Source organism: Haliotis cracherodii, unplaced genomic scaffold (assembly GCF_022045235.1).
Source record: "Haliotis cracherodii isolate W230 unplaced genomic scaffold, xgHalCrac1.p SCAF_2, whole genome shotgun sequence".
Classification (NCBI taxonomy): Eukaryota; Metazoa; Mollusca; class Gastropoda; order Lepetellida; family Haliotidae; genus Haliotis; species Haliotis cracherodii.
In genome coordinates this window covers 36,833,980-36,890,960 of record NW_027266275.1, presented here as the reverse complement: position 1 = coordinate 36,890,960, position 56,981 = coordinate 36,833,980, and the positions used below count along the sequence as shown (strand labels likewise).

At 38.9% G+C, this 56,981-nt stretch overlaps 2 protein-coding genes across 3 annotated transcripts; one reads left to right on the top strand and one right to left on the bottom strand.

Annotated features, from left to right (window-relative positions):
* Positions 1 to 18,843: 18,843 nt before the first annotated feature.
* LOC139469073 (mitochondrial uncoupling protein 4-like) lies at positions 18,844 to 34,531 on the bottom strand. Its single transcript, XM_071251200.1, has 10 exons — positions 34,418 to 34,531; positions 26,324 to 26,443; positions 25,844 to 25,906; positions 25,236 to 25,320; positions 24,015 to 24,137; positions 22,943 to 23,055; positions 21,789 to 21,873; positions 21,234 to 21,323; positions 20,677 to 20,779; positions 18,844 to 19,005 (listed from the first exon to the last, which is right to left on the bottom strand). The coding sequence occupies exons 1-10, from the start codon at positions 34,512 to 34,514 to the stop codon at positions 18,934 to 18,936; spliced, it is 951 nt and encodes a 316-aa protein (XP_071107301.1). The 5' UTR covers positions 34,515 to 34,531; the 3' UTR covers positions 18,844 to 18,933.
* Positions 34,532 to 34,683: 152 nt separating this feature from the next.
* LOC139468054 (sex muscle abnormal protein 5-like) lies at positions 34,684 to 52,395 on the top strand. Of its 2 annotated transcripts, XM_071249754.1 has the most exons (6): positions 34,695 to 34,766; positions 34,871 to 34,977; positions 49,247 to 49,341; positions 49,435 to 49,563; positions 50,147 to 50,336; positions 51,775 to 52,395. In XM_071249754.1, the coding sequence occupies exons 2-6, from the start codon at positions 34,900 to 34,902 to the stop codon at positions 51,940 to 51,942; spliced, it is 660 nt and encodes a 219-aa protein (XP_071105855.1). In that variant the 5' UTR covers positions 34,695 to 34,766; positions 34,871 to 34,899; the 3' UTR covers positions 51,943 to 52,395. The 2 variants fall into 2 exon arrangements, with proteins under 2 accessions (XP_071105854.1, XP_071105855.1); XM_071249753.1 differs by having other exon boundaries at positions 34,684 to 34,977.
* The last annotated feature ends 4,586 nt before the right edge of the window (positions 52,396 to 56,981 follow it).

Genomic DNA, 56,981 nt, shown 5'->3' with positions numbered 1-56,981 from the left:
CAATTGCTTACACCTAAAAAACCCACAAATTTTAAAAGTAAACGTCAATTTACCATCTATGCAGTAAATTATTAATTCAGACTCTACACGGTCAAACTTGGTATTTATTGTCTAACTTGAAAATCGGATTCTTTTCGCACAAGAATGAAGATGTAAAAACACAAAAGTAATATCGATTCGTTTTTTATTTTTAAATTTCATTTGTCGTCAGAAATGTTTCTTGAATGAAAATCGAAAAATGTGTTGGGGGAATCTTCGTATATATATTGATAAATAAAACATTATAATAATTAAATTACCAATATCAATTAAAATCTAACGGAAACTGTCCCCAAATGCACGAAATAACGTTTAAGAGCATCTAAAGAAAATTATTTCTGGTGAAACCTAATGAGTGAGTGAGTATGGTTTTACGCCGTTTTGAGTAATATTCCAGAAATATCACGACAAAGGACACAAGAATTAGGCTTCACACATTGTACCCATGTGGGAAATGGAACCCGGGTATTCGGCGTGACGAGCGAATGCATTAACCACTAGGCTACCCCGCCGCCCCTAAACCTAATGAGCGAACTCAGTCATTAATTAAGAGTTTACTATGACTTGTGTATCGAAAACGAAATAATAATGATAATAATAACTGACTCAGAGGTCCATCCATGTTACAAACTAGAATATGTTGATGACGTTGTGGAAAATGATAATTAGAAAATTCTTTGGAATAGGCCCTTTTCAGCCTCAGACCTATCCACGCTAACAAACCTGACCTTGTGCTTTTCGATAAGTCCAATGAAATCATTAATATCATTGAATTCTCTGTCCCTTTGGAAACAAATGTCATTGACAAGATTCAGGAAAAACACAGCCAATATGCGGACCTCACTTACGAAATGTGTCTAGCATCCGCAGGGCCAAGTTGTCCGACTCCCCATTGATCTCGGTGCCTCAGGTTTGGCACCTCCCAATCTGTTGACTGACATTGGGAGGGTACCAGGTTTGCTGCCAGGAATACAGCCCTTCTGACAATCTGGGTAATGCAGAAGGCTGCAATGTTGGGGAGTTTTCACATTCTCCGAAAGGTTCTGGGTGGGTTTGACTAGGCAGCGCTTCCTTGGAGAAGTCCCATTCGCTGTCTTGGCTGCGTGTGGAGGGGGCAAGGGCTACTAATAAAATGTTACTCGATGATTATGTATTTGATACGGGTATTCCAGTTCGTAACGATCAGTAACGTTTTGATAACGTTTGTAATTTTAGGTCAGATCCAATTTTCAAGGGTATACTTTCCTTTGGCCGGCAGTTTAGTGACCTTAAATCTCCCAATAGTAGAAAAAATGCGTGAGTTCTGATAATCCGCCAATGCTGATTTAGAAATAGGCGATTATATGTGGGAGATTGTAACATGAGATTAGCTGTTCTGTGTGAATGTGTGATATAAGTTCTTTGGTGAGGGATATATTCCCAATAAATAATCCCTAATCCCCAGCATCAGGTAGGTTATTCAACATAATACCCATTGTTATTTAGGCAAGAATGATAACACATCTATAAAACGTTAACCCTACAAAGAAACTTCATTGAATTTGAACCTATTGTTCTGGTGATGTAAGCGCCGCGACGTCAAATAACCGAATCCCGGCACTGCTAAAGGGGGGAAACTCTGCAAATGGCGGCTTGGGACTACTGGGCCCAGTGTTCCCCAGACACGCAGTGATTGGTGGGATAATAAACATAGAGTAATGACAAAACTAATTTTCAAATCTATGATTTACACCACATGACTTTATTGTTAATGAAATCTCCATGTGACCTTTATCTCTTTGTTTTGTAAATTCACCCATTTGTGTTTTGTAAATTCACCCATTTGTGTTTTGTAAATTCACCCATTTGTGTTTTGTAAAATCACCCATCTGATATCACCTTTCACAGAACCATGAATGTGCCGGTGGAATATATTTCCCGGCCACGCTTGCATAATATCCGACTGAAATAAGATCATGGAAACTTTAACAGACGACTGAAAGAAGGACACACTGGTCGCACGGGTGAACACTGTGTTCACGGTGTCAAAGTTTAAAATATATATCAATAAATACAGAGCAGAAGCAATGCTACATTACATTTTGTGCTCAACGTGTCACGTGATTGTAATGTTTTGTTTTCCTCTTTGTACAAAAATGAAACAAAACAAAAATAATTATTCGATGGTGATGTTTGGATACGTTTCCAAGTTGCGTTTTGAACCTTGAGTTTGCTGTATTTAGTACAAGTGTCTCGAGGAAATCTTTAGAACTGAACGTTCAATTTGTGAGCATTTGGCAATTGACAAAAATATCATCATGTCTAAGTGATTATTACTAAGGTATTCAGACTGTATTAGAAACACTGATGTGATTCGAGTTTGATATGCTTCTTTATCAGGGTCATGTTTGCCCAGGCATGTACATATTGACATACTACACCCTGTTGGTTGTCATGGACAAGAAAAACATATAGTTAACAAATAACACCATCTTTCAAAGGTAAATAACTATAAGGGAGTGAGTGAGTTGTGTTTAACGCCGCTTTTAACATTATTCCAGCTTAATGTGGGAGGGAAGCCCCAAGTGATGCAGGTCTCAGATGTTTACCACTTCGGTGAAAAACACGAGCATAGAAATGCTGTTGCCAAACCTAGAAACATAATCGGGGCGAACCGGGATTCGAACCTACATAGGTTTCTGGCGTGTCCAAGGGACGTAACTCTGCACAGCGAATTGCGGCGCCTTACACGACTGGGCTACCAGTGCCCCCTAAATAACTATTAAACATGTTGCGCTCTTCTATAGCTGTTCGGATAGAATTTGTGGTTTACACCTCTAATTTCTGTAAAAGGAAATTTAAACTATACTCTTCATCTCGTAATAAGCTTCTAAGTTTCTCAGAAACTGGCCGATTTTACTCAGACTTTAGGTCCTTTATTTCAAAGTTAACAATGTCAAGGCCAGTGACATTGCATGTGTCCGATGTTCAAGTGCAACACGACATACTTCCCTTAATGGGGGACACGGGTGGCCCAGTCGTCTAAGGCGCCGCGATTCGTTGTGCAGAGTTGCGTCCCTTGGGTACGCCAGAAACCTTAATTGTGGGTTCGAGTCCCGGTTCGCCCCGATAATGTTTCTAGGTTTGTCAGCACCATACCCGTGCTCGTCGGTTTCACCGAAGTGGTAAACGTGGTAGACCTGCATCACTTCGGACTTTCCTCCCACATTAAGCTGACACGCCGTGATATAACTGGAATATTGTTAAAAGCGGGGTTAAAAGCCATTCACTACTTCCTTCAATGACTCGACAGGTTAGGCACTCACAGTTTACAGTGCTGGTAATTACCAGTCGACAGGGTGTCTGATTTTGACTGTTTTACAAAGAAAGAATCAATTGTTTAAAAAACATCAATTTTTAGATTCATACTCATCATTAATATGTTTACGAGTTCAGCAAATTGTATTTTATTTTTGTACTGATTTCAAAGTGCAAGCACTTGCTTTTTGTGCCTCTTAGTAGCAACGACACTGGTATTGATATAGGTGTACCAACATACACTCACTCACTCAAAGATCCACCCATGAATACCCGGGCTAGAATAGGTCTTCAGCAACCCATGCTTGCCGTAAAAGGTGACTAACGGGATCGGGTGGTCAGGCACGCTGACCTGGTTGATGCATGTCATCGTACCCTGATTGCGTAGATTGATGTCCGTGATGTCAATCACTGGGTTGTCTGGTCCAGACTTGATTATTTACAGACCGTCGTCATATAGCTGGAACATGTCTGAGTGCTGCTTTAAACAACAAACAAACAAAAATGAAGCTGACATGCCGTGATATAACTGAAATGGTATACTTTCTCCTGTTTTTGCCCGTACTACAGCCGAGAGCAGCGTTTGGGTCCAACAGTCAAAACACGACCTTATACAGGTTCTCGCTTGAAATGAACCTGTGTTTGTTAACAAAACAGTGTCATTTTGAAATCAACACTTGTTCTGTATTCCAAGTGACGTTCAAGTTTGTTTAACGCCACCTATATTCCTAACCGGAATCCCTAGGCTTCATAGTAAGTAAACTGATACTATAAAAGATGGGGTTTATATATTAACCACTCAATGGCTGAATTTGCATGTAGTGATTTTTTTTCTATATAGAAATATAACGAGATCAAGTTGTTGATATTGTTTTCCTTTATTCATTGTTGACTTTTGGGACTGAAGGTGTCCTCATAGATCAAGGCGCTGTACAGAGTTGCGTCCCTCGACCATTTCAGGATCCGAAATGAGTTGTGATCTCTATGCTCGTGAGGTGAAATTGGGTTTAACGTCGCGTCCAAGATTATTGCACTTATATAGTGACGTGCATGCACGTGTATGTGTGGCTGCTTGTACTAGTCCTGACTGATGCCGATTTATAGTGCTAGCCCACAGAGATACCATGCCGCAGTTTAACATGAATACCACACTCAGACACAGTAAACTGACTCCGAGCCGACCAGTCCTTTTTTTAGCCCTTTAATGCCGAGCGCCAGACAGGGTAACAACAAGTACCATCTTTTAACGTCTTCTGGTATGACGCGGCCGGGGATCGAACCCCTGACCTTCCGCTCTCCGGGCGGACGCTCTACCTCTAGACCACGGAGGCGGTCCTCTATGCTCGTGAGTTTCAGGGAAATGGTCAACGTTGATCTTCGCTTTCCTCCCACATCAAGCTGACACATCGTGATGCAGCTGAAATACTTTTCAAAGCGGCGTTAAACAAAGCTATGTACGAGTACCAGGGGAAACAATACAGATATCATTGTCCACTGCATTTAGTTCCACTATCAATCTTTTCCACATAATGTGGCTTTTGGTTAATGTTGTTTGTTTGTTGTTTAACGCCGCACACAGCAATAGTCAAGATATATGACGACGTTCTGTAAATAATCGAGTCTGGACGACACAATCCAGTGATTGATATCATGAGTGTCGATCTACGTCGATGACGCGCGTCAACCATGTCAGCGAGCCTGATCACCCGACCAGTCGCCTTTTTATACGACCAATTCTTAACTGGACCTTCACGGGGTTTGAATAATGCGTCAAAGAACGGGAAAGCAAAACTGCAGGCATATTTGTTATGCCGTCATGCATACTTTCCAAGGTAAATCCAACTAAATTACTTGATTTGCAGATCCGATAAAACAAACCATAAAAACGACATCTGTAACGGTAGATAATTGTGTCTATCATCTTCTTCTCAAAATGTACAGTTACACTGACACTAGTGGCTGTGTATACTCACCCACTCTCCCCAGGAAAAACTAAATCCCGGGGGGTAAGGATGGTGTTAACCAGATCATTGTGTTCTGCACGTCATTCTTTAATGTGGCAAACATTGCATGTGTTATATCACGAGGACGATATTCCCGCATGACCTCGCAGGTTTATTCATTCTCATTCCGTTCTCCGAAAATGATCCTCGTCTGAACCGCGTAACGTCCTCACATCAAATACAAAACACGGAAATAATTTAAAATTAGTTATCAATAGAAGTGGACAAATGCATTGGCTTTACACTCGGATATTACTAATACCGTATACCGGCGTAAATACACGGAAGCATAGAGATAATCACATCAATGCTCTCACACTGACTTTTCAAAGCGAATGTCACACACTCATACGCTGATTTTGTGAAGCCAGAACCATATTCCCGAGGCAAGAGAGCTAACTGACTTTTAAAGTCCAGTTTCCACAGCCAGAACATTAACACGCAATGAATATACTGAAGTTTATTTGTTGTTTAACGCGGCACGGAGCAATATTCCAGCTATACGACGGCGGTCTGTAAATAATCGAGTCTGGATCAGACAATCTAGTGATTGACATAATGAACATCAATCTATGGGTTGCTGAAGACCTATTCTCTACCTTGATCTTCACGGGTCTGACCGTCATACTGAAGGGCATTCACCAGCTGCATCCACAAAATCAACAATCAGTTGTGACACAGCGGTCAATGTGGTGCCACAATTTGTTCTACATTGTTTTTGTTTGCTTTGAGAAATATTCCAGCTACATGACGGCTGGTACATAGTCTGGACCCACATATCCAGTTGTCGATATTGCAAGCAACGATCCACCCGTTGGGGTACCAGGTCACGCTACCAACCAAGTCACTGTGTGTGACCATGTGAAATATTTGTTCCCTGCTTACAGCCAATATAGGTTGCAAGGGACCCATTTTAACACTGCTGCTTGTAATAAATAGCAGCTTCCCTTAGTTCTGCCACTATACATGGGATCCAAACCCACTTATGCCCTGAATACAAAATCTTGCGTTATCAGCACCATATCCCTGCTAGAGGGGTTCACCTTAATAATAAACATCTATGATGATCATCAAATTAGGTTGAATGCTGCCTTTGAAACTTTGAGAGTTGACAATGTTAAATGTCAGGAGCAATATTCCAGTGGTCTGTAAATAATCAAGTCTGGACCAGACAATCCAGTGATTGACATCATGAGCATCGATCCACACAATGGGGATCTCTGACATGCATCTCACTAAAATACAAATGGTCAATGACCTCGTCACTTTGGGTTTTCCTTGCACATATGGTAAGGTAAGATAAGTTGAGGCAAGGTGAAGTGGGGTCTAACATTGTGTTCAAGATTATTGCCCTTACAGCTATGTGTGTCTGTGAAGCTGCTTGTACTAGTCCTGACAAAGGCTGATAATATAGTGCTAGCCCACTGAGTCTCTATGCAGTTGGACATGAATAACCCATTCATATATAGTTTACTGACTCAGTCCTTGTTTTCCCAGTAGAGCCGAGGGCCGGGCAGGACAAGAACAAGTACCATCTTTTGGTATGAGGCGGCCTGGGATCGAACTCCTGACCTTCCACTCTCCGGGCGGACGCCCTACCACCAGACCACAGAGGCGGTCGATAACATCATGACAATACAGGTGATCAGAAGGGGAATTCACTTTGCTATAATTGGGCTTCCCCCACATTCTATAGTGATTCAAGTAGTCCATTTCGGAGGGTGTGGCTTCATTTTTTCTTTCATTGGAAAATGAATGCAAAAACATGTGATTAATTCAGTTTTCTGAATGCAGGAATTAAAATGAACACACAAAAAAAATTAATTATGATGTAATGAAATTTGGTATGTGTATAGTTAGCATGGTTTTTGGGGATTAACTCATTGTGTTCCGTTTTTTTATATATAAAATTTTGATCTTACTTGAATGTTGCATGTTGACTGTACTGAAAGCTGAAACTTGTTATGGCCATATGTGAAATGGCTGCAGTACTGCACATGCTCTACCACTAGACCACACCATATATAGTGTATGTGGTGTCAGTGTGCATGTCTGTCTCTCTTTGTGTGTGTGTCTGTGTGAGTGTCTGTGCATGTCTTTCTTCCTGTGTGCGCAAGTCTACCTTTGTGTGTGGGTGTGTGTGTTTCAGAGGTGCAGTGATCTAAAGCAGCTCAGCACGGCTACAATAGGAATTACTTGTACAGTCAAACTGACGAGAATAGTTAGCTGAAGATGATTGTAGAGTAATTTGATTTCTATTGATGTTTTTGTTTACACTTTTATCAAACACTTGTGTCATGATAATGCCAGGGTTTTTGGACAAGCAAATCAATGCAGCAAAGTTATTCTAACGCTTTCCCATGAACTGATCTCTTCCAGAGATGCAACCCTTCAAATGTTGTAAATGATTACAAACAAGACCGCATTCACCTGAATGTTTTATTTCCCCTGAATATCGTGTCTCTCAGACAAAATGCCCTCTAAAAAAACAACCACACATATACACATGTGTAACAAGAATGGTGTACAGCGTACTGTAAGATCATATTATTGTTAATGAGATTATAACAATATACAAAACATTTACTCCAGTGAGTCAGAACTGATGCGACAAGTGCAACCACTATGACATTATTATATATAAATATTCTGTAACACTATAACAAGGCAAAGTTGATTAAAAATAAAAAAAATAAAAAAATTCTGATTGTATACTCTTCAGATGAACCATGATGTGATGGATTTCAGACCAAATTACAGAATACATACATGACCTGTCAAATAACAAAACATCTCCATGTTCTGCATGAATGCCATAAGGAACTGTCTGTTGGAATTGTTAACATATAAAGTAATGTTCATCATTATGTTTTCTCAATCTGACAATAAGTAATTGATGAATACTACAACATACATTGAGCACAAAACATGAACACTGCATTTTCAGAAAACACGTGCACATGCACGTACGCACGCACGCACGCACGCACACACACACACACAGTTATACACATGAACCTTCTGTTATCACCGAAGAGACATCAATCTTTATTTCTCTGAAGACAAATTCTAACGATTATCAATAGAATACTGTCATTGAAGGCAGAAGAAACCCTTCCACTTTATGTTAAAAAAACCTTTTCAATATATTTTACTTAACTGACAATACTTTTAGTAAGAGATGACATGAATGTTTACGTTCAGCAGAGACCATAAACTAGTTTTATAGTCTGTTTTCAGTTACCATTAGTATGTTGACAAGGCAATTATCCAACAAGAGACATCATGCATTAACTGTCATCAAGCATGACATACATTGTTATGAAATGACAAGTGACAAAGGAGGAGTAAAAGTGCAGTTTAACTACAACATAAATATCACATGCCCCCTACATTAATACAATACATCATCCCATGAAGAGTTCCAGTTTCCAGGACCAGCCACATCACCTTCCTATATAGAGTGTGTGAATGTTGTTTCATGCCACAATCCACCTCTATCCAGGCATCCTTGAATAGTTGAGTCTGGGCCATACAGACAAGTGATTGAGCAATGATCCATACTATGATGACACATAAGTTAGCCAGGTCACACACCGAGCCATCTGATCCACACAGATTATCCTTGATTATCTACACCATCCCGAATCCTTGATTATCTACACTATCCTGCATCCTTGATTATCTACACTATCCTGCATCCTTGATTATCTACACTATCCTGCATCCTCAAATATCCACACAATCCTGCATCCTTGAATATCCGAACTATCCAGCAGCCTTGATTATCCACACTATCCTGCATCCTTGATTATCTACACTATCCTGCTTCTTGATTATCTACACTATCCTGCATCCTTGAATATCCACACTATCCTGCATCTTTGATTATCTACACTATCCTGCTTCTTGATTATCTACACTATCCTGCATCCTTGAATATCCACACTATCCTGCATCCTTGAATATCTACACTATCCTGCATCCTTGATTATCTACACTATCCTGCATCCTTGAATATCCACACTATCCTGCATCCTTGAATATCCACACTATCCTGCATCCTTGATTATCTACACTATCCTGCATCCTCAAATATTCACACTATCCTGCATCCTCAAATATTCACACTATCTTGCATCCTTGAATATCCACACTATCCTGCAGCCTTGATTATCCACACTATCCTGCAGCCTCAATTATCTACACTATCCTGCAGCCTCAATTATCTACACTACCATGAATCCAGTGTATCATTATCCAGTCTATGATGAAACAGATGCCAATCAAATGACAGTGTTCTTTCATGATTGAAACAACTGATTCATCTTGTAGCATAATAAACTCCTCCCCTGTCTCATACAACAGAAAATATATCTTCCAGCTGAAACGTCATTCCTAACAATGTTCTAGTAAATAAATTGAGCGCTTACTTAAATATGATCATCATTTTGAAAGTAGATCTAAGCGTTTACAAGAGCATTTTGATTAGTTGTTGACTTCAAGGTACCGAGTGAGCAAACTTCTGTGGTAAGCAGGTAATGATGAAGGTGGAGCTGGTGATGCTTCTGTGGGTTTGGTGGCAAATAGGTTCAGGATTTTTATCAGAATAGAATGATGCTATAATAAACTGGATAATTTAGTAATACCATGACGTGACTATTCTGAATATAACCGACACAAATGCAATATATCATAACAGTAAACCATTCAAGTTTAGGGCCAACAGAACCTCCTATGTTGTCCATAGCAATCTGACAACAATAGGCAACCATCTTCCTTGGAGGTAGAACTGGACAAAATACAGATTATTGTACATAACTATTTAAAAATATTCATTGAAAATAGTATTTCCACTCTACATAAATTCTTTTAAGGCTAACATATCAGTGTGTAAAACAAATATGTAAATGGTCAAAAGATCCAGAAGCTCTTCAAAATCCCTTCCCTGCAACAACAAATTGGATATGTCAAAGTTTGTCACTCTTTGCCTATAGAATCATTACTCTAATTGGATTGATAATACAGTGTTGTAAATACCTTGAATCAGTTAAATGTTCAAATATTGTTCGCAGCTGCAAATATTCTAAATATAGACTTTGCCTCGGACTATATGACCAATACCGCTGTTTGTAATTTCAGCGGTCACAGGTTTCCCTCTCGCTTGAACCGCTGCGGCCTGATTCCCAGGTTAAAACTCGCAACTAAACTGTAAAGCAGACATATACACAGGTGATGGTGGAGGATAGTATAAATAAACCCATGAATTATGGGCAATGAATCCTCATGCAACAGCTCTTACAACAACCATCGAAAGCCTGAAAGCATACTTCATATATTTCTTATTATTAACAAAATTAACCCATAGCAACTATCAAACAACAGGATTGACACAGAACCTCCATTTGTCCGAGTGTAGTTTCTGCCATTTGTCCAAACTCTTGACCTGTTGTACTTTCATGAAAGTGAAAGACATTATTCAAAATATTGTTTTAATATACATTCTCTTAAGTGCAATTTCCAAAATAGTTTGATCCAAATATTCGCTGTGAGTAGAAAACATGAAAGATGGAATAAAATTTTCAGAAATTTGTTTTAAATGGATCTAAAAGAATTTCAACACACAATGAGCGAAATAAGTCTGACATGGTCACTCAAAGTGAGGATCACATCAATATCTCTGGAAATGTAACGTGGCATGTCACAAATGTTAAAAGACCAGTTGATGACTAATTCTCACCTGAATGTTGGGGGCATGGCAAACTCACTCTGGTAACAAGAGACATAAAAAAGCTTACTTTCTGCATATCATTTAATCAACATATTTTTTTTTATTCTTCCAATAAAACCATGCAAAAGATGAGGGTTAATTACAAAAACATATAAACATATCATCATGTATACCGGTACATTAAAGTCTTAAAGGTTCAGGATAAAAGACACACAACACCCAACCTGGTTTCTGTTTGAACATAATAACATTTACAACATACAGCTCAGTTTTTATCAAGAGTAAGTGAGTGAATATGGTTGTACGCCGCTTTTAGCAATATTCCAGCAGTATCACGTCGAGAACCAGAAATGGGCTTCACACATTGTACCCATGTCGGGAATTGAACCCAGGTCTTCGGCGTGACGAGCGAACACTTTAACCACTAGGCTACCCAACCGCCCCTTTTTTATCAAGAAACCAGATTGATAACCTGTTTACAAATGGCACAGTGTGCTGAACAGTAATCATGGTTATGAGTAGTTGTACAATGAACACTCTTCTACCGTCATCAGATACAACATCAAAGCATAGGACTTACAACACTGATGACAGACATAATCAACAGATAGTATCTGAATCCTTGAGGCATGAGTACAAGTTTTTGTCTAATTGTCACATGAAATTTCCAGTATGAACATGTAAAATGTAGGATAAAGGACATTTGAAACAATGGTTACTATGTAACAGCATTAATCTACTTAATCTACACAATTCTTACAAAATGGGGCTACAGATCGACCCATTAAAAATATCTGCCAATGTGAGCTGTAGGATTTGCAGAGTATGTAGAACTACTTATCCGATTGGTTAAAAATCAGGATTTTTTAAAAACCTATAAATAACAATCTCTTCTATAATCAATACTATGTTTTATTTCATTGAAAGTGAAATTTGAAAGAATTGCAGTTTTGTATGGTTACCACCTTGTTGTCCAAAACCTCTGAACTCCTCATCCAAAGATTACTTCCAAAAATTTAAAGTATATGTATTCGGAGGACAGAGATTAAGGAACACTGGGACATAGTCTCTAAAGTTTAGTAACTTCCAAACAGGTGAATAGTTAGTGTTGTTGACTGAGTCATCATAAGACCTGATTTGTTTACCATCTCTATAGGCAGTTTGACATTACATCTACAGTCGTGCCTCGTTTATACGGACACTTGCGTCATTTCACAATTCGTCCGTATAAATGAATTTCCGTATAACTGAAACCAGCTTCTTACTGGAAGAGTTACTTCCCTTCAATTATGCAACTCATGACAGATGACAGAGCAAACAGATACATCCACTCTTTATTCAACACATACACATTTAAAAAAATCTGTCATGGAAGTTTGAACTTTACCACATTTTGAGGTTTTAATTTTAAACAATAATTCCAAACTGTCCAGATCGCCTGTGTTCTTGTTATATGTAATCAAGGTCTCTATACAAGCACAAGCTTCCTTGTGAGTGACTGTAGTGGGTTGGAGGGGCTGCTCGTCTTGGTCATCGTCTGGGATTACATGTACAATAAACAAGCTCGTCTCAAACGTAACTCAGTGTCACTTGGTTAATTGACTTCTCACGAATCAAAGGATTACCACCAGCGGAAGTGTATTGTCCGGGTAAATGAGACAATTTTGTGTGCATTTCATTGTTTTGTATATGAAAATGACCATCCGGTTCCGGAAACTGAATTTCCGTATATATATATATACGGGTAAATTTAAATAGTAATTATTTCCTTTTGAATGAAAATCGTCCGGGAACCGAGGTTTCCGGATATCTGAAGTCTGTATAAGTGGGGCATGACTGTATGTCAAACTCCATTCATTTACCTGTCGTGTACATTTCAGGCTCATAATGTACCTGCAGAGACAAAGCAAGATGCACATGATTCTCAGCCTGCTCACAGCTTAATTCAAATACAAACATCAATCTTAAAGTGGGAATATAAACATCATGGTTCTCAAGCAAATTACATGGGATCTGGAACCATTTTAATCATAGGTCCATAGTGCCTTTCAGTTTCTGCAGGACTGTCTGTACTGACATAACTATTGAGAGTGACAGCAAGAGCTGTTTTACACTGCAAGCAGTCAGCATTTCTCTACTTGAGAAGCTGGAGGTTGGAGGGTGACAGCATGAGCACTGATCAATGGTACGATGACACAATTAGACAGGTTACACACTGTTTCCAACCAAAATTTTTCACACTTTAGCCAAATGCATGAGGAAACACCCTATTGCCCAAGAACGAACAGTATTTTCATCATAACTGACATACTGCATAATACGAAAAAAAAGAATACATCACCAATATATTTCTTACATCTGTAGATCAGCCTGTAGAACACCATTGCAATTGAAAAAGCACTGCATAATATACCATCAGTCCATGCTGAGAACCATGTTAGGCTAGAACAACAACCATGGTTTATAGCTTATTCGGTATGTGTTAATATATGTTAAGATATATATAGAATACTCAACGAACTCCTGTGTAATACCAATTTTATAAAACGAGTGAATAGTTCTGGAGCGAAAGCGAGTCAGATACCAGAACTATTCACGAGTTTAATAGTTCGTTTAGTATTTATAAACTTCTCTCAGTGATCTATCATCTCTACACACAACATTGTTGAATAGGCCCAGGGATGTTGAGAATTTTCATTTTTTGTTCGTGAAACTTGTTCCCCCAGTACATAGAGTTAAAGCATCTTCCTGAGGCAAGAGTGTCCAGAAGGCTATATTAAAGCCTAGACTTTGATATAGGCTAGTGGACACTCTCACCTCTGGAAGATGGGGTTATGGTAAATGTACTGTTACTAAAAATCAAAGCTGTGGTACCTACCGGTAATCAACAAACAAATTATTTGTCAAAAGCACAAACATTCAACAACCATGGCATCAAATGGCTTGCTTACTCCCTTTGCCTGTTTCCATAATGTAAATATCTGAAATAATATAGATGAATTGTGCTTGCTTGATACAATTTTTATTCCGAATATATTGTTACGATATGAACACACACAGCTTATAATCTCCGTATATTTTTATATAATATGGTGATTGTAGCAAGTTGATAAAACGGCAAAATAAATATGCAATTATGACTGTGTCTTCATTCTTGACAACCTTGTGAAGTGCTATAATAATTAAAGGAAAAACACTGTTCACCCAAACTTATGAAACACCATAATTTCATGTGATTCAAAGATACTCTCTAGCAGCTACTGAAATCATGAGTGGATGACGTGATCAATCGAAGACTGCAGCATTAATAATGAATGTAGGCACAAGTGGAAGCAACTTTGGTTGGAGCTGAATTTATGAGTGTGTGTGTGTGTGTCAAACACTCTGAGCTGATGTAGTGCAGTAAGGGTTTGTACACATTCATAACCCCGGGCAGCAAAGTGTATGTCCTCAATAATATCAGTCACACTCACAGATACATGAAGGTCAACGGTGCAAAAATATACACGTTTGTTGTTTAATATACCACTTTGCAATGTCACAAACCTATATGAGTGACGCCTGTTAAAAACTGAATGTAATCACACAACCAGTGATTGAAATAATGAGCATCGATCCATGCTATCAGAGTACGATCAATTTATTTCAACCAAGTTACTGAGGTTGAACACTCGATTTCCTAAGTCACCCCTTACAGCAAGTACCGGTAGAGGTTTCTGGGGACCAGACCACGACACATATAGGTTATCGTGGACCGGACCACGCTAAACATTATATCACCCCTTACAGGAAGTACCGGTAGAGGTTTCTGGGGACCAGACCACGACACATATAGGTTATCATGGACCGGACCACGCTAAACATTATATCACCCCTTACAGCAAGTACCGGTAGAGGTTTCTGGGGACCGGACCACAACACATATAGGTTATCATGGACCGGACCACGCTATTCATTATATCACCCCTTACAGCAAGTACCGGTAGAGGTTTCTGGTGACCGGACCACGACACATATAGGTTATCATGGACCGGACCACTCTATACATTATATCACCCCTTACAGCAAGCACCGGTTGAGGTTTCTGGGGACCGGACTGGACCACGACACATATATGTTATCATGGACCGGACCACGCTATACATTATATCATCCATCACGACAAGTACAGGTTTCTGGGGTCCGGACCACGACATATATAGGTTATCGTGGACCAGACCACGCTATACATTATATCATCCCTCACGGCAAGTACAGGTTTCTGGGGTCCGGACCACGACACATATAGGTTATCGTGGACCAGACCACGCTATACATTATATCATCCCTTACGGCAAGTACAGGATTCTGGGGACCAGACCACGACACATATAGGTTATCGTGGACCAGACCACGCTATACATTATATCATCCCTTACGGCAAGTACAGGATTCTGGGGACCAGACCACGACACATATAGGTTATCATGGACCGGACCACGCTATACATTATATCATCCATCACGACAAGTACAGGTTTCTGGGGTCCGGACCACGACACATATAGGTTATCGTGGACCAGACCACGCTATACATTATATCATCCCTTACGGCAAGTACAGGATTCTGGGGACCAGACCACGACACATATAGGTTATCGTGGACCGGACCACGCTATACATTATATCATCCCTCACGGCAAGTACAGGTTTCTGGGGTCCGGACCACGACACATATAGGTTATCGTGGACCGGACCACGCTATACATTATATCACCCCTTACGGCAGGTACAGGATTCTGGGGACTATTTTAAAACAGGTTCCAAAGGGGTTTACATGCATTGCAGAATGCCAAAATGTACACTGACTAACCTAAAGGGGATGAATACATTATGGCCACTTTAGTTATATAATTTCCTATTAATCACATACTTCCTCTAACTATTTCCTCCACTGAATCCTGACACAATCTAATTAATTTCATATAAGAAGACGCCCACATGAGTCGTGATCTTTCAAAATGCTATGTTGAGAGGAAGTGTTAGTTACAAAAACAACATTTTTATATTGTTTTCTGACACATAAAAACCATGTCGGTATTGGTAAAGTGTGTTGTAAATTTCTGCTTTATTAACTTTCAATGCGACAAAATTGCTCTACATGTGGACAATTTCTTAACATGTAGACAATTGCTTACATATGGACAATTGTTTAACATGTGGACAACTGCTTACACATGTGGGCAATTGTTTTACATGTGGACAACTGCTTACATATGGGCAATTGCCTTACATAATGACAATTGCTTCACATGTGGACAATTGTTTAACATGTTGACAAGTGCTCTACATATGGACAATTGCTTACATATAGACAATTGCTATACTTGTGGACAAATGCTTTACATGTAGACAACTGCTTTACATGTGGACAATTGCTTTACATGTGGACAATTGCTATGCATGTGGACAATTATTATTCATGTGGACAATTGCTCTACATATGGACAATTGTTTAACATGTTGACAAATGCTCTACATATGGACAATTGCTTACATATGGACAATTGCTATACATGTGGACAATTGCTATACATATGGACAATTGCTTTACATATGGACAATTGTTTTACATGTGGACAATTGCTTTACATGTGGACAATTGCTTTACATGTGGACAATGGCTATACATGTGGACAATGGCTATACATGTGGACAATTGCTTTACATGTGGACAATTGCTATACATGTAGAGAATTGCTTTACATATGGACAATTGCTTTACATATGGACAATTGTTTTACATGTGGACAAATGCTATACATGTAGAGAATTGCTTTACATATGGACAATTGCTATACATGTGGAGAATTGCTATGCATGTGGACATTTGCTATATGTGTGTAGAATTGTTATGCACAATGGACAAATGCTACACATATGAACATCTGAAACACCCATGGAATGAGTATGTTTTTAAGCCACTTTTGGCAACATTAACCACTAGGCAACCCCACTGCCCTGAAGCACAAAATTTATATACCTTTGGACAATTGATACACACATGAACAGCAGCCATGCAATATCTACAGACAATTGATACACATATATATTTGGCATACTTCATTGCACATATGGACAATTGCTGCATACATAATCAGCTGGTTTTAATTACTGCAGACACAGCAGTTTCCTGTAACAATATCACATGGCTTATCGTGTAGCTCGAACACTTCCTGTCACCACTCTCCAGGTTACAAGACAGTGCCTGTAGATGTGTTACTCTGGCATGAGCTCTTATAGCTACACATTGGAAGGAACTACAAATATTCTATTCACATGAAAATGAAGAAATAACTTCTTACCGGGTACAAGTTTTGAGCAGAAGGGACTGACCAATTGATATTTGGTTAGATGGGGCTAGGATCTAAAAAATATATAATAATTTGAAAGAAAGTACTTGAGAAAAATCATTTGGCCTCAGGTTTATTGGATGCCCTGAAATAAAATATAATCTCTTTTGTATGTCTTGATGCAGTAAAAAATATTTTATCTCTAACAAAAAACATCTCTTACCCCATACCACAAATTAACTAGTCAGTCTCCAACTGATGAAGCGATAGTATGACTGAACAACTTCCTTTGTACAATGGTAGAGATGGATCTCTACTGGAACACATTTGTTAGTTAGTAGATGATCCCCCATACTATCTTGTCATCAGCTACATATCCAACGGTTCAATGCCCTCAGAAATCCCAAATAGTAGAACATCACAAATATTCAGACAGGTCAGAAACTAGAAACTAGCTCTTCTAAAAATAACATCGATGGATTTTCAAACATGCATCTCACTTTGTCATGATCGATGATAATTCATTTTAGCTACCTCCTCATAAAACTGTACATGGATAATTGAGGCAGTAACACATAGAATAAACAATAATTCTGACTGAGAAATCCTTCTCCACAGCATAAAATCATGTTAATAAATTCATATTTCATTTGAAAATGACATCTATATTTCTGGGGTAATTGAGTGTGAAATAATTTTCACTCAAGATGCATTATTTCATAAATTCCTTGGTTTTCAAAGAATCTATAACTAATTATGACTCAATCATAACCTTCTCATCAAATTCACAATTCAAGTAACTCCAATATATTTTGAAGCATAATACACTCTGTTATATTACTGCATTCCAAAACAGGACAAAATCAATATTAAGTTATTGATCTTTACAAACAGGTCATGTTAGTGTGAACTGGACCACAGGGTAGGATATATTTTACATACTTTCACTCAAAATATTCGAATCATTTTTAATGAGTCATACTTCAAGTTAATGATTTAATATCAGTCAGAGACTAATGTAAAGTCAATTGCTTCATTATTTCATAACATGTTTCAATCAACAGAATTATTGTTTGTGAGCAATACATGACTCTCAATTATGTTTCTGACTCTCAAACAATATGCAGTGAGTCATCATGACTCCCATTCTTCAGATGAAATCCTTGTTTAGGGCAGTGTAGTTTAGTGAATACTGGATCATACCAGTGCATTTTAGTTTTGCCTTGATACCAGTGTATTTTCATGTCACATGATCATACCAGTGTATTTTAGTGTAAACTGGATCATACCAGTGTATTTTAGTGTAAACCTGATCATGCCAGTCTTTTTAGCGTAAACTGGATCCTGCCAGTGTATGCTAGTATGCAGAATGTGCATCAACTGCTGCCTTCGGTCAGCTGTCTTCCAAGAGCAGGTCATGGTGGATATGTTTCAGCTTGTGAGTGAGTGGATGGGTGGGTGGGTTTGAGTGAGTGAGTGAGTGAGTGAGTGAGTGAGTGAGTGAGTGAGTGAGTGAGTGAGCTCAGAGGAGCTCAGAAGGACTTCACTCCTGTCATCTTGCGAACCTGCTCATAACTCAGCCAGAACACCAAGGACCAGGGAGCCTGTAATCAAAATATCTCTAGTAGCATCACCTCCTATTGAGTGAGTGAGCATTATTTTACGCCACTTTAGTAATATTCCAGTAATATCAAGCCAGGGTGCTCCAAAAATGGGCTTCACACTCTCCACCAACGTGGGAACTCGAACTGCGGTCTTTTGCATGACGAGTCAACAGTTTAACAACTAGGCTTCCCCCAGTCCTTCCTCACATTGAGACTAAAGCAAATCATTTACCCGGTACCTGTGATACATAAAACATATACACAAAGGATACTTTTGTCTATTTCTATTGACATGTTCTATATATATATATATATATATATATATATATATATATATATATATATATATATACACAAAACACCGAATTATTGCACAAGTTTGATCCAATATGGTTAAAATTGAAAGGAAGTATATTAGTTCAGCCAATCTGGTGATAGTTTATTTAACACAAATGTTGGATGAGTGAGTTGGGTTAATGCTCCTACAAAAGACAGTATTTCAGTTAGATAGCAGCATATCAGTATAAGTGGGAGGAAAGCCCAAAGTGACAAAGGTCTAAGACGTTTTCCACTTTGGTGAAACCACCGAGCACAGATTTGGTGCTGACAAACCAAGCGTGAATTTGGGTTTCAAACACATAATCAGCACATTCTGGCAAGAACAAGGGATGCAACTCTGCACATCAAATGGCTGTTCCATAGACTGAATGTGGCCTCCTAAGACAAAGTCCAGATGCACTGAGGCTGGTAATGGTAGCGACAGTCTCTTTTACATGACCCATTACAACAAAGGGATGATTGATTCTACAGATAAGAAGCAGCACATAGGGTGCTGGCCAAATGGCACAATATATACCCTAATGCAGCCATCCATGCTGAGAGATAGTGCCCAAATATTGGCAACCAATATACATAGTCCCAGGTAGATCCGCACACCATCACCAGCAACTGCAGATGTGCCTGAGCATCACTCCCACAGGATTGTAGAGGCAGGACATTGATCGACTGGACAAGTTGGCTTCTTCTGTATCATGAGCAACAAACCAGTAGATGTCAGATGGAGCCATTTCTCTCTTCCCAGTTACTCTATCAGTAGACTAGGCAGATAATGTCTGGCAGAAATGGGGAGTAAGCTTCAAACAAAGGAAGCACCATATGGCCGAAGACTGCCAATATCTGCACTGAGAGTGTAGGCCTTGAGATCTTTGACAATATCTGTGGCCTTCTGTAGGTGATCTTTTGGCTTCCTGATGTTGGTCATAACTATCCATGGATTCCAATTTGAATGTAATCACCAGAACATACCTGTTGAGCTGTGGGAAAGTTGCCTCCAGCCTAGTTATGTTTACAAGACCAGAAAGAGCCAAGAACAGAATCCTTGGATTGAAAAGGTCACTGCCTCTGCCACTCCCTTCTTGAGAAACTCCACAAGGGGTGGAGAAGACCAATCCATCATTCAATGGTACCAACGAGCACCAAAATGAAGAAATGGTAACCCATGAAACTGAATGAAAGGACCTATAGCACTAAGGATTATCCTTTTACATTTTTTGAGGTATAGAGATGAACAATTCATACACTCTACATTTTACTATGTACATATATTTTCTAGTATTTAACATACAGTAATCTGTTGAAAACATTTAAAGATATCAACATGTCTACACTTACCATTCTTGCCCAAATAGGCAGCAGTCCTTTATATAAAGCAAAGAATCCTTCCTGAGATACAGTTTTTATTACACAGTCAACTGACCCTTTGTACACCAGACCTCTGAAACAATAAAACAGTCAATTGACCCTTTGTTAAACCAGACCTTAGAAACAATAATTTTCAATGTATTTTCTATTTTTATTTTATTTTGCATCACATTTTTGGTAATGACCTCTGGGTGGATATTCATCAGATGTGCTCAAAATTAAAACCATATTTCCTTGTAAAGAAGGAGCTAATATGAACATCTACTAAACATTTGAAAGCATGATGCATGGTTTGAAGGTTTTGAGTTTGGCATAGTCAATTGAACTGCAGCTGTGGCCATTTTAAATTGAAAGACACACAATGGGTTTTTTTTCTCAGAAAGGGGGCATCAAACATTTTTTTCATTCTGGACATCCAGCATGCTCAACAAACAGTTTATTGTTTTCATGACAACCTGAGACAAAATGGCTCTGTCCCCTTACCCCAGAATATGGTTGGTCCTTCAGCAGACCAGCTACAGACTTACCTGCCATTCTCTGTGGGCTGGTTCATAACTCGTGACTTCACAACATCGGCTGGCGTACCCACCAGTGCTGCTACAATCCCCGAACATGCACTGTGTACGAAGAAGCAACATCGCATGTACTAAATCATAACTAGTTCTGATTGACCCAAATAGTATCACTGTCACAAGTATGGAGTAACAACACCCCCTTTGGATAGTGACAGAAAGTTTATTCCATGATACATTTACAAGCTGCCCCAATAGGATAATTACTCCTCATATTGACCCTCAACTAAGTAAACAAATAGCAACTTTTCTAAAATTAATTCATGAATAATAGAAACATTTTGTTTTTACAAGGAAAGAATCCATTTATTCTTTTCTATTTTCCTTTATTTTATCCATGACGGTGTATGGTTATATAAACAGGGATAAAACTGAAATTTCAAGTATTCTTTCATTTTTTTCTTCATGATTTTTCTTTAAAACACTTAAACTTTTCAGCATAGTTACACATGGATTAATTTTGTTGTATTTTTAGCTTAAGTGTAGCTAGCTAACTGACAGTCTAGCTACCTTGCTAGCGTATGCGTCATATAGTTGTCCTCAAGGCTTGTGTGAGCAAGGATCTTGTGTTTGGCTGTGTCGTATGTTGCAAGATCTGAGATCAAAATCACATCGATACATATCACACATGGTAACCTGAAAATATCAAACAACTAAAACGAATGTTGTATTTGACTTATAACTGTGACCCTGCTGATTTTTGTGTCATCTTATCCCAGAAGCATGAATCAATGTGAGTGATATCAATCACTGGTTTGTCTGATCCAGGCTGATCACTTACAAGTATATATTCTCCTTGATGATAAAAATGAAACAGAACAAAATCAGCATGGTATTTTGTTTTTTAATTTCAAATTGGACTGTACACTTGAATTGCAAGTACCATACTTCTATTTATATACACATACAATATATAGGACGGTGGTGTTTATTCACTCACTTTTCTACAAAATGGTCATAATCTGTCAAATAAAACTGAGAATAATATATTTCATTCATAAGGTTTGCAAGTGTAGTGAAATGAAATTCATATCTATTAACTGACAACTGACAAATAGCGTTGTAATGATTCATCACAAGTTGACCTTATGATATGATTCAAGTGTTGTATTATGAGTTTAAGCATTGATGTGAGGTGAAATGGGTATTAACACTTCATTCCAGATAATTCCACTTATGTAGTGATGTCCATACACTTGTGTGTGGCTGCATGTACTAGGTCTAGGTCATGAGATAGCATGCCACAGATTAACATGGATTCTACACTCAGGCACTCCGACTTTGAGCCAACCAGTCCTTGTTTTATGCCCTTAATGCCGAGAGCCAAGGAAACAACAAGTACCATTTTTAAAGGACTTTTGGTCCCTCCACTATCCAGACAGATGGTTTATCAACAAGACCACGGAGGCGGTCGTATTGAATACATACATATACTGATTAATGATTGAATACATGTTGCCTAATGCAGAAGTCAACAATATTCCAGCTGTATCACAGCAGCCTGTAAATAATCGAGACTGGACCACACAAACCAGTTATTGAAGGTATAATCCATTCTTACTGTCAACATGCATATCACACATGGAGAAAATATGTCGTAAGAGCCCTGTTGACAATGAAGTGGTTTTATGATAGTGAAGTTCAATATCTAGCGTGCAACTGACCTCCCATGTTGACAAGTGCTGCCCTCTGTACATTGGGTATCCAGCCCCGCCACAGTCCTCGAACTCCGCTCTCCTTCAGGATCTGACGAAATGCCTGACCTACATTTTTCACTCTGCCAAAGGTAAAAGGACAAAGTTAGAAGGAAGTTTTTAAAGTGTAACTGGAGGACAAAATACTGCAACATAATATCTTTTCACTAGGGGCGGTCGGGTAGCCTAGTGGTTAAAGCGTTGGCTCGTCACGCCGAAGACCCGGGTTCGATTCCGGACATGGGTACAAAGTGTGAAGCCCATTTCTGGTGTCCCCCACCCTGATATTGCTGGAATATTGCTAAAAGCGGCGTAAAACCATACTCACTCACTCACTCACTTTTCACTAACTTTCTGTCAATACTTATTCAACTTTGCCCTTCCCAAAACCCTTTGCCCTTCCCAAAATCTGTTACATCTTGAATTATTATCCGATGTTTGACCGTGGCCACACAAACCAGTGATAGCTTCCAAGTCTGGCTGTCAAGTGGCCTCTCAATTAGTTCCTGATTGTAGTTTCATGAAAGTGTTCATTAGATAAAACGGAAATATTTTTCCTCCACACACAGAGATAAACATATTGTGTTTTAAAAATAGATATCCATATGATATTATCAGTAAACTCCATATACCATTCATATGACATTATCAGTAAACTCCATATACCATCCATATGATATTATCAGTCAGCTCCATATACCATCCATATGATATTATCAGTCAACTCCATATACCATCCATATGATATTACCAGTCAGCTCCATATACCATCCATATGATATTATCAGTCAACTCCATATACCATCCATATGTTATCAGCTACCAGCACATTGAGATCACCAGTCACCATCTACCTGGATTGTTTGCCTACCTACCTGGATTGTTTGCCCACTCACCTGGATTAATTGCCCACTCACCTGGATTGTTTGCCCACTCACCTGGACTGTTTGCCCACTCACCTGGATTATTTGCCCACCTACCTGGATTGTTTGCCCACCTACCTGCACTGTTTACCTGGTACCTGGGTTATTTGCCCACTCACCTCGGTGGCTTGCCTTCCAATTTGCGTTTGCCCTCCATCTGCATCTGTACCTTGATTAGATCAGTTGGACTGGCCACAAACTGACCTGCAGCACCAGCGATCACCCCAGCCAGCGATGCTTTCCTGAAGCCAAGGGTTAACAGTTGATTGGTAGTTAATGTAATACAGCTAAATACTGCCTCTAATGTTTACGCAGACAAAGGAGAATCACTGAGTGAGTTAATATTGTTTCACACAACAAAGGTCAAACTTCCACCTGAGGGACTGACCATTGATGTTCTGGAGGGGGTGGGACGTGCGGGGCACCTGGTATTTTGTATATAGACTAGACATTTTTTCAGTTACAGCTGCAAAAGAAGTGCTTTTTTAAAATTAATAGTATGAGCCTTAATATTCATGATACCAAAAACTTTGCAAAACATGTAATTTCTTTGGCAGACATTCTTTTCTTTTTTAACAGTCTGAATCTTTTCAAGCTTTTTTTTTAAAAAACATCCCACTAATCTGTATGTGATTTTGAAACACATAAAAGTAAAGAGGTTTGGGATAATCTGCAAACCCAACAGGCATTTCACAGTGACATAAAGAGGGAAGTGCATGTTAATGAATGAGGGAGAGTGTTGAAAACTGAATTAGAAACATCTACAAACTATTGAAAGTACAAATGAAACATTTCTCAATCTACACATATTCCAAGGTACTGCTTTATAAATATCTCCAAAGGCAACTTACATACTTTTTATATTAAGATAAGTAATTATGTATACGTGATACAGTCTGAGTAAGCAAGGATTTGGTTGGTTGGTTTGTTGTTTAACACCGCACTCAGCAATATTCTAGCTACCGGTAAATGATGGTGGTCTATAAATAATCGAGTCTGGACCAGACAATCCAGTGATTAATATCATGCACATCTATCCACGTAATTGGGATCGATGCCAGCATCAACCAAGTCAGCGAGCCTGACCGCCCAATCCCTTTTGTCGCCTTTTACGACAAGCATAATCGCCTTTTACGACAAGCATGGGTTGCTGCAGACCTATTCTACCCTGCATCTTCACGTAAGCAAGGAGGAGACACATCACCTTTAATGAAAGCTAACCACACTGCCTTTTGTGTTTCTACCAAAACTTAACACATTTATTGTCCTGTTGTGCCATCAGGCTTCCTACCAAAAATTACAATGCCACAGTGCCATAAGGGTTTCTACTGAAAACTTACCACACTGACAAAGTGCCATCAGGGTTTTTACCAAAAACTTTGTCTCTGAGGATTTCATAGAATGTCATTCTGCATCCCGTATACACTGTAATCAAACATAGGGTACATACTTCTACTCCCAAGTCCAGTAACTCAAAGAACAACAGTCAGCCCTTTCACAATCATATTAGAATCAACACAAACTGGACCAAATGATCATCAATCATGGGACACAACCTTATTTTCCAATCCCAAGTTTCAAAATCGTGACAATCAGCATGGTGATAAGAATATTATATTCATTACACATTGAATTGGATGAATATTTACCAGGACAACCTGATTTAGTTGACTGATGTTGCATTCAGCTGGCCAGGTGGTTCAGATGCCATGCAAATATGACATCAACCATTGCATTAGGCTGTCATAATACGTCTGTCTCACAGGTGTTTCAGTGCACTTTGACAGAGATTGTTACCGAACCAAATGAAACCGATAACTTTCTGTATTCACAATGTCAAGAAACATTACACGTGCCATTGAGTATCTGTTGCTATAAAATTGTAACATTTGAAATCGTCTTTAATAACCACAACAACACCAGCAAATCCAACCTGATAGACACATACCTATATGTCTGTAGAGAGCAGGGGTAACACCTTGCCACAGTTTACGGACACCTTCTTCTTTCACTGGCAAACAAAACAAAACCAACTTCACATGTCTTGTGCAAGTGCAATGAGCATGATGAATGTGCAAACTGAAGCCTCAGATGCAGACATGTGACAAAAAAATAATTCTCAAGACTGAATTCAGAAAATATAAAACACCAACGCCAGACAAGTCTCATTTATCTGCCAAAACAGATATTCCAATGGGCGTAAAAGGCAAAATAGCAGCAAAAAATATGTTTGAATCACTGAAAATCAGTGGTCACATCAAGTGTTCGCAAAAATGTTTAAATGTATATAAAGGCTCTTGTAAGTTTAAAGCTGCAAGCTGCAAGTTACAAGGGACGTAGGGCACATGGCCTTTCCTTGAGCTGAAGATTCATACAGTATGTGTCTGCCCCCCAAATCGTCATTGATGAAGGCATCCTAATTGCTTACCAATACCAGCAGCTGTTGCCAACATGCCCCGATGGGCCGGAGGTCGACCTTGGTCAGTCTGGAAAGCCATCTCCCCCTGGATCTGGAGTCGGGTCTTGGTCAGGTCGAGTGGGTAGGTCACTGAAAACATGCAGGGTGAGTGAATTGAGTCTAATTCCGATGATGTTGGAATACTTTCTCTTTTGGACCCTTTGTTGGCCCTCGTTGTTATGATACTGTTGCTAAGGAAGTAAAGGCCTGATTGGATAAAAATCATGATTGCTGCATTTGGGTGAGAACCTTGAATGTTCGACCTTTTTACTTTCCACTTATACCCCGTTCACATGCACAACATTTACTCACGTAAATAATTTTGCACATGTGTAACAGAACATATGTGCGTATATGTAAATTTACTATGCGTTCACATGACAATAGGTGTGTAAATAAGGTATGTAAATGGTGTGAAGAACACATATTCATCAGTCTGTTCACGACGTTCAACATGAAAAGCTTGTTTTCCAATCAAAGTCGATTGGAAAGGGAGTTACTTTACAGAAATCTTCACAAGAAGCAAAGTGTGCAAAATTTTGACTTCTTAAACCCAAAGAAAACACTATCTGCCCAGCTCTGGATGTCTGTATGATAGTTGGTATTGCTCTATACAGAATACAGAACTGTTGCCAATTTGTTTGGTGTTGTCTAATCAACACATACATTTATTAGATCACCCTCTGACGTTGGCATTAACATTCACATTACAACTTGTACATACAGAGCACATTTGCATTTCCATTTGCACCAGCTCCAGACATGATGCAAATCTGCTCAAGTGTAAATATACACCTGAGTAAACATGTTCATATAACAAGTGTACTCATGTGTGTATATTTACACACATATGCAAATATACACACATGTATAGAGGTGCATATGAACGTGGTATATTAGTAATCCTGCATTTAGATCATTCCTACTGTTTCAGATAAGACATTATCCTGTTAATGCATAGCATGCTGTCTGTAACATATACTATAATATAGATTACTTCAGTGATGAAAAAATAAACAGTTATGTTCCACAATGTATAACTCAAGCTATTAATGGGTCTCAGTGTTTTCCTAGTAAACATTTCTTTAATGTGAATTTCAGCTCACCATCATTGTTTTAAACATTGTTTTAAGTGCACAAGGAAAATCCAATGAACAATGGCTAAAGGAGTGTGTTACAGTACTTTGGACAGTGAGTGAGTGAGTTTTAACAGTATTCCAGTTATATCGCGGCGTGTCAGCTTAATGTGGGAGGAAAGCCTGAAGTGATGCAGGTCTCAGACGTTTACCACTTCGTTGAAACCCACGAGCACGAGTATGGTGCTGACAAACCTAGAAACAGAATCGGGGCAAAATTTGAACCCACAATCATAGGTTTCTGGCGTGCCCAAGGGACGCAACTCTGCACAGCGAATCGCGGCGCCTTAGACAGCTGGGCCACCCGTGCCCCCACTTTGGACAGTGCTTGGCCAGGGCTTCAGATGATTATATGAGTCATTTGAGTACTTACTTGCATGCTATCATTCACATAGTTGATAGTTTTCTTTGAGTATTCAATATATAGTTAATCACTAGGGTCCAATGGGGAGATCTTTGTAAGAAATTCTACTTTAAATTCAATATCAGGTGACTTCTAATCTGTATCTGTTCATCATGTGCTGCCCCAAATCAGTAACATGTAATGTATGCATAAGAGATATTCATGACAGTCACAATAAGCAGGATGCAGTGCCATTTAGAAACATCCACCAAGGTGTTGTTATGCTATTATTATTTTCATATTTTCCATTCATATTTGTATGTGAACAAACAGTCTGGCAAGTTGACATGATGTTCAGTCAGGCAAGTAAAACATGAATAACATTATCGATTTGGTAGAGAGGTAATTCAAAATTCAAATTGCAATTAAAAGAGCATTATCTTTTTTAATAATCTACTAATTTTTAAAACAAATTAGATGCAGTCACTGTAAAGCATCATTTGAGGTTTAACACTGTTACCATGGTAAATACCATCGTTGTAATACATATTGATAATTATTATCATGCTAATGATTTATGTGTTCCTTTTTTCAATTTATTAAATACAATTGTTTCAGACCTTCACCCGTCACTTACCATCACCCCGCTACTATACTCAGCTTCATGCACATAATTAACAACGCTGCAGAGCTCCAGATAAGCTGCGTATCTGTGTAAAATATGCATCAAAAATGCAGAAATATGCAGTAAAATAATATCCAAGCGTATCAAATACGCAACGAACATTACAGATACGCTACAAAAATAAAACTTTTGCGTATCATCAAAATATTGTGAAGTAACCCTGCATATTCGATTGGCAAATCAGCAACTTATTTTGAAATTATAAACGGGCATTCCGTCAACCTTGCCAAACTTCACAATGACAGTTAGATCATGATCATTTGCCATCACACTTTCTTGTGGAAGTATTGTGGTATTTTTTAGTCCTATAAAGCTCTCACACTTTCTTGTGGAAGTATTGTGGTATTTTTTAGTCCTATAAAGCTCTCGAACCCACACAACACCAGTTCGCAGGGACTAGATGAATAGTGTTTTTAAATATTTACCCACATGTGTAAAAACTCGTCGGTAACAGAAATTTGAATACCCAGATAGAATTACTGATACCCAGTGATTTTAAAATGCATGGGTAAAATACCCACAACACCAAAAGCTTATCTGGAGCTCTGACACTGTATGTCAATAAACCCACCGGGAAGGAACAGTCAGCTGATCCCAAAGCTTCAAAGGCCATTAAGTGGATTATTATTATAACTCAGAGCAGACATGTTCATCCCTGATCTAACGCTGCATCAGGAAACATATATTTCAGGGTGCCGTTGTACAAAGCGATCTTAGGGCTAAGGTGATCGTAACTCCCATACCTTAACATAGACTTACGACAGTCGTAGCGCTAAGGTTGTTTTGTACAACGGCACCCAGGACAATACATGCACATATATATATATATATCATGGCAACAGAGCATGGATGCATGGCAACATCATTATTCCTATTGCTAAATCTGACACCGATGTTCACAATCCTTTGTCAGACAGGGGTATCTCTCTTATTTCTGTACCCTGTAAAATTTATTGTGACATTTTAAATGCAAGATTGGATGAGTGTTGCGAAAGAAATAATATTTTAGCTGAGGTGGAAAATGGCTTCAGAAAAAAGGACCTGTTTGGATCACCTCTACAGCATTTGTACAATAATCAAAACTCCAAAACAATAAAAATTGTCAACTTTTAGCTGTTTTATTGACATGAAAAAGGCGCTCGATAATGTAATGTAATGTAATGAGATTGTTTATGGTTTAAAATATTTAAAAAATGGCATAATTGGAAAAATGTTTGAAGCTGTTAAAAGTTTATACAGCAATGTGAAGTGCGCTGTGAGAGTAAATGGTTTGCTTTCACCCTGGTTTAAGGCCCCACGGGGACTAAAGCAAGGATGCCTTGGCTCTCCATTGTTGTTCTCTATTTACATCAATGACCTGGCGGCCAATATAAAGAGCATAAATTGTGGTATTATGTTATATGCTGAGGATATTTCATAATTGGCCCCCAAGGAGGATAAACGTAATCAGCTTGCTCACAGGGTTAACTTCTTTGGTCATGTGGACAAGGCGTCCGACCTCTGATCAGAAGGTCTGTGGTTCGAATCCCATCACAGGAATTTTATGGCTGCTACAAACGCAATGTGTAAACGTATGCCAGATTTCTTAAACTTATCTTCAACCGAGAAATTTATTTCATTACTCAGATGTGAACACGGGTGTTATACTCTTTGTAAGTTAACTGATCAAATGTTCCAAAGGCACTGTGTGTATAAGGGGGGGGGGGAGGAGGTCATCAGAGTTTGGGGTATGTATAATGTATGGTGTGTGCGTGTCTATGTGGGGGTATGGTGTGTGTGTGTTCGTGCATAAGTGTGCTTCTGTGTGTCTACGTGTTTGTATATGATTGCGTGCACGCGTGTGTGCCTGTATAATTAATTTGGCGTATGTGTGTGTGCGTGCGCGCACGCGCGGGCGTGAGCGCCTGCATGTGTGTGTATTCAATGAATCCATAACTTAATCTTAACTTTAAACACTGTGTTGGGGTATGTCTTAATCTATCTTATCCGGATCATGACATCATACATATGATTTTATGTCTAGTGTCTCGTAGCCCATACCTGGTTAGATGTTATATTTTATTGTTTGTGTACATGTTTTAGTATGAAGTGTATATAACATATGACACTATAATAAACATTATTCTCTCTCTCTCAGATTGGACTGGCTTGGTCAGCGCACCTAGTGAGGGAGACAAGTTAACTAGATCGCCCCTTGACAAGCTGCCCTCAGGTCACCCACCTATAGACCATAATTCAAGTCAAACATGGATTAAGTAGACATGTTAATTAGTTAACAAGCAGCATGCTGGATCCACTGGCTGAACTGCATGCACCACTGCCAATCTAATTAAAATCAGTTCTAAGTTCTTGCTGCCGCTGTACAAAGATCTGAGGACATCCCATTACGGGTCATGTCAGAACGACCTTTCGCGAACTTTGACCGACCACTGAAATGACTAACAAGAAGTTGACATCAGCTAATTAGAAAGCAGCTTTCTCGAGTTTTACGGCACTTGTTTCAACCTGGCGACTTCCATTTCAGACTACGTTTGAAAAATGTGTTGGACACAGTTCTCAATTAAAATTTTGAAAACTGAACAAACGAACATTCCGGAATGTCTAATATATGGCTGAGATTGTATGGCAGTGCTTCCCACATATTGTGCAACTACGCCTACTCTGTTCAAATGTTTATCCCACTGAAGCAAGAGATAGACCATAATTTTGACAGAATCAGTCGTACGGACTGTAACTGTCTTTCGAATACACCATATTAATGTTTTTGAGTTGCATGATTAGAAAACACATTCCGACAGCGACGCTTTGATTGGTCGGATGAAAGGTAGTTCTGACGTGAAACGTAATGGGATGTCCACAGATCTATGTTTAGCGATAGCGAGAACTAAGATCTGCTTTTAATGAGATTGGCACCTCAGCTTGCATTACACGGTACTGAGTGAAATGTTTAAAAGTTCTATCAACAAGTGAGTGAACATATTAATCATTTAGTCCAATTTGGGCTACAAAAGGGATTACAGACAAGAAACAGCATTCCACCATGGAAAATGTGCAGGTTGATTTACAGTTTATTCTGAATTCTGAGACGGATCAGCACTTAGTTTTTGCCGGAAACAAGTAAGACCAGACGCCAAACTTCCATTCAACCAAACACAAAAGATGACTTTGTCATGAACCACAATTATATGTCTCTGAGCAGTGGGATCCCGCCACAAATCATCTCGAGGCGTGCATCCAAATATGTTAAAATTCATTGAGATACTGCAGGTTGAGCAAGATAATACAACGACCACAATCCACATGATCCAGGTATTTTGATGCCACCCAAGAAGAAGAAGAAGAAGAAGAAGAAGAAGAAGAAGAAGAAGAAGAAGTACTGAAACCTCACAAGTAGGGAGTCACTGTTAATGGTACCCAAACAGAATGTTAGTCGTAAAAAGCTTCTAACAGACATAAATTGTCATTTTAATTTTTACACAATGTCAAGATCAAAGGTCGTTTCAAACACTCAGCAATGTATGCAATGTTATTTTTGTAGGATTAACAGAAACAGCAACACTCTCAAATTGTCCGTTTCCCTTTGTATCAGTACAGCTGCCAAGCATTACAAGTCAGCCAACATTTCAGCCAATAAAAACATTTGTCACGCATTCAGCCCTTGCGCCAGTAACTTTAGGCCATGCCCACGAATAGTTTTGTTTGGGAAATCTGATTACGGAGCATGTGATTTCAACACTTTTACTTGGACATATTTTTCTCTTTTGGCAATTGACTTAACTCTGTGACAACTGATATTGGCAACCAAATCACAATCAATTTTTTTCGTGTTACTTGCCCTTAAAGGATGTCAGCTGGTATGGCTTTGTGTTCACTGCACTACTCTAGCAGTTAGGAATTAGGAGTGTATCAAGACATCGTTTAAGTCTATCTATCGCTAAGACCATGTGATACATATGATGTTCCTAAGCTATGATGTGACTTCATTGTGACACTGTTGCATTTAGTAATAGCACTAATGATGCCATCAATGGAACTGACGTAACTGCACATTAGAAATTAAGGGAAATATGTAAATGCTAATATAATTTTCCAAATATTGCCTATAAAGTTATAAATTTCTTACCTATGGCAATTATTATGTTTTCCATCAGATGAATGTCTTATCCATATATAAGTGGTTAAAAAATATTAAAAAATTGGATACCTTGAACACTGTTACTTACACTTTTATGCAAAACAGTATGCCGCTATAGTTGTAAATTAAACAGAGCTCCAGATAAGTTGCATATCTGTGTAAAATACGCATCAAAAATGCAGAAATATGCAGTAAAATAATATCCAAGCGTATCAAATACGCAACGAACATTACAGATACGCTACAAAAATAAAACTAGTGCGTATCATCAAAATATTGTGAAGTAACCCTGCGTATTTGATTGGCAAATCAGCAACTTATTTTGAAATTATAAACGGGCATTCCGTCAACCTTGCCAAACTCCACAATGACAGTTACATCATGATCATTTGCCATCACACTTTCTTGTGGAAGTATCGTGGTATTTTTTAGTCCTATAAAGCTCTCGAACCCACACAACACCAGTTCGCAGGGACTAGATGAATAGTGTTTTTAAATATTTAACTTAAATACCCACATGTGTAAAACTAGTGGGCAACAGAAATTTGAATACACAGATAGAATTACTGATACGTAGTGATTTAAAAATGCATGGGTAAAATACCCACAACACCAAAAGCTTATCTGGAGCTCAGATTAAATATAATATATTTGAAAAATACTTATATTTATAGAAAAACTTAAATACTCAGCACACAGATCAGCAGATATTTAAAGGAAAATGACAAAATTATTAAAACAAAAAAATTCTGAATGCGAAATTGCATCACAAGATTCATATTTCTATTGATTTGACAATGACAAACAAATAATTGCATACCCTCTGATGTGTTTTCAACACTCATGACAGGGAACAAGACGTATCACTATCGTTGTGTGTGGAGGTTAATACCTCATGCAGCAATAATGCTGCTTCACGACGAAGGTTGGCAAATAGTCCAGTCTGAACCAAACAATCCAGTGATAGACATCATGAGCATCGTTCCATGCACAGGGGCCAAGATGACATGCAATTAACCAGGTTACCAAGCCTGATCACCCGATTCATTTAGTCGCACCTTAAGACAAGCATAGAGGTTTCTGGAGGATTAATATTCTTATCCTATAAATTGTGGTTCCCAGGCAATGCTTGGTCTAATCCACGACCTGAACTCTTCAGTAACTCTTTTAAAAAACTGCAGCTAATTGCGATAATATATCGACACAGAAATTTACTGCAGGCCATAAGGAACCATACAAATTTAAAACTATGCGCCAGACACAAGATCTACCTGTCACGGGCCTAAGGGCAAGCGCTTATTTCGAACACTGGTCATATGTCTTAGTTATAGTAGTGGGTTCGAATCCCATTTATATTATGTTTGTAAGTTTGTCAGCACCATAACTTTGCTCATGGGTTTCACAAAAGTCGTAAAGTCTGAGACCTGGATCACTTCGGGCTTTCCTCCAACATTACTGGTATACTGTTAAAAGCGTTGTCAAAACCAATTAGCTCACTCACATTTTTAGCCTATAGTCCTTCAACAAACTTCAATTTAAATGCTAATAAAATAATACATGAATACAAAAAACCCTCAATAAATCTACCTGACATGAGAATGCAAAGGAAAACTACGGAAAATACTGTGAGACAATATATATATATATATATTCTGTACAATCCCTAATGTCCATAGGTTGCACGAACCGTGCAGTCTCTCTGAAGCAAACTAGTTCAGAAATTTGTACTTTTATACGTGACATTGGTCACCTCCCACAGTCTTACCCGACTCTGCGACAACTGCAGCAACAGCAGAAAGGCTGTACTTGAAGACAAATGTCTCTCGGGGTCGACTGTTTCCGACTGTCTTGGAGCTCTTCATGATTTTTAATGGATGTTTACACTTCTGATATTGTCAACCAAAACACGTGTCTGGTGCATTATGGGAAATTTACCAACCCGGCAACTTTGCTATTTTTAGAAACAGGTGCCCGTCTGCTTCTTAACTAGTTCTTCTGTTATAATACGCAACCGCAAGAGAACCTTTCGCCATCTTTTATTCGAAGACAAAACACAGTCAAATGTGTACCTTGGACTTTCCCAAACTGCAACAATTTATGAAAACCTAACTAGTGTGCCAATACTTTATTTGTTTACGTAAAATTTGAAAGAAGAAACTGTAAGTCGTATTTCAGTTTGTATTATCTTTGTGACGTTACTTTTCTGTTGGGAATCTAGGGTACGCAACTCTTGTCACAACAAACAAGATGGAGGCGTCTGCAGCCTACGAGTTCAAAGCAACTCAACCCGACGAACTTTCGTTTCCAAAGGAAGCCACGTTGAAGGTATTTAAACAATATTGTACACACAACCATGGTGACAAGTAGTAACCCATGTGTATGAACTTTTAAGTTGACATATTTGTTCTAGTTGACAGACTTGGTTCATGTAATTCACTTCCTCCTTCCTGGATCATGGATGTGAACTGTCAGCTATTACAATACATATCGTGGTATGATACGTCAATTGAAGTATGAATCATAGCTTCACTGGACTACATCCCATATTCGGACTCTAAAAATCATATACGGCATATTTCAGGAGGGAGATGTTGCTTAAGTTTAGTGACAATAGTGTACAGTGAGTGTTATAGAATAGCTTGCATGCCGGCTGCCTATAACCAGCTATCTGTCAAATGTCAATAATCGATGAAATCTTGATAGAACCAACAAAAGTTTTGAGAAAATGATTGTGTATTGGGTTCTGTAGAATCACAGTAATGAAAGTGACTATTTACTTAGGCATTGTGTGCCCAAACCCTTTAACACTACTTGCCCAAACATGGCCGTTATTATCATTTTCAGTCGATTTTAGTGTTGTTTTATGGACTAATTTTTTCTGAGCTTACTAGCTTCTGACAGGTGGCAGACTGCTTTGGTTCTTAATACAAGCACACCCTTTACCTTCATTAGAAACATTTGTAGATTGAACAGAGATTTATCTAGGATTTCAAACTAAATGCTCCTGGTAGAAAAATTCGGGAAAAAAATAGTTATTTTGTTCAAAATTGGGATGTTTTTGGTCCTGTTATCAGCGATATTACAGGAAATCGCTACAAAGCCATAAAATAATCTCTACAAAGCCATAAAATTAGTTGTTACTTTAAATAGATCTATATATAGAATTATTAATTGGAATTTGTTTAATTCTATTGTAGGAATTTTTAATGACTATTGCAGTAGGCTTGTGGTCAAATATTGGCCTTTGAGCGGGTCTTATTAAGTCCCTGATGTATGAAATAAATGAACGAAAGTGAACAAACTATACTTAATGAACATGATAAAAGGAAGTGGAGAGTGTGTGTGTCAGTTTCATTGTGTCAGCAGTAGGAAATGTGTCTTATCTTGCTTATGCATACAATGAAAGTGTGTGGATGAGTGGATATTGCTTGTAAGTTTGGAAGCTGTTCAGTACCAAGTATGGGAGAAAAGATAACTTATTTAGGTTCACGCTGACACAGCATTATAAATTAGTTTTCTTCTCATTATGGTCCCAAACAAATTCTGTGATTCCACAGTTATGGAAATATTGGCAGAAAAACTTGCTGCAGAATTGTAGAAAAATCATGGAATTTGCCTTTTTATCTTTACACTAATTTTTTTCATTATTTTTAAGGTTTTCAAACATACAAAATATGGATCCTACAATAAAACAAAATTTGAAACTTGTAATTCTCACTTTTAATCGTTCTTGTGGTATTACGTCTACAGGGCTAGAAACTAACAGTTTTCGTCCACTAGTCCTTATAATGATGCGATTTAGCAAAACCCTTAAAAAGGGCAAATTTCAACTAGTCCTTATGATACCTTTACCATTGGGCAGTTTGGCAAGGACTACAGGACTAGTGCTTTTTCTAACGCTGGTCTACATAAACTATGGTTACATCTAACTATAAATGTGATTAAAATTTTAAAGAACAAAAATGAGTTTGTATATATTTTTGAGGGGGAAATGGTTATGTTGTTACTGCAGGATGTTGTAATTTGATCCACAGAATTTTGATAATTTTACCACAAATTTTGTCTGCAGCTATCATTAACATGATTATCTTGAAGTATTTAAATGACTCTATGTCATGTAAGTACTGTCAAATGAAACAATAGGTTATGTTAAAATCAGAGTATTACTGACATGAGCTTATATCATGTTATATCACAGGAACTGAAATTAACACAAGCCCTCTAGTCCAACTCCAAGCAGGGGCCCCATACTACAAAGTGATCTTAGGCCTCAGACATTTGTAAATCAATGTTAAAGTATGGGAGTTACGAAGTTGTCAGTGCTAAGATTGCATATTGTGGAACAGGCTCTGGTTTATATTTGCTGTTAACAATATCCTGAAGAGAAGTTGAATTGCACTATTTTTTGTTTTGTTAGGTTGGGGGAGAGGTGTTCCCATATGTTTTTACTTGAATCTGTACAGGCGATTAGGCAATGTTTTATACATATGTACTCAACCACAAAAGAAACATAAGTTGTACATAAAATACAGATAATCATAAGAGCATAAAAGATATGAAGATAATATTAACAATTGATAACAGAGAAAGAAAAATTTGACAACAAATGGGCGTTGATTGTTTGATGACAACCATCCGTGTATTGAAAAATGTCCCCGAAAACAGGGAACCCCGCCAAATCAGAAAAAATGACAAGGATAAGTTGTGTCCATCAATAGCTTGTGGCCTCTGTTAGCTGTGATGCAGGCCGCCCATCACTGTTACATTGAGTCGACAAGTCTTTGGAAGAAGGCTTGAGGAATCCCATTTCATTCCCGCACCGAAAAGGTCTTCAAGTTCCTGAAGTTTATGTGGCTGCCTTGCATCCTAAAGATGTCTCCCAATCTCATCCCAGACATGCTCAATTGGCGCCAGGTCCTGTGACAAAGACAGTGAGGGCATCACAGGAATATTATCACTCTGAGGAAGTCCATTGGGACCCGTGCTGTATGGGGATGAGCTTTGTCCTGCTGAATGACCTGGAGGTTGAGGTTGACCCAAGAAAAGAGGTCTGATGTAATTATGAAGAACATCATCCCTACACATGACAGTAGTCACATGCTGATGGAACACGTGTAGAGGGGTCCTGTGATGATAACTGAAGCCTCCCCACAACATGATGTTTCCTCCTCCCCACCGGTCGCCTTTAAGACACGGCAGTAACGCATCGTTTCCACATTCTGATGCAGCTATAGGCATGAGGAAGGTTGAACCTTGATTCGTCTGAGAAGACAACTTGTTACCACTGTTGACGTTGTCAATGCAGATGCTGTTGGGCCACAATGCGGATGTTGTTGGCCGTGATGTTGAGTCAGTATTGGCCCGACAGAAGGACGGTGACATCTGATTCCCGCTTGGTCAAGCAGATGTGTCAGCTGGATGTAACTCGAGTAGTGACCAGCAGCCTTCCAACCTTTTGATAGTTTGGGATTTAATTTTTTTAATTTTTCGAGTTTCCATGGCAACGACTTTGACTTAGACTGAAAAAGTCCACGTTTCCGGAGCAGATCTTGAAAACCGTACAATATTTCTTCACCATGTTTCCTTAGCAAGAGCATAACTCGGAAACCGCTTACATATTCTACAAAAACATCTACGCAGTGTTGTATGAGAACTGTTACCATAATTACCTAATTGAGATGTATACCACTTGACAAAGGAACTTGGTCAAGATATATGGTGAATTATTTTGAAAATACAACCGAAAATGGCAACCGAACCAGCCTACTTCCTCACAGTGGATAGTGGTAACATGAACAGGGACACCCGAACCAGCCAACTTCCTCACAGTGGGGAGCGGTAACATGAACAGTGGCACCCGAACCAGCCTACTTCCTCACAGTGGGTAGTGGTAACATGAACAGTGGCACCCGAACCAGCCTACTTCCTCACAGTGGGTAGTGGTAACATGAACAGGGGCACCCAAACCAGCCTACTTCCTCACAGTGGATAGTGGTAACATGAACAGTGGCATCCGAACCAGCCTACTTCCTCACAGTGGGTGGTGTTAACATGAACAGTGGCACCCGAACCAGCCTACTTCCTCACAGTGGATAGTGGTAACATCAACATTGGCACCCGAACCAGCCTGCTTCCTCACAGTGGTTAGCGGTAACATGAACAGGGGCACCCGAACCAGCCTACTTCCTCACAGTGGATAGTGGTAACATCAACATTGGCACCCGAACCAGCCTGCTTCCTCACAGTGGTTAGCGGTAACATGAACAGGGGCACCCGAACCAGCCTACTTCCTCACAGTGGGTAGTGGTAACATGAACAGTGGCACCCGAACCAGCCTACTTCCTCACAGTGGGTAGTGGTAACATGAACAGTGGCACCCGAACCAGCCTACTTCCTCACAGTGGGTAGTGGTAACATCAACATTGGCACCCGAACCAGCCTACTTCCTCACAGTGGGTAGTGGTAACATGAACAGTGGCACCCGAACCAGCCTACTTCCTCACAGTGGGTAGTGGTAACATGAACAGTGGCACCCGAACCAGCCTACTTCCTCACAGTGGGTACCAGTAACATGAACAGTGGCACCCGAACCAGCCTACTTCCTCACAGTGGGTACTGGTAACATGAACAGGGGTAACATGAACAGGGGCACCCAAACCAGCCTGCTTCCTCACAGTGGGTAGCGGTAACATGAACAGTGGCACCCGAACCAGCCTACTTCCTCACTGTGGGTAGTGGTTGTTAATGCCAGTCCAATAACCAAAACCAACCGCTGTAGACACTTGCTTCTTTTATTCTTCCTTAGCTTTACACCATTCACACAAAAACAACCTGTCACGCCGGCCGGCACATGCTCACTCACATTTTCACAACACGAGATTTTCCCAGCAGCCCCACTTCCGACATGCGCAGTGGGACTAGCTTAGCAGACGATATATCAACATTCAATACATTTTCTTTTTCTATTTTTTTTTTCTTCTTCATTACTTGCCAGCAGAGAAGTCAGTGTCAAACATTGTTCATAAAAATCTGTAAAGAAATTAATGTTTTCAAAAATATTTTAGGACTTTTTAACTTATATTTAAAATAATACAATGTACACAGGCATGTGAAAAGCAATCTCAGGGATAGACTTCCCTCCTGCTTTGGGGATTATTCTGCCCCATACTATCACTCACATGCATCTTTTAAACCATCACAAAGTCACCATCCATCAATTTGAAGACGTCCAGTTTGCAACACACTCAAAAGCTGAACCCCAGACGCTCCTCTTTTTGTCATTGCGTTAGCAAGTTGTTGATGACCAGGAATCCACTTGACAGAGGTCACTTCCTTGTTTTGTAGAGACTGCTGAATTGCAGCAATATCCAGTCTCAAACGCTTGTCATCAACAAGACTGGTTGAATGTACAGTCTCCACCACACTTCTGTTATCAACAAACGCATGAATGTTAAACATGCCTGTCATGCCTGTCATTTCTTCAATGAGTTTTCTTAAATAGAACGCATCTTCAAGTCCTTCCTGCAAACTCAGTGTCTCTGCAGCTATTGTAGATCTTACTACTCTTTTTATCTTGCCAGCATGCCATGCCAAAGGACAGCAGCAATTATTCTCCCCAACAAGGAAAATCACATGTGCTCCAACACTACTCATACCATCACATAAATTGGCATGTGATGCATCTGTGAAAACCACAAGTTTCCAACTCAGAAAATTTCCAATGTATGGAAAGTAAATCTTTGCTTCAGAGTCTTTCAATTTCCGAATCACTTTTACAGCCCTCAATAGATCATCCACAATTCCACTCTTAAACTTTGTGCTGAGTTCAATCATTTCGAACGCAAGGTCAGGCCTAGAACCTTGTACAAGCCAGTTGAGCTTTCCAACAAGACTTCTGAGCTTGGTATGCTCATGAGGATTGAGAGGTCCATGTTTCTGTGTCTTCCTTTGTAATGAAATGTTTCCTATCTCAAAGTCGTCCAAATACTCTTGTTGATCTACCATGATTCCAACAGGATCTTGTGTGATTTGAAAACCCACATATCTAAACTGTCCTGTTTCTATTTTTCCTGCTAAGAATCGCACCTGAAGCTTCATAATCACATTAGCCTCAAAATACATCTGTCCACAATGTAAAAAGTCATCAACATGACTAGCAATCATGCCGATAAGACGACCATGGTCTTGCATATAAAACAAAGCAGGGTCAAGTGTAGATTGCACACACCTCAGTTGCAATAATTCATCTCGGACACTTTTGTAGAATTGCCTGGCTGCATCATTCAAACCATATAAACAATGCTTCAACTTCCATATGATTCCATTCTTTTCCATTTCAGCTTCCTGAGGTGGAATGATGAACACATATCTATCCAATAACTTGCCTTGTAGAAATGCAGACTTAATGTCAGTGGTTTTTACAGTCCATTTGTGATAAGCTGCCAAAGCTAAAAACACTTTCAATGCACTCTTTCCTATTGTTGGAGAATCTCTCTCTATTTCCACATCTTCCTCAAAACCTCTGGCTATGAGTCTGGCCTTGACTTTTTCTCCTTTCTGACATATTACCCATCTGGTTGAAATTCTATTCTGCCCACAGTCCTGAACTTCTTCATATGTATGAAACTCTTTCAACTTGTTGAGTTCTTCTAGTTTTGCTTTAACACAGCTTTCTTCATTATGTCTTGACTTTGGAATTGAAACAATATTCACTTCCTCTGGGGTCACACGCTTCCAGCTATCAACACGTTCCAGATTTACACTCATTGTTTTTCTCCTCCCTCTACTTGCACATTAAACCAGTTCCTATTTTGACCTGAAACTTTCCCTGCTCTACTTATTACTGTGGCAATCACCCAATCATCTGAGCTTGTCTCCCTGAACATTATCTGATCATTTTTACATAGACTGATAGTATCAACACTTTCACCATCTGTGTTGGCTGTCTGACGATCTGAAGAAACAGTCATATGATTGTCACACTCAAGCATTTCAAAAGGTAGATTTTTCAAATTGTCATTTTCAAATTCTTGTCCTCGAAGATTAGCCGCTTCACACTTTTGTTCACCAATTTCATGTCCTGCCTTAATCAGTCTATTTGGGGAGACTCTTACAAATACACCACCATGGCGCACAAAGATAACCTTACCGTCCTGGAAAACCACCTTGCCTGGACCTAACCATTTCTCACTGCCTTCTCGTTTGTAATAAACTTGTTCTCCATTATTGTAGATTTCCTCTGATGCTCTAATTTTGGATCGCAAAGCTCTACGTATCCGCTCACTTGCCTCAGACTCCACGAAAGCCTTGCGGGCAAGATGCAAAGCATTCAAATGCTGTGCAAATGCCTCACTTCTCGTCACACCATCCAGGGCAGGAACACCATCAGTCATGATATTCGGCAAGTTTGGATTTTTTCCAGACACAAGCTGATAACTACTATACCCATGCCACATTTGTAGTGCATTTCTGGCCATATTTGCCCAACACAAGAGAACATTCAGTGGAGTTTTAGGACACTGTTCTTCCATCTTTGTGAGCATCATGTCAACAACAGAATGTATCCTCTCACACAGACCATTCTGGAATCGACTCTCGGCAGCAGTGGTGTGAACCTTGACATTAAGTATACTGCCTACCTCTCTCATCTCGTCAGCACTGAATTCACCCCCATTATCTGTTAATATAGCTTGCATGACACCAAAACCTGCACCGATCCAATGAGTCATAATTTTGTCAATTACTTCACTAGGGGTTTTCCTTTGAATAAACACAGAAATGGTAAGTCTTGACCACATGTCAACCAAATGAAGAATCCACCTACTTCTCCACTTCTTCAAATCCATCGCAACTGTTTCATTGAACTGTGATGCCATTGGCAGGGCTACAGCAGGTCTGGCAGGTGTTCTTGTATAAGCTTTGCACATCTGACAATTTCCGTAAATTTTGCTGATTGTGTCCTGGAATTCATTTCGCCACACTCCTGCATCTTTCATAAGAGCAACAAGTTTCCTCTCCGGTGGGTGGGCGAACTGTCTATGTAACTTGAGAATTACCTTGTAACGCTCATCATCTTCCATCTTGTGTAACAATACAGCATTAACAAATTCTTCAACAGGCATTTTTTCATGCTTGTCTATGGGAATGCAGTAATGTCCTGATGATGTGTAATTTAAACTAACTTTTTCCCCAAGGATTTCTGCTGAGTCATGTTCCAAATCTAATTTGACACATGCTTCCTTCATTGACCTTAAGGAAAGTAAAAGCGGTATATCTGAATCCACCACATCAGTTCGAATTCTCACATTCTTTCCTGCCATAAATGCTGGTAATTCATAGCTACCTTGTGACTTGAGTTTTTCACCTCCACCGAACTTAAACATTTTCACACCTTCACATCTTGTAACTGTATCTCTATCCTTCTTGTGTCCCCTGGACACGCCAGAAACCTATGATTGTGGGTTCGAATCCCGGTTCGCCCCAATTATGTTTCTAGGTTTGTCAGCACCATACCCATGCTCGTGGGTTTCACCAAAGTGGTAACCGTCTGAGACCTGCATCACTTCGGGCTTTCCTCCCACATTAAGCTGACACGCCATGATATAACTGGAATAATGTTAAAAGCGGCGTTAAACCCAACTCACTCACTCACACTATCCTTCTTGTCCAGCGACTCCATATACCCATCCAACCACATTCTGCCACATACTGTACTTGAACATGCACTGTCCAATACCGCACAACATCTTGCATCATTGCCTAACTGCGCCATGTTATCTTTAATGTTCCCTGTAAACAAAATGACCTGTTCAACAGTTTCTTCATTTCCACTTCCACCTTCAACATAGTGAACTTTGGACATATTTTCCCAACTGTGAGGACAGTGTGCAATTAAATGCCTGAAAGACCCACAGGCCAAACATGTCAAAGTTTTTCCATTGGTGCCAACTGGATTTATGTTACGCTCTGGCTGTCTCAGTCCTCTCCAGCCTTGTCTTCTGCCCCGAAAGCCACGGGCTCTGCCATACATATAACTTCGACTCCGACCTCTGACAGAACTCGTATACTGATTGGCAAAAGCTTCCTCATTGTCATGATTAATGATGTTTGAGGATTCAACTTTAATTGACTGCATACCATTTCCTCCATCACAAGACTTGTCCAAGAAATTTCTTCAAAGATAATTTGGCCTGTTGATATAATGTGGCTTTGTTTGTGTAGTCCATACCTGTCATCACTAACATTTTTTCTTCTTTGGTTATTTCAGCACGTTTGAGGAGCTTGAATGCTAAGATTTCCTGTGGTAAACTCATGCTTTTCTTTAATATCTTGTTATATTTTTTATCAAATTTGGAGATATATTCATTGATAGATTGCCCCACTTCCCTAGAAAAATCTTCAAAATCTTCAAATTTTTCAATACTATCAACAAGATCATCTTTTCCAAGCTGGGAGGCAAAGAAATCTATCAGAGTTTCAAAACCATTTTCATTCTTCAAATCTTCAAGAGGAATGTTATCAAATACTTTCTCTCCTATACCACGTTCATTTTCTGGGAGTGATAAAGCTAATACTATTCCTTGTTTCATTTTCTTAACTTCAGTAATTTCACGCCAAGCAAGTAGCTCCTGTCTGTATCTCTCATAACTTTTCCCTTTGCAGAATTCGGGGGGATTTAGTTTCGCTGCCATTCTATCTTCTATTCAACGCCGAACGCACTCGTAAACAATATTTAAAATGTCAACACTCCAAAATTGTCCAGTTTTCGATCTCCCAAACACGCTTTTATCTCGCCGCATCAATCACAAAAATTACTTGTTTGTTGAAATACACTCACAAATGTTTCTCTCATTCACAGTTGTGATAAACTAGAGGTCTGGAATTTAAGATAATATCTGACACTTGTAAACAAATTGCGAACGGTGATAAATTTTCCGTTCTATCATGAAGTGAGAAGAAGTGATATTTACGTCTGGGAATTATCAATCCTTTCAGCAACCACGCTCTGCTACCATTGTTAATGCCAGTCCAATAACCAAAACCAACCGCTGTAGACACTTGCTTCTTTTATTCTTACTTAGCTTTACACCATTCACACAAAAACAACCTGTCACGCTGGCCGGCACATGCTCACTCACATTCTCACAACACGAGATTTTCCCAGCAGCCCCACTTCCGACATGCGCAGTGGGACTAGCTTAGCAGACGATATATCAACAGTGGTAACATGAACAGGGGCACCCAAACCAGCCTGCTTCCTCAAAGTGGGTAGTGGTAACATGAACAGTGGCACCCGAACCAGCCTACTTCCTCACAGTGGATAGTGGATAGTGGAAACATGAACAGTGGCACAAAAATAAGCCTACTTCCTCACAGTGGATAGTCGTAACATGAACAGCGGCACCCGAACCAGCCTACTTCCTCACAGTGGGTACTGGCACCATCAACAGTGGCACCCGAACCAGCCTACTTCCTCAAAGTGGGTAGTGGTAACATGAACAGGGGCACCCGAACCAGCCTACTTCCTCACAGTGGGTGGTGTTAACATGAACAGTGGCACCCGAACCAGCCTACTTCATCACAGTGGTTAGCGGTAACATCAAGAGGGGCACCCGAACCAGCCTACTTCCTCACAGTGGGTAGTGGTAACATGAACAGTGGCACCCCGAACCAGCCTACTTCCTCAAAGTGGGTAGTGGTAACATGAACAGTGGCACCCGAACCAGCCTACTTCCTCACAGTGGGTGGTGTTAACATGAACAGTGGCACCCGAACCAGCCTACTTCATCACAGTGGTTAGCGGTAACATCAACAGGGGCACCCGAACCAGCCTACTTCCTCACAGTGGGTGGTGTTAACATGAACAGGGGCACCTGAACCAGCCTACTTCCTCACAGTGGATAGTGGTAACATGAACAGGGGCACCCGAACCAGCCTACTTCCTCACAGTGGATAGTGGTAACATGAACAGGGGCACCCGAACCAGCCTACTTCCTCACAGTGGGTACCAGTAACATGAACAGGGGCACCCGAACCAGCCTACTTCCTCACAGTGGATAGTGGTAACATGAACAGGGGCACCCGAACCAGCCTACTTCCTCGCAGTGGGTTGTGGTAACATGAACAGTGGCACCCAAACCAGCCTACTTCCTCACAGTGGGTAGCGGTAACATGAACAGGGGCACCCGAACCAGCCTACTTCCTCACAGTGGATAGTGGTAACATGAACAGGGGCACCCGAACCAGCCTGCTTCCTCACAGTGGGTAGCGGTAACATGAACAGTGGCACCCGAACCAGGATACCAATAACATGAATCGTGTCGCCCGAACCAGCCAACTTCATCGCAGTGCATGCTGGAAACATGAACAGGGGTACCAGAACCAGCCTACTTCCTCACAGTGGGTAGTAGTAACATGAACAGTGGCACCCGAACCAGCCTACTTCCTCACAGTGGGTACTGGTAACATGAACAGGGATACCTGAACCAGCCTACTTCATCACAGTGGTTAGTGGTAACATCAACAGGGACACCCGAACCAGCCTGCTTCCTCACAGTGGGTACTGGTAACATGAACAGTGGCACCTGAACCAGCCTTTTTCCTCACAGTGGGTAGCGGTTACATGAACAGTGGCACCCGAACCAGCCTGCTTCCTCACAGTGTCCAGCTATGTGATGTAATGTCATCTCGCAGTATTGAATACATTTCCTTTCTTGTTGGCAAGTTCTGCATTGCTTGTGTGTATGTTCCTCCAAAAGTGTCATGGATTTGGTTGTAATTTCAGGATCTCTCCAAGCAGCATGAATGTGAACATGCCCTAGGTACTGGGGATTTCAACTGTGATCTGAGTGAAAAGCTGATACTTGAAGATTTCTTTAATGTGCGGAAAATGACTCAACTCATTCACTCTCCAACTCACTGTCTTGGAGCTACACTGGACTTGTTGTTTATTGATCATGTCTGTGCTGTAGCATTCCAGACTCCAGTCTACTACTCAGATCATCAGATGATTGCGGCTGTACTTCTCAGTACCCTCATGATTACCCTTGCACTCAATGATCTCAAAGTAAAGTAAGAACTCCCTTACTTCTCTGATTATTCTTTAAGTAATAACACAACACATTACTAATACAGTTACATATTCTATCATAAACTGCAGAGGGCAAAACAACACCAGTAATAACTTTTTTAGTGCTACAATTACGCCATTTACAAGATGGTCCAGTGAACATAGTTCACAGGAGCTAATGCATTGCACACAACCGGACATGTAATATTGGCAGGGGATATGAGTATTTGATGCTTGTTATATTTGCCTTAGGGCTCCAGATATATGTTTGAGACATGTTGTCATTCACATTGGTGATATCAGTATATTTGCGCTCTCTTGGGTCCAGAGAGTAAGAAGCATTCATTACACATCAAGAAAAGCCACTGAAAACGACATTCAGCTGTCCATAATAAATTAATAATTACTAATACACCTTGGTTCTCGAATCATTTGTCAAGGTTGTTTTAAAAGCAGTCATCTGTATGAAAAAACCTACATATACAGATATAACCCGTAAGTGAACTAAATACTGAAGTCGCAGAGACATTTTCAGAAAAACAATTTGATTTATGTTTAAAATAGGTACTTTTACATGGTTAGAACTAAACTCAAAAGCTTTACTAGCCTGGCTTAAAGATAGAATGCCATTGTAATGTTAAAACAATGGGTAAATTTGTAAATTTGTACAAGCCCACAGGAATTTGTACTAGCCAGGTTAGTGTTAAGTTCTTACTCTGTTTTTGTCAGTTTGTGTGGAAATAAATAAATAAATATATGAGTATTTGTAGGCAGATTAAACACGCTTATCAAGAAAAAAAAGCAGATGTTAAAACAAACAACAATTTGGATATATTAACAGTGACTCTCATTCTAACACTTCGTTATCAGTCAGAATATGTGGTTTACATATTTTAATGAAATGTTCAAGTCGGACAGTTAAATATCAATGATGATCAGATCAATAGTGATGACACTTTTAAATAAATTGTTTCTGTTAACCTGAAATCACCTATTTAAAAGCAATGCTGGTGCAGATGAAATTTTAATGGAAATTTTAAAATATACATCAGGCTGTTTTATGCGGTTTCTTTTTCACCTTCTACAACTCTGGTACAAAAGAAGCGAATAAGAAATTTCCAGACAATTACAGGGGCATATCAACATGAAGAGTGATGAGGAACAGACTTTCTGCTTTGGCAGAACTGAAGGACAAAATACTTCATTCGCAGGCAGGTTTTCGATCTTGGTATTCCATGATAGATAAAATTTTCACTCTATTATCTATTATGAGAATGTGTTTGTTGTCGTAAGTACTCAAATATCTTTCAGGTTCAAACTATGTTTTATATTGTTATACATCACATAGCAGACCTGTGTGATTGTAGAATTATGACATCCAATTTTCACGAAATTTATTTACAAGCAACGTTTTAGATACCTTAATAAAAGCTATGTTGTCCCCAACTGACTGATTTGACTACAAATCCCAAACCATGGAAAATAAAATGTTATAAACAGATGCTTCCCAAGTATTATGACCACTGTTGTTGAAATACATCAATATGTTATATATATATACCATTTGGGGAATAAGCCCTTCGTGTATTCTGGTTAGTTTTAACCAATACTTAATAACACTGACTTCGCAATGACGTAAAGCAGGCAGAGGTAATTTTCACCTTTTTAAAAACTTTTTTTTGACCAAAGATGAACTCATTCTAATAACTTACCCCCATACTTCTTCTGAACTATATAAGACTAAGAGAGTATTTGTAATACCTGTGTATCAAATATTTTAAAATATACATTTGGTTCAACCAATCCAGTCTTATTAAATTATGACATAAACATATGATAAACATACTGTGTACCGAACATGCAGCTTGAGGTTTCAAATGATAAATGTAGCGCGACCAAGGCTCGCTAAATCCAATGTTTAATCCTAATACAAGATATTTACCACCCCCAAACACACTTGTGTGATAACCTCTATGTTTCTGAAAAATCCCAAGTATAATAAGCTGGATGTGTAAACTCCCTCTATACAGGAATGACATCATCAGCGAATTACAGTAACAAACTTTCATAAATATCCGGAATACTAATGTGCCATGTTTACTATGTTTATGTATAACGTTTGATAGTTCCCCTATAAATAGAGAAAATAACAAAGGGCTAAGTATGCAAGCTTGGCGTACACCATTTGGACATTCAAATAAATCTGTACATGAGGAAGTGTGTTTAACACATAATGTAACAGAAGAGAAAATGGCTTCCATTGCTGATAACATTTTCCCACCAAGGCCATTACATTGGAAATAGTACCATAGTTTATCTCTTTTTACACAGTCAAGGTTTTCTTCAACATGCTTAAGTCTGTTAGGTGTAAATGAATCATATATTGTTTTCCACTTTTTAATCAGTGTTAAAATTTAATGATTTATGGGGTCCCTGGATTCAAATACAAAAGGAGAAGACCTCAAGGGGACCCTAGGATCCCCTTCATTATGAACACTGCTGATCAACCTTATACATGTGTTTCAGATTCTCAACACTGACGATCCCCAGTGGTACAAGGCTGAGTACGAGGGGCATCAGGGCTACATTCCTTCGAACTATGTACACTTTGACGAGCCACAGTGAGTCCAAACATTTCCACAAAACTCTGAAGTAGTAAATGTGTATGGTTCATATCCTTTGAACTGTGTTGACTTTATTGACTGTTATTTCAGGTGGTACAAGGGCAAGATTCCACGTTCAACAGCAGAGGAGATGCTGTTATCAGGCGGTTCGCAACCTGATGGAGCTTTTGTTGTCCGCAAAAGTGAATCGGATGACAATGGACACTCACTTTCTGTCAAGTAAGTTTCAATTACAATAAGTTGCAATATATCACGGTGGTTATATTGTTATCAAGGTTCGAGTTAAGTAGTGTGTTTCCTACCATGGAGATCCCAGGTTAGAATTGATCTTCAGCCAACCATGCTTGTCATAAGAGGCGACTAATGGAATCTGGTGGTCAGGCTCTTTGACTTGGTTGATGCATGTCATTGTATCCCAATTCCGTAGATCGATACTCATGATGACAATGACTGTTTGTCTGGTTTAGACTTGATTATTTACAGACCGCTGTCATTTAGCTGGAATATTGCTGAGTGTGGCGTTAAACAACAAACAAACAAAGTAGGCTATTTCAGATGTGATAGGAGGCATGGGGATGTCAATTCAATCTGCAGGGTTGTGTCACTTTGTAGCTGTAGAAGGGATCCAGGTGCTGTGGTATTCATTCTGAGATTCAAACCTGTAATAGTCCTTGTCTGTCATAATTATACCTCAGGCGGTGGGGTTGCCTAGTAGTTAAAGCATTGGCTTGTCAAGCAGTACATCCAAGTTTTATTCCCCACCACTCTTACTCTAAAAATATTTTTGTTTAATTATTTTCAGATATGGAAATGGCGTTCAACATTTTAAGATACTACAGGACCAGTCATCAGGAAAATACCATCTGTGGAACATGAAGTTTAATTCCATTAATAAACTTGTTGCACACCATCGAGATAAGTCTGTTTCCAGACTTGATACCCAACCAAAGATCCTGCTATGTGACATGTCGTCAGGAGGAGGGGGAATAGTGGTGAGTACAAATAATGCAATGGATGTATTCTACCGCTTCCTGACAATCCTGCTGTTTTACGAGAGTAGGTTTTCAGAAACTCATGCTTGCCGTAAAAGGCGCTTATGCTTGCCGTAAGAGTCGACTATCAGGATGCTCATGAAGTCAGTCACTGGATTGTCTGGTCCAGACTCGATTATTTACAGACTGCCGTCATATAGCTGGAATATTGCTGAGTGCGGCATTAAACAACAAACAAATAAAAAAAAAGCAAAGAGTGTTACAAATACTGCATGCTGCTCTGTTTCGTGGTATTCTACTGCTTCTTGACAATCCTGCCGTATAACATTGAGAGTGCTACAAACACTATGAATAGTATGATATTCTGAAATAATGTTCAAAGCAGTGTCAAGACATTGTTATGTTATTATGCAGCGTTAAAGGTTATAGGGAATCCTGTTGTAGTATTTGAATCTGGGTAACTCTGAACCATGAAGATGTTTGTCTGATTTCAGTGGGGACAAGTACAGTAAACTACAGTTATAACCAGCAGTAGAAATTGGCATTAGTCAAATAGTTAAGGTATCATAAGGACGAGTAGAAATTTGCCATTTTTAAGGGTTTGCTTGATGTTATCATTATAAGGACAAGTGGACTAAAAATGTTAGTGTCTATCACTGGTTAAAACTATGATTTTAGTTCTTTATAACCGTAGTTCATTATAAGCATATATATATGTGCAGCACATTTTCAGCAAATGCCCAGGACCAAAAAACTGTATGTTATATCCATCAGTTCATTATAAGCATGTTTGTTATACTGTTATAAAGATAGTTTACTGTACGTCATTAAGTTGATCAAGTTAAAAAACCATAATCAGAAAAGTTATTATTTACAGAGTTGTGGCCCTTGTTTGATCTTTTAGACATGATGCACAGGACCCCCAATGCTGACAAATATTTTCGGCAATCACTATGGCTAAAAGGGTGACATTATGCATACATCATTAAGGGATAGATATATTTAGGACTAGTGCCTTTTTTTCACAGAAATCACAACTTTTATTTACAAATGTAAGCATGCAAAGATGGCAGGGCAACTGTTATCTGACCATGTGGAATATATAAATATATATACAGTAAACTACATTAATAACGAACACACTTATAATGAACTGGCAGGTATAACAAACTCTTTTTGGCTGTATATATATGCCTATAACGAACTACAGTTATAACAAACTATTAAAAGTCAGTGTCCCTTTGAGTTCATTATAACCGTATTTTACAGTACTTGAAATTGTTTAGAAGAAAGAAATTGTTTAGAATGTTACCACAGTTTACAGGACTTTTATGGGGTCTTCTCTAAGAAACCTCTTCTCTTTGAGAAACAGCATAGGCTTCCCACAACAGTAAAAGATGATTTTGAAAGGCTGTAAACATATCTATTACATTTCCAGTGCAAGTGTCGTGCTGCATACAACTTCGCACCGAGCGATGCTGAGGAACTCAGCTTCCAGAAAGGGGATGTTCTGAATATTTTGGAGAAGGTTGACGACAACTGGTGGCGTGGTGAGCTCAATGGCAATGAGGGACTCGTGCCAGCCAACTACCTGAAAGAGATGTGATTTAAACTCTGTTAAAGACTTCCTAATATGGGCAACAACTCTTGGTATCTATAGTGCCATGGATACTAAACACTCAATACATATTTGTATTTGTGAAAGATAGTCACCAGCAAATCCAAACCCGCCACTATATAGATTAAGATTTCTCATTTTAGTATGGTTTTTTTCACAATTTAGACGTTTCCATTTATTTGTTTATGCGTTTATTTCTAAGCAAAAAACCTAAGCAAAGCCTCTTTTTGTATTCATAATATTTATTTTCCAATTGTAGAATGTATATATATATACTCGCTGTTTCTCAGGCATTGGCTATTTAGCTCACTTTACTAGGGTTCATCTGAGCTTGAGTCAAGGCAAAGGAAGCAGTATCTCCATATTTTGAGCCAAGAAATTATATGTTGCAAATATCCAAAAGCTCAGGTGAGCTACAAGGTTCATGGGTCAATAGTTATAGGTTTACCACGATAGTTTGAAATTGAATCTTTTTATCCAAGATCAGGAATAAATTGCTTTCATGCATAAATGTTCCCATTGAACACAAAGAGCATGAGAGCCAAGTATTGGTTTGCAGTATTTAGAGAAAAGGTCAGATTTTCTGATGTTGGAAGGTGTAACAGTGAAGATGAATTTACCTGTAATCCTTCGTTCTGTGTAGTATAATCATTCCCATTAAGTGTGCTGTATGTTGCACTGGTGCTTTGACTTATGATGATAAGTATATTATCTGAACATGTGATATATGAAAACACTTATGGACATAAATACTTATTAACTTGCCAAAAGAAGTGGTTTTGAATGTTAACAGATTTACCAGGACTTTTATGAGTCCTTCTTTAACATAGCAGTACTGTGCAGAAGGATTGTTTGTATCACATCACTGTCTGATCAGTGGATATGTACTTGCTCAACTGACCTAAGGGTCCATTTCATACCATGGGATGAGAAATTGCTGGCATCAAGATCTGAAGATTTTGTATTTTTGACTCCTGTTCAAGACAAACAAACCTCTTGGAAAAAAATTAAAAAAGAGATGTCTTCTTTACATGAATTAATAACATAGATGAGCTCAGCTTTTTATTTGTAAACTGTACTGGTTGCATGGCAACGTGTACAACATCTGAAGCCATTTGACATGTGGAAAAGAAGCTTTAGAAATTGGATGTTTAAAATGTAAAACTAGCTTCAGTTTATGGCAACTTTTGACTTGTTTTATCAACTGGTTTGAGATATTTTGCGTAATCAACATGTCAAGATTAACATTTTCACAAGACCAGTGGAGAGAAAATGCCTGATGTGTTGCTTGTTCATGTTGACTTTTTTATTTTTATAATAGAGAGACTATGAGCAGTTGAAAATTGTAATTCAGACATACAAGGATAACATATTCTTCCACAATGTCAATTACATACAAAAATTATGTTTACTACTTGTGCCATATTCAGTTTATTAACACCTTGGGGGCATAAACGATTTGAATGCTGACAGCATAGTGTATATTTGTATCTATTTGCTGTGCTATACTTCTGAGTTCATCAACATATGGCAAACAGATACAGTTTTCAGTAGAAAGCTTCCAGCCAAAAGCACAAACAAAAGCATGATCATGCATGCACATTTTATATCAGACTCACAGTTGAATGTTTCTTTTAATATTTACATGATATAGAAATAAACAGACATTTCTGATAATATCAGTGCTCTAACTCTGCATAATAGAATTATTTACTGTAGGATATTTACGAAAATATTTTGTTAAAAACTTTTTCTTCAATCTCAGTTGGGATCTCAGACATGGAAAATGTGACATAAAAATAACAAAAAGTACAGACATGGAGGAAACCTGTTTGAACTTAACAGAGGACACCTGTTGAACAGGTTGTTAACACACCAAATACTGTAATATGTTGATGGATCCTTGTTGGAGGTCTTCATCCTTCTGCTTAGTGCATTGTTTATATTAATCTTATTTGTGCTATTTTCTTTCATTTTCCTGAGAACAAGTGTTCTTTTTTATATTTTATTCTTTTATCTCACCACTTACCAGTAGTTTTTTTTTTGCATAAGACAAACTGTTCACCAGCTCCACATTTACTAGAACAAGAATGATTTGAGAATTCACTTCAATTTTTGTTGTATTCATGGAAGTATAAGTGTAAATAACAGTGTCCATGCTGTGTAAATCCACTTAACAGATTTACCAAAGTGTGCACACTGGTTTTTATGTTTATATTTTTATATATTACAGCTGTACAGTGTTTTGTGTGTTAATGTTTAAGTAGGAAGATTGTGAAGTTATTATTGTTGACATTAATTTCAATATTTGTTTGTGTTTATGGAGTTACAAATGTAAAGAAAACTGTATGCACACTGTCTAAGTCCATGTAAATCTGTCTAAATCCGCTTATTTAATCATTGACACACAAAAATACTGTCAACACCAAATCAATGACATTGTTCAGCATAATAATGCAGCACAAGCCCCTCCCATTCTATTTTCAGCCATTCAGGAAACAGTAGTACGTTAGTGGGTATGGCATAATATTTTTTCGGTTTATGCAAAAAGCATTTCTTGGTTAGCCAATCAAATGACACTTATATGTATCTATATTTTTATCCCCAGATTTAGAACAGAACCAACCCTTTAGGTATATGAGAAGTATTGAAACACAGCCAGTACATGACTGTTAAATTGATGATGATATTTCATCCTGGTAACTGTGATTTCACAGGAGTGTGTTGTCATAATCAAAACTGACTTATGTTAAGTCTGCACGTTCTGTGAATGCTTGATAAACCTGTTGGTGCAAATAAAGGACAAGGGGGAGGCGGTGACATACCTCCGAAATACCATCACATTTAAGCCTCACACAAGCAGAATTCCAGCTGGAGCAGACAATCCAGTGATTGGGTTGGTGAACACACAATTCTGACCCAGATCTTCTTGGGGGAATTTTAATGTGTTGTTCCTGACATAACTTGTCCTGCAGGCAGGGTTACCAGACTTACAAGGTTTCACTGTATGAGCCCTTGAGCTGTTGATAAAATAATTAGTCTATCATTCTCTCCGATTATGTTTCTAGGTTTGTCAGCACCATATCTGTGCTCATGGGTTTCACCAAAGTGGTAAATGTCTGAGACCTGCATTACTTCGGGCTTTCCTCCCACATTAAGCTGACATGCCGTGATGTAAATGGAATACTATTCAAAGCTGTATTAAAACCAACTAACTCACTCACTCATATCAGCTTAATGCTACTTAGAAATTAGTCAGTAACTTTAGTAGCGTTATATAAAATAACTGTATAAAACACTGTCGACATATCAGCTGTGATAGAGATTGATGCTGATGCTGAAGTCAGGGCAGCTCTTTTTTTCAGCAACAAATATTTTTAATGTTCGTGCAAGCCATCTGGCACAAGTGTTTCAAGGTTAAAAAATCAGGGTTTTGTTTGAAATTTTATTAAAAACAGTGACCATATCATGCCATTCCAGTGTAATGTGTTCGAATTGTGATATTACGATAAAACATTCAGATTAATCACTGTTAAATTTTGATAATGTAGCTCAAAGTTCAAGTTATCAGGAATTAAGTTTGACATGTCATTGCCATTTTGCCATTATTATCAAAGGTTCTACCGCCTGCCATTCAAATTTAAAGCTGAGTTCAAGGCAGATTTAATGGTTGATGGGTAACTCAGCTAAATGTTCAGTTTTCCAGCCAAAGACATGGTTGATTCCTCTCATGGATCACTGTGTGCAACACATTCCAATGCTAGAAATACCACAGTATTGCTATAAGCAGAGAAAGACATTTTCACTCACTCACTCACTCACTCACTCTTTCACACATTCACACCCTCAAGACAGATTAGGTAAGTTTCTATCCCAGATTAGGTAAGTTTCTATCCCAGATTTTAAGACATGATATGGGACTGGTGGTGTCGGGGAAGAAGACATCTTGAAAATGAAGTGCCAAACTGATTGTTTGAAATAAAGCATGTTAAGTGCTATGCCTGTGTCAGTATGGTTGTGTGTGTACACCCAAGTTGTCTCCCTTGTTGCTGGTCAGTCCATAATGGTGTTTTAGCGTGTACATTATTTATGCCATGCTTCCATGTGTGTATGTAGTTTGTCGGCATAAGTGTTACTTTGGACACTGCAATGTCTATTATCTTTGTGACAGTCTTATCTGTATATTTCTTAATGTCTCTTGTGTGTCAGATGATGTGTTTAAAAGATTTCAGTTGTTTAATTTTTGGAACCAAATTTTATTTTTTTCTAAAATTAATATTTTTTGTTATATCTTATCATTTACTTAGGACATTTGCTTGAAAGAGGTCATACACTAAATAAAACTGATCTATATGTTACAGACATTGTAACAGCCCATCTGTTTAGTGTGTACATTAGGGGCATGGGTGGTCCAGTCGTGTAAGATGCTGCGGTTTGCTGTGCAGCATTGCATCCCTTAGTTATACCAGAATCCTAAATAACCTCCTTGGCAAAGCAATCTTAGTGCTACATCTGTTGTAAGTCTGTGTTAAGGTATGTGAGTCCCACAAAGCACAATGTTCGCTTTGTGGAACAAGCCCCTGCACTGCGTGCAATTCTAAGCAATGATGTCTTCATTGGACACTGCTATGTCTGATATGTCTTTATATATGCTGGAGACAAGCTACATTGGGCTCATTTCCAGAAACAGCTGACAGTTAATAAGGATCTGTGCAATTTGTCTATCTTGATGGATGTCTCATTCTGTTATATAATACCCAGCTAAGGATACTGTGCAAGCTCACAAAAATCTGGAGACACCAGCATTTATAAATGTTTTAAATACTTTTTTTTATAGTTGCTTGAAATGAAGCTTAAGATGCATTTGTGTCATGCCCAAATCGCATCTTATTCATACGCCAACATCTCCAAACAACTAGTCTGATTTTTCCCCCATCTGGACACTCAGAATATCCCTGTCAAATGTTGAGTAGCATACGTTACAACAGAGGTACTGCTGCCTATATTAGTCGTATGGATTTACTGAC

What these genes read in the sequence shown, in the direction of transcription:
- LOC139469073 (XM_071251200.1), bottom strand. Translation starts at nt 34,514, where the DNA reads ATGAAGAGCTCCAAGACAGTCGGAAACAGTCGACCCCGAGAGACATTT. An exon ending in GGCAACAGCTGCTGGTATTG is followed by an intron (nt 25,907 to 26,323) that starts GTAAGCAATTAG and finishes TTTGTTTGCCAG; the next exon opens with TGAAAGAAGAAGGTGTCCGT. An exon ending in TGCTCTCTACAGACATATAG is followed by an intron (nt 25,321 to 25,843) that starts GTATGTGTCTAT and finishes GTTTGATTACAG; the next exon opens with TGTATACGGGATGCAGAATG.
- LOC139468054 (XM_071249753.1), top strand. Translation starts at nt 34,900, where the DNA reads ATGGAGGCGTCTGCAGCCTACGAGTTCAAAGCAACTCAACCCGACGAA. An exon ending in GTACACTTTGACGAGCCACA is followed by an intron (nt 49,342 to 49,434) that starts GTGAGTCCAAAC and finishes CTGTTATTTCAG; the next exon opens with GTGGTACAAGGGCAAGATTC. An exon ending in GGACACTCACTTTCTGTCAA is followed by an intron (nt 49,564 to 50,146) that starts GTAAGTTTCAAT and finishes AATTATTTTCAG; the next exon opens with ATATGGAAATGGCGTTCAAC.